Source organism: Ptychodera flava, chromosome 22 (assembly GCF_041260155.1).
Source record: "Ptychodera flava strain L36383 chromosome 22, AS_Pfla_20210202, whole genome shotgun sequence".
Taxonomy (NCBI): Eukaryota; Metazoa; Hemichordata; class Enteropneusta; family Ptychoderidae; genus Ptychodera; species Ptychodera flava.
The window spans coordinates 35246539-35318627 of NC_091949.1; the positions used below are offsets into that span (position 1 = coordinate 35246539).

General features: G+C 38.5%; 2 protein-coding genes across 3 annotated transcripts; both read left to right on the forward strand.

Moving 5' to 3' along the window:
- Window positions 1-8636: 8636 nt before the first annotated feature.
- LOC139123287 (suppressor of tumorigenicity 14 protein-like) lies at window positions 8637-40990 on the forward strand. Of its 2 annotated transcripts, XM_070689431.1 has the most exons (21): window positions 8637-8744; window positions 8992-9170; window positions 20258-20567; window positions 21312-21517; window positions 22825-23065; window positions 24994-25136; window positions 25520-25757; window positions 26231-26367; window positions 26857-27088; window positions 27402-27515; window positions 27905-28032; window positions 28644-28872; window positions 31807-31929; window positions 32464-32597; window positions 33092-33317; window positions 33963-34085; window positions 34437-34558; window positions 36187-36278; window positions 36640-36902; window positions 37872-38017; window positions 38769-40990. In XM_070689431.1, the coding sequence occupies exons 2-21, from the start codon at window positions 9096-9098 to the stop codon at window positions 38931-38933; spliced, it is 3447 nt and encodes a 1148-aa protein (XP_070545532.1). In that variant the 5' UTR covers window positions 8637-8744; window positions 8992-9095; the 3' UTR covers window positions 38934-40990. The 2 variants fall into 2 exon arrangements, with proteins under 2 accessions (XP_070545532.1, XP_070545531.1); XM_070689430.1 differs by lacking the exon at window positions 8637-8744 and having other exon boundaries at window positions 8754-9170.
- Window positions 40991-61057: 20067 nt separating this feature from the next.
- LOC139123288 (QRFP-like peptide receptor) lies at window positions 61058-63291 on the forward strand. The gene is made up of 2 exons (XM_070689432.1): window positions 61058-61234; window positions 61994-63291. Exon 2 carries the CDS (start codon window positions 62004-62006, stop codon window positions 63135-63137), a length of 1134 nt encoding a protein of 377 aa, XP_070545533.1. The 5' UTR covers window positions 61058-61234; window positions 61994-62003; the 3' UTR covers window positions 63138-63291.
- The last annotated feature ends 8798 nt before the right edge of the window (window positions 63292-72089 follow it).

Sequence of the window (72089 nt, forward strand, 5' to 3'; positions counted from 1 at the left end):
TGTCTGTCTGTATGTAAAGTATTTCCACATCATCGTCTTGAGGGTTCGATTAAAACGTTCAACGACGCTAGCTTTTTTGTCACTGTAGGTGTGAAACCAATGAATGCCTGACTCCTGGAGCCACCCCTGCATTTTCTGATTAGTAAATTCCCGCCCCTCATCTGTCTGAAGTTTGTCGGGTCTTCTCCCAGATTTCTTAATCACATCTTGTAGTGCCTTCAGAGTGTCATCGGCCGTTTTGACTGTATTGGCCTAGCCCAGGCATATTTACTGAGTACATCGATTACTGTTAGCATGTATCGAATGTTATGATTCTCTTTTGCGAATGCTGCAGGGAATTCCACAAGGTCTGCTTGCCACTGTGAGTCTATCGATGTTACAAAAACGCGTCGGCCGCCCGTAGCATGAGAACGAGGTACCGGTTTATGTAGATTATAAGTTAGCTGAGTTTTTAACCAGTCCTGCACCTCTTTCTTAGTGACGTGGAGTCCGCTGGCCCGTGCTGCGTCATATAATTTTTGTACACCTCCAAAACCAGTTTTCGGGTTGTAATATAATTCTCTAAGAGTACCTTCAGCTTCCATAATTGTTATATTATACGAATAATTTTATGTCGTACGGTTGCCGTAAACGAAATACTAGTTTACTGAATGGCCTACTTTTCAATTGCTTGATTAGGCCCACGGCTTCCCGTTCTGACACCTCCATTCCATATTCTTTTATAATAGTTTTGTTGTCTATCTTGTTCGGTGTGTAAAATAGTACTAACATCTGTATGTTTTCCCTGAATGGTTTACTAATACTAGTATATTGTTGAGTCAGAACCCAGACAGATAATCCGTCGTGCCTTGCGCTGAAACCAAGTTGGACTAAAATGTTACTGCGCTTCTTCATATCTTTGGACGAGGCGCAGTCGTCGAGGATTATTAAAGTGTTCGTGCCGGCCCATTCTTATGCACGTAGGTTAATGTATCATCCACTGCATCGAGTCCGACTGGAAATATAAACACATTATCATCGGTGAAAATGAATCTTCTATTATACGCTTTATTATTCATGAATGTTGGGCAAATGAATATCACATATTCGAATTTCCTTAAGTACGGACCGTGAGGAGGTCCAACATAAATTCTGTTTTGCCAGAATATGTCGGTCCAGTTATAATCATGTTGAATGGTGGGGTTACGTATATTGACATTTCCTCTGGATCTATATACTGTAAATTAATGAATCTCTTCTAGTTCTTTTAAGTTACTGGTTCGAGTTAGATGAAACATAATTTCCAGTCACATCGACAGCATCTGAATGAACTATATAGTTAGTGACTTTATTCCAGTACCTACAATAGTAATGAATATTGCTAAAGATAACAAACCAATTTTACCATATTCGTGAATAGGGTCTGCAGATGCTGCCCGTTCTGGGGAGGGGAGGGGAGGCCCCCGAGTCGTGTCATTGTGAGGTGACTCTCCGGGCTCGTCCTGCCACTTCACAGGATCCCCCCCTCCTCCCCTCCTTCCATTTCATGTATAGCACTTTCTCGAACTTCCGTGTTTATATCACCATTCACCCCGAAGGACATAGATTCTGTTGCGTATTGCAATTCATTATTATAACCCGAGATTGCCGGGCCCGAAAGAATGACCATCTCAGACGGTAAGAGAAGTAAATTGGGTGAAACTGCCATATCAAGTTTTACACCAGTATTCATTATTGTGTCTTGATATCGCCTATAACTAATTACTTTGTCGGTATTACGAATTTCATCTTCGAGGAGAACACCGAATTCTTTTCGGACTTGCTCTGCACTGCCAGTATCGCCCACTATGGTACTACGAATATTTGCTTGTGCGCCAAGTATGCAATATACGTAGGCTTCAAGGCTTTCATTGAGGCGAGCGAGACCGGCCTTTGTTAGTCCGGAGTCTCCTGTCAGAGGGATGAAACTATTATATTGTCCCTCCGATCCATCATTTCGGAAGAAATAGTAGTGCGGTCGTTCTTTGTCGGACAGTACATGTTTTTTCTTTCCAAAAATGGTATGTGTATAGAAAACGCCTCCGTCGGCGGAGAGGAAAAAGTCCCGACCGTTGTATATCGCTTTTGGCTGTCGAACAGGCCCACGATTAGTGTAATATTCATATCCATAACCAAGACCTTATTTTGACCTTTTCGATATCGAAAGTCGGACTTCGTTGGGCTTATATTTCCAAATTCAGTACATAGAAGTTCATATTGGACGAGATTGTACGGATTGTCGCCCGCTTTGAAGGTGGGGGTATCGTCTGGAAGTGCAACGCCCATTTCGTGAAGGATACGACGTATTGTAAATATACATGGAAACGGCAGAATGATCGTATTTGGGGCGGAAATTTCTTATCAAAGAGATGGGCGAATGATATACCACAACCAGTAGTGCTACACCATACAGCGAAATTCAGTTGCTGGTCCCAGTATTTCATCTTTGGGCTGCCCAGCCAGACATTACTTTCTTTAGCTGATCGATGAGTGATTACGTTATCTTTGAACACATCCCGAGGATGGAAAGTAAATTTATCTGTCGGCGTTACATATATTTCTAAGTCCATGAGAATAGGTTTTATTCCCCCGTCCGGTTTGGAAGGAATATCAGCATGCTGTACTGTCGGTACGCTCGTCTTATTCAATTGAAAAGCAACTGGGAATAGGTCTGTACTCATTATTCGTGTTTCTATATACAGATAGATTTAAATGGAGGAGAATTTTCTCGGAATCCCTGTCGGAACGTTAGGGGTACTAACATTCCAGACTATGTTAATACTTTATTTCGGATTCAGGTTTAAACGAATTTTTATTTTTTACTAAGAATAGATAACATACTGCAAACAATGGAGAATTTAATAAAGTCATCGGCAGCGGCAAATATGGCAGCGCCCTACCGGAACGGTTCCGAAGGGGCTTCGGCACCTTCAGCGCCTTCGGACAATAATCAATCCATAATAGAGACAAAACGTGAAAAAATACTCTGTGTCATCGCAAGTGGTCAAAGTAAGTTATTTTTTGGTAAGGAGATTTCAGTTGCTGACGTAGAAAAATGGAAAGATGAAACGGTGGTTAAAGCCTTCAAAATGTACGAAGCGAAATACAGTTCTCTTATAAGTGATACCATCACTCAAAGTTTCATAGATCTAGGAGCCCGTGCAATCAGTCAGGTAGTTCCAATCGATGATCGAGATAACTATGCCACTGATCTTAAAAAGGATTTTATTCTAAACAGTGAAATAAAACGATTATCAGGGCGGATAGCGTACACGTGGGGGCCTGTGATTGCTCTAATTTCCACCGGTTTAATTACGGGTAAACATTTAAATTTTAAAAAAATCGGGTTTAATATAGTACCTGAAATAAATGGATTCAACTTCGCCGACTCAGCAAACGCTTCCGCCAGGGACTCCGTCAGAAGCCCCGCCGACGACCCCCACACCGCAAACGACTCCGCTGACTCCGACACAGCGCAACATAGAGAAAGTGACGTTACCGCCGAAGCATCCAGGGAGAGTTGCTTCAGGGAAGCGACTAGCGGAATGGAACAGGCAAAACAGGGAGAAGAAACTAAAAGCAATGGAGAGGGAGGGGGGGGAGGGGATCGATGCGGTAGCGACAAACTGTATAAGCCTACCGCCTACAATGAAAGAACAGTGTGATAATAATTCACGCTGGTATAATAAATGTTATCTTGTTTTAGGAATTGTGGGAGTTTCATTGACTGCATTAGGGCTATATTGGGGGCGTGCTCGACATTATTGTTCCGTCCGGAAAGATCCTCCACAGAAAGCGAAAAAAACAGAGCACATAGCAGCTCCATCCGGAACAGTTCCGACAGGGGTTCCGAGAGGAGGGGAGGGGGAGGGGAGGGGGAGGGAGGACCCAGCTCCTCTACATTGTATGAGATGGATTAACTCCCCATATTTTTATTTTTATTTTTTATTTTATATACTAGTCAGCAATCATGGATATTAAAACAGTTGTAAACACAATGTACGATGGTATTGTAATCGCAGGACTTGCGATGGGATATTCTTATGATCTCCAACAAATTTCTGAAAATAGAGGTTGGCGATCCAAGTCGACCAAATTTAACTCGCTTGGCAAAATTAGGCGGTGTGACTGCTGCCGCGGTTGCGACCAAGATCTCCTTGAACAGAAAAATATTATTCCTGCAGAACCTTATACTTCGTAATGGGCACCTTCGGAATATTATTCATCGAACATTTATACTTAGTAATATATACATACAACGTACAACGATGATCATTTGGATTGAAAGCAAAACAGGTGAACCTGTTACTGTTAATTTTTACCCTTGTATTGACACGACACAGTTTACGAAGATAAGACTGCTAGAGTGCGGACTATATAATTCATGGCATAACATAACATCGACGAATAATGTAATAAAATATCAAGAAGGTGACCAACCGAAGAAGACTAAATCAATACGTCCAGGTAACTACAATATCGATACGTTAAACAAAGCAATCGGGTTGAAGCAAAAAATTAATTTTGAAAAACATCTGCCGACAAACCATGTTTATCTAACTTTGGCTAAAGATATTAAAGTCTATTTCAATGCCACAGGTAGCTTCGCCAACGTCGTCGGCTTTTCAGATAAACCTGAGAACAACCCAGTTATAAAAAGTACTATGAGTCCGAAGAAAGTGGATTTCTTAACAGTCACTAAATATATAGTTCATTCAGATGTAGTCGATGTTACTGGAAATTATGTTTCATTTGGTTCGGGTGCCTCCGGAGGATACATACAGGGGAAAGTATCGAACTGTTTACAAATACTTCCCATCCGGGATACGAGAGAAATAAGTGAAAAGGTTACTACGATTTTAAAAACGGAGCAATTTCTATGCCATTGAGAAAAGGGGGAGATTACATGAATTCAATGCGTATCTGGATAACAGATCAGGATGGAAACATATCTGGATAACAGATCAGGATGGAACATGATCGATTTCAATAACTGGCCAATTAGCTTTTGTATTGAATTATTGTAGTCCCGAGCGGGGCCGGTGTAACCCTATCGGAAGATAAACCATCCCACGACCAATCCTCCAGCAATATAGATCATCTCATATTTCTTTTGCTCAGGGCTGGGCTGATAATAATCTGAGAATTGAACTTCTTTGCCTGACGTAGAGTTGCTTTGCACCGCTTCTGCTTCTTCCAGGATTTCTGCATCTGTATCTCTTAATTCTGCCGCAGCATGTGCGTCCTTTGCTTGATTTTTCTCTTTCCCAGTCAGCCTGTAGTAATCTTTTTTCTGACCAGACGTTGCGATCATGTTCAAACTTTCTAATGCTTTATCATGTCGGACTTTCTCTTCAATAAGAGCCTCACCATTCCCAGAAAGCTTTTGTCCGATAATATTTCCTCCTGTGAATGCCGTTGCATTTAATACAGCACCGAGAACTGTCATTCCTATAGCTGAAGCCATGACTGTGTATTGTATATTACAAGGTATTATTTTAATTTTCACTGTATATAGGTCCCTACGGAGTATGTCTGATCCAAGTGGCTTCGGTCTAGGTACAATTCGTATGCAAAATCTTGAGCTTGAAGATCTGAGTGATGTTAAAGTTAACAATAATACTAAGATGGCTGCTAATCATAATAAGGATTACGTCCTTCATTATAAAGACCGCGAAAAATATTTCGTTTTAGCCAATACCGCGGCGCCACCCCACGAACATGCTGTAGAATTTTCCGAACTTAAAGACATTGATGAAACTGTAATTGACGCCACAAAGGCTTCGAATGATTCTACTCCTTTTGCTCTGACATGGGATTCGGCTAGTCAGAAATTCATGCCTTATAATGTGCCGCGTAACATCTTAGATATATTGGATAGTGAAATTGCAGGAGGTGTTGCTGAACCACCAGGAACTCCGAATGTGATTTATTTTGATAGCAATGTAAACAAATATAATTGTTAGATTTTCGCAGTTGGCTTACTCCTACAAATCCATACATTGCACTTCTTGGTATACCGATTCACCTTAAAATTAGTCCTCTTAATACAATAATGAAGGCAGATAATACACTAAGAAGGTGGATAACGAGGGGGAGAATTATTGCTCGTATACAGCTAGCGGAGTTCCAGTTAGATTATTTTGGGACACAACTTTAAAGAAACTGGGTCTTAAAAGTGTCGGTGATGAGGCAGCTGTTCTCACTTTACAGACTGTAAATCAACAGATGACTGATAATATGAAAATACTTCAACATGGTACAGTTCTCATTAGATGTGTAAAGTTAGCTACTGGAGATGAATTTGACGATTTGGTTGGATATTATGCTATGAAAACAGATAACAGAACAACTTGTGATATTATCATAAGTATTGATAAAGATCGGGGAGGGGAAATGAGTATTGAATGTTTTGTTGGTGGGAATAGAATAGAGAACGACTTAGGAACTACATTTGTACGTAAAGATAAAAGAGTGAACACTTTAGATATCAGTACCATTCATCTGAAACGACTCATTTTGTTTGAAGTAATGGTCTTTCGTCATATTTTAAGTTCAGAGGAAATTACTAAAATTTTATCTATCGGGTGAACAAGTTCGCACCGATAGGAACTTCGTGTTCAACATCAGCTAGACTCCACAACTGACTGAAAACGGGGGTCCTTTATATAGGCTAGTTTGATGGTGATGACTCACACGGAATTTCCCGTACACCTTCGGAACGTGTATAAACATGCTCAGCAGGGAATTTCCCCGCTTAGTTCAGGACAATGCACTGCTGCGCGTGCGTGAGTTCATATATAGGTCAGGGTCATACTTTAGTTACATGGATGGTTAATTTTTCCTTCGCTTCATGTAGATAAATGAATAAAATGGGTGTAAAATTCTTATTAATCACAGTTGCCCACCTTTTCTTTACTACTTATATATATATATATATTATATATATATATATATATATATATAAATAAACATATATATAAATATATATATATACTAAAGTCTGATATAAAACATCTCATAGTTGAAAGATATATATATATATATATATATATATATATATATATATATATATATATATATATATATATATATATATATATATATATATATATATATATATATATATATATGTATATATATAAGCATGGTTCAGGCGTCAGATTTTCTTGCCAGGAAAACAAAAGGCTGTGACACGTTGATAATCCTCTTACAGACTATAAAAAACTCGATCCCTGGGATCGATTCCTCTACCTTTAAGTAACAGATATCATTACATCATTACTTTGTACTTGAAGTAATTTTGTGTTATTATAATATATATATATATATATATATATATATATATATATATATATATATATATATATATAATATATATATATATATATCCTCAACTGTTTGAAAAATCCAATGCAACACCGAAAGACATCATATATAACATCAGACTCAGAATAACTTAAGGGGTGGTGGTACCTGATCAGTACTGCTAGAGGAGCCAAGGCAGTTGACTGTATTGTTTTCAAATCCCCGAAACGGTCGCCTTGGTAAATAACTGATGAACACCTAGGAGATTTTGATGATGTTATTTCTTTGCTGTATATTAATTGTTATAAACTAATCCTGCTGATGTCATATCTTCATCATTCATATGACACAACCATAGAGAACCCATAATGATCTATTGCTTGCACTTGCATGACGTTACTTTACATCATTGCTGTATTTATTTCCATTTGAGTGAATTTAAACTGTTTAACTACCTTTGACTATATATATATATATATATATATATATATATATATATATATATATATATATATATATATTTATATACATTGTTCTATCAATCGATCAATTTATAATGCATTCAAATATTCACTCGATAGAAAGATCGACAATTGATAGATCAATGGATCGATCGATCAATCGGTCGCTCTATGGATTGATCAATGGATCGATTGATCGATCGATCGAGGATATATCTATCCCCGTAAGTTTTCTCCAATGAATCAATTGATCCAATACTTTATCAGTTGATTTGATACGTCATCGATAAATTTGTTCATACGTTATCGGTGAGGAAAAATTACTACGTTATCGGTCCGTTTCTACGATATCGGTAAATTTTTACTTCATGATCGTGTTTCATACTTTATCGGTTAGTTACTACGTTATCGGTTGTTACAACTTTCCACTGTAAATACTGAATTCGATTGCAAGGAGGACAATACATCCGCATAAAAAGCGCTGCAGCGTTGGCGTCTCATAGTTCCTCTCGATTGGAATTTTATTAGCACGAGCGTCAAAACGATAGCGATTGGTTGTGACGTGTCGCGTGACTGCCATCCATAAAACGTACCTGACACAGTATTGCATTACATACAGAATAAAACATTTCATCGTGTTCATAGATACAGATAGATAGAGAACCAACCGCATCCTCCCTGGAAATTACTAGTACACTACAATCGCTATGAACGAGGAGGAAAAACCCTATGCAATCTGGGTATCTTTAATCTATGAGATCCCGGTAATAAATCATAGTCAATTCGATTAACTTCCACCTTTATGTTTTAAAGTGACGTCATTCAGTCGTGACCTCGAAACTGCAATGACTTGCGATAATGGCCTGTCGCTACATTGAGAGAGTGTCGTGACGCGATTTTGGTTCTTTCCATATGTAAATGAATAAAGTGTAGCTGTTTACTAGGTATTCAACCAAGGTATTCAATAGGCACTATCTTCTGCGTGCTCGAATCGTTGTTAAAAATCAGATCTCTACACTGAGAGTGTCAGCAGTAAGCGGCGCCGGAGTATTTTTGAGGGGGAATAAGTCGTCACCTGCTCGAATAATAGCAAGATGAACCTCGTGACGTATTGAGGTCACTACAACACGATGCCACTTTCCACTGAGGCACATTTTTGCTCCATTTTGTTCCGTGTTTGACACATCGTTGTTTGTCTTGGCAGAACGGGCACACGTACACGATTACACTACATGAACATGGCGGACGGGCTCACGTAACGACAAAATCCATACCTCCGAGGCCGCGGCGGATTTAGTACGTTCTACAATGACGCAGGTGTATCCTTCGCAGGATAATCCATCTTACAACCCAAACTATGGCATGCCACAGGGGGAAAATCAGGTAAGAAGTGAACCTTCTTTTCCCCGTTGAATAAATTGTGTTTAGCTTGGCACTGAATGTGGAGCACAGATCAACGGACCCACGACTATAGCTATTCCGAATGTGAAGGTCTGTACTCATGCCTTGCATATTCTCTGAAGTAAAGAGGATTTCGGACATATTGTAAACACACATATATAAACTAAACTTTATTATTCCCTGATTATTATTACTGTCAGTCAAAATATTTTGATTTGTACGTCATTGTTTTCTAGCGTACGTGCGCAAACAGTTCCGCGGCGTAACCATTCGCCAACCAGACAATTCATTCGACAATGTTTATTTGTTCTATTAAAAACACTATTTACCCGTAATGAGATGAAAGTTGACGTGTTTTCAACAAATTACAGTTCTACCAATAGCCCAAACATTGACGTTTAATAGACGTAGCTCAGCGACAGACTGATATTTAATTTAAGTTCATCTGAGGACACCAGATAGCGAACTGCAGCTGCTATGGAGGTATTGCATGTAATAAATTCGTGACTCCAAAAGCTGGTCGACTTGAACTGTTCTGTAAAAGCAATGAACTGGCACGCGTTTAATTTTATAATTCATATTACTTTCGGTATTTAAATTGTGCAAAAAATCCATATCTGTATGATTACTGAAGCCGCCTTGTTCGCCAATTTGAACCGAACCCTTTGTCTTAGAAGCGAGCTGTGATAGCACTTTCAATAATCACACTATGTACGATATGTGATAGTAGTGTGGACCAGTGAATTCTAGTTCGGACTGACTTTCAGTCGTCAACAACAACAACAACAACAACAACAACAACGACGACGACGACGACGACGACGAAGACAACGGCTACTGACATCACCCACATAAAGCTTGCTTTGGCAAGCGAAATGTTAGGAATTTCAACGCAGATACTAGTGTTCAATTACAGCATAAACGTTACTAACAAAGCAATTACATGTATATTTGAAAACACATGACCAGATACAGCCAAGGGTGCTTTATCAACCTTGTATTATTTCTTCCATAACGTTTTGTCGAAGTACATTGTTGTAGCTACTGCTTCTGTGTATCACACCTAAATTCTCACCCAATCCTCTCCCAGTATACTTAATTCCATTCGTATCCGCTGCATGAATCCCACAGGCCTTATACGCATGGTGCAAGCTACCGCACCTCGAAGTCGACGGTCGGCTTTAACTTGACAAGAAGCTTGATGTCCATATTTCATTTCATGTCTTAGAAGTTTTTCCGACTCTTCAGGGACGCATTTGACCACCCATTAATATGTTTGTGACTTGATACAAGTTGATATGATAAGAATAAACCTCTCTGTGGTAATCTAATAAAGTAATTATGTCAATAATCAAATATGCAATCAGAAAAAAATATTTCGAAATGAATTCCAAGGATATACTAATTTTATACAACTAGTAGGCCTGATTGAGTTTCCCATTTATCTACACATTTCGAAATGGATCCACGGTTTAATATTTTGGAAAGTTGACGGTATCTCTACTGATAGGATTAATAATCGATATGACTGAAACGAAAAGTGGAAGTGGCCCGTATTTTGTATGGAGAATTGAAACGTCTCGTATGTTCCGTGTCGTTCGACAGAACACAGGCAATAGTCAGCTTCATCTGTTATCGATTTCCGGGCGTCAGTTTGCAGGAAGATAAGGAGCTTGGTAGCCCAAGTATTCTAAAGTCAAGACACATTTTTACCGAATACGATAAATCAAGTTGTACAAAGTCCGAATACGTTGGCATCTAGCCTACATTCCTCCAAGACTGGTCATACATCACTTACATATGACCTACGCTACAAAATTAACTATTGTTCAGTTCAAACAGAGCGAGACTCAATCTCTGCGTTACAATAGATTGCTATGGTAACAATTGTCACGGTCGTGAATCGGAGTTTTTCATTGGCTTTAAATACCGATAATCTAGTGCGCAGTACGAACAGTGTATACGCGAACACGCACCGTGCTCGCTTTTCAATCGTTTTGTCATACACTTAGCCCTGTGTAATATTTTCTTGACTGAAATCTTCTTCGTGGACACACAGTCTAGCAATATAAAAGTAACATTGCTTCACTAACAATTTTGATCCATTGTTACACTCCTTTTGTGATTATTTTACACTTCGAAGTGAACACTGCAAGTAATAACGACCTTAAAATTTGATATACGTCTGCCTGGAATAAAATACGATACTTCGAATCGGGCGATGGTGAGTTATCAGGCGTGTCTCATAAATTCTTCGTATGGAATGATAGTCCTCGTTTTAATTTGCAACTTTAGTTATTCAGAAAGCAAAATTGTGAATTACGACGTCCTTAATCCATGACATAAATTTGGTCATTCTGATTGCAGTCGCGTATCTTTTGTGCATCAACTCATAAACTTTATAGGTAAGAGTGGCTCAGACCCAACGGTTTAGTTAGCAACCTATCGACGCCCAGTTGGAGCATTTCAACATCCGCCATTTTTGCAAATACTTCACACTCACTGAGAAACATAAATACTGTCGGAAAGGGGAAATTACTTCATTAACACAAAGTCACCATTGTTATAAGGGGGCTGTTTCAGCGAATGCGGTGAAATATTCGCGTCCTGCTCGAGTTTAACGAGTATTGATTTGTTCACGGCTGTAATTAGATTTTTTACGCTGTCGCAATTTTAACGGGCTGCACTTTTCTGCAGACAATAAGCTTAGTAAAATTATTTTGATGTTTGCAACTTCAGACAAGAACATGATTGTATAAATCGTCTCTACACATTTGTTCATAGTCATAAACCTATACCATCTCTAGCATGAACACCCATACATATTTTGAAAATTTCAAAATGGCTTCTCTGTATCTGAACCCTAGTTTTCTTTGATCCTCGTCATATCGATTCCCGTAAGTTTTGTCCGCAATATTTCCGGCTCCATTTCTGTCTGCTAGTTCCTCCGTCTCTATCTGAATCAATATTAATGTTCCTGTTTGTCTCTGTGGACGACCCTCACCTGTCTGTTTGGCTGTCCTTCCGAATATCTCCCATCCTCACGTGTATGAAAACTTCAAGAAATGGTACAAGAATGGCCAAGATGGCAAGCTGGCGTTTAATATTCCGATACGTTAATATGGAAATATCGTTTAAACAATTTTGACAAGCTTGTTGCTTGCACATTAATTTGGTTAGGGCAACTGAGCTTAATTATGAAACTTTCAATATACTAATATGACATTAAACTGGTCCAATAATCATTTCCATTCAAGGTAATATATTACCAGGTCCATGAGACAATTGTGATTTACAAATTTAAGTAGGACCATCCTAGACAAAAAATGCAATTTTAGCAAAGTTTGGCTAAATTTACCAACGAACTCCCGCTCATATATTTTGAGTTTCGTTCATTCAGTTTTTGCTGAGTCATCAGTGTCAAAATTACATTATTAGAGGAAAAGGATAAAAATATATTGCAGAACGGGTACACCTACCAATAAGTCAAGCAAATCTATCGTTAAAACGTCATTTTACACTGCTTTTCCTTTTTGATCAAACTTTAACGTTTAATGTCACAGCAAAATTAAATGAGCGAAACCCATGAGCGAAACCCAAACTATATGAGCGGGGTCTGACAATAATTTCATGAGGGGCAAAGTATCTCACATTATTCTCCCATCGTAGAGAAAGCGGGTGGTGTGAGTAATTTTACGACCAGAATATAAAGAGTGACTTTCTTTATTTCTCAAGGACCGGGCTTTGACGGTATTGTAAATAGCGGACATCCGGGTTTGACAAAGAGGAGGCTTTAGACACGGCACTGTACTCGTGATTGTGCTGCGTGTGAATTGCACAAATTGTCTTAGGGACGCACCATTAGACTTTGGATGGGAAGGTCAAAGGTCAAAGGGGCTTACTACCTTCCCAGCTATCAATAATTTAAAATATTTGAAGAATAAGCAGGGCTTGGTCTAATATAACGCTTCCAGAATTCCCCACTTTCTCATTTATGTTGAATGTCATTGTACACTGTAATCACAAGGCTGACAAATATATCAAGTAATTTTCGCTTCGCGGGTGTTTTCATTTTGACCACAACACTTAAAGTGTGACGAGTCATCCCTTAGCAAAACAATGAGACAGAAATCTCGATCGACGGTCGACACAAAGCGTTTTCAGTGTCTTGGGAGTTGCAGGAAATAAGAAACTCTTGGGAAGAAAATGTCTTAAGCTGTGTGTAAAGACACTAAAACAGAGAGTTCTCTTTCCGCCCAAACGACGAAGCCGAACAAACTACCTGGAAGAGGTCATTTCAATTTGAAAAGACTACATGCATCAGACGCGATGGCATTTTACGGTTATTGATTACACTAGTGGTAATTATATGAATTTCATGGTATCAGTACTAAATGGTTAATTAGGGATCAATCATACAAAATTCAATTTTATGTGTTTAAATGTCACCTTTAGGTACTACACAGAATTTGAACGTAGACTTTTGGAAAATTAATGATGATATTTATGATGATATCGCTTTCAATATTCATTTGATGTCCTTTTATTTGTATCCGTTCAGAATTTATCAGTTATCGGTACTGACCTGTGAATAACATATTTTACTTGCTTATCTCAGAAATGGCTATTCCTATTGCCAGAAGACTTACATGTAAACTGGCACACTCTGCCATTTTGTCATGAAACCGGGAATATTTTGCGTCGCGGCCAGGTTGAGAGGTGTGGCCCTGATCAAATGAAGGCCAACGTAAAACTGTATTTATATTAACGACACTACAGGTTGCGATTGTCTATAAAAATGGCAGATGAATAATTATTTTCATCAGAATTGAGTTTCTCGTTTCTCACTAAACTGTCATTTACCGCTTCTCTGAGACTCACAGCTTGTAGAGTGATATTTCTGGAGTTTCGGTAATATGGCGAGCCAATGATAAGTGCAAAATGATTGGAAGGGGTAGTTTTGTTAGCCATTGACACAATTTAATGACATTCTCTCGTCTTTACAATGGATTGCCAAACACAAAATATAATCGGTGTATCACACATTCTTACGAACGGAGTTGGTGATCTCGCTCCACGGATCTTTTTTTTATTTTTGACCATCACTGTCAAGATCTAATGTTTTATCCCTGAATTAATTAAAGAGTATTCGGCAAAATAAAGTAAATTTATATTTGTTTAAGGGATGCAGTCGTCGGAACTGCGCTTAAAGGTCACATGGGACGATGGTGATTGATGAAAGTTAAATCATGTCTGTCATAATCTACATCGTATAATTTAAATGTTGCAGCTATATGGGGTGCATCTAGATATCGTGCACGAAATACATTGCTAGCAAACAAGAGACTCTCAAAGGCGCTGTTCCGACGATGATTTCCCCTTTTCTTACTTACGTATGACCAGGAACTAAACAGACAGAAATCTCGATCAGCGATCGACACAAAGCTTTCTCGAAGTCTTGAGCGATAGAAGGAAACAAAACACCCGGAATTTTTACCGGTGAATACGTTCTAGAATAATGTTAAAAGACTTTTTGAATTCGTCCTAAATGGTTTTATTTCCACTTACAGTGCGTGTCTTTTATTTCCAAGCCAATGCTAACAAACTATTTGGAAGGTCATTTTAATTTGAAAAGGGTTTGAGACGCTATGGCCCGGCTTGTTGATGAATCGCTCATAGCTGTAGGCTTAGCGACTACTATGCTTGCTCATACTATATTTTCCGTAATTAAAGAGGCTATACCTGTGAACAAGTTCAGATAAGATTCACGAAATGGGGGTTGGGGATCATAGTTTTGAACAAAAAAAATAATTCAAAACTTCATAAAGCTATATTCAATCAGCCTTGCCAAGGGCACACACAACATTACTTCAATACCTGTACGCTGCTCGTGAAGTCGCGTGTCGACGGGGATTCCATGATTACCGATGGCATGAAAAGAGTGGCCAAAGATACATCAATAAAAATATAAACACGATAGAAACTAATTTGGGATGATTTTGATCTTCATATTTTTCAAATTTCTCAAAAATGTAGGTTTCCTATGGCTGAATGTAACAATATTACAAAATTACACATAAAAACAAGTGTATAACTTAAAAATAAAAGCAGATGAGCTGACATTTGCGGATGAAACCGACATTACTTCACTATCCAATTATCCCAAATTAGTTACAATCGTGTTAGTGTGTTTTACCATTGGCACTTCCACGGAATATATAGTCGCTCTGCTTGATCGATTCAATATTATTCTGTTAAAGTGATAATCAATTCGGCCAACACTACAGTCATAGCAATGTAGGGTGAATATGAAGAAAACGAATCTTGCGATATTAATAAAAATTCTCCGTGATAAAGAGTCAGTGTCGTTTTCCAACAAAAGCGTGTTTATGATTTCAATAATTGTAATGGAAATAACACCGAGTTTCACGTTATCAGTGAAAAACCGTTCAGAAATTTTGATAATTCAAGGGCTTTCCTTCTTCTTGAAAGACAATGTTTTTGTTTCCTGCAGACAAACATACTTTCGAAATCCATGCGTTAATGATTACGGTATTTGTAGTGAAATGAGTGTCAAATTATCAGTAATAAAAAGTTAATTCAAGGATCCTTGTGAAAAATTCAATTTTAAATTTTAAAATGTTGTTATAATAGGTGCACTGTATTTGTACATAGTAGACGTATGGAAAATTCATAATGACATTTTACGATGTACACGTATTCTTATCAGTGTCAGACAAGCATACACTCCTGTCTGATTTACTATGTCCCTGGAAACCATAGCAACAAATAACAACATATTAAGTATATCTCGTATGTTGCCCTTGATTTTGTTCATTTTGAATCTAATATTTTGTCTCAAAAATGACTATTATTGTACCCTGTATGCTTATTCGTTGTCGGACATCTAAATTATGAATTTCATCTTTGTAATTCTATTTCTCAGCCTAACGCCGTAGGAAAAATAATCACTCCCATTTGTCATCGGAGTCACATTCTGATTAAACGCAGTCAATATAAGATGATGTATTGTTGGTTAGCAAATCGCCTTCCGTCGCGGCGTTGGCTTATCTCTTTGCGACCGCTACTGTGATAATAATCTACACGACATTTCCGTGTGCCTATTAGGAAATGACCTGTATACAACGCTAAACGACTTGCGACAAGTCACCTCGCATACTTAGTATATGTTCGGTAAAATGCTCAGTTCGAAGATGACAATCATCATGCGGTGAGAATCTGATGGAATTACAGGTCTTGCGATTTGTTGATGATACTATAAACGGGCATATCTACATTCTTACACATAAGTTTATTTATTTACTCGCTTTACTCGCTTGCGCACTAGCTTCCAGTGTCTGTACTATTTTCTGTGTATTTTATACGAGTCCAATATACGAATCACAACAACTCAGTAAAATGGATATAATTATTGTGAACTCACTACTTAATAACTGCAACAGAGGGCGCCATAAAATTTCACAGCGTTATATGGCAAGCAATTTTCAGTTTTGTTGCTACAATAATCCTTTGCCAGACATAAACCATGAAATCACGTGACTAGTCGACGCAATGCCAACATGTCTTATTACTGCTCATTTTGATTCAACTATCTATTTGAGTCGATTTGATACCATGGCAACGTGATTCGATGCCTGCTTTTTTCAAAACGTGACCCTTTGTACTGATACAAGCTCGTCTGCCCTTTTCGTTGAGTAGACAACCCTGCTTTTTCAAAATGTCCCTTGTGGCCCTTACTATATGCCATTTCATTCTGAGTTCAGCTTTAATTTCCCACCGCGCCGCTTTTAACCCAATTCAGAAATAGCTTTTATCACTGGGATTAATTTTCATACATTTAGTCTATCAAATTTTATCACAATACACTATACCGTCTCCAATATTTATACCGTCTACTAAATACAACGTAGGTGTCTTTCACCGTATTGTCATGGAGACGGGCTGACATTAGTCTCGAACGTGATGCGACTATGAAAATAAGGTATGCCGTTTACGCATCAATATCTCTTATAAGAATGCATATGCTTCTATGAATTTCAAAGAAGAGAATCATTAATTATAATATAAAATCAATAGGGCTCTAGCAACACCGTATTTCCCTCCTATCAGTATCAGTAACTATTCCGGGCAATTGAATGTCTGTCCTATAATTATTTAATGCTATTATGTGTTTTGAAATGAGTGGGGCAAATACTAAGAGGTTCAAATTGTTGAAGTGATATTGCTTTCCATTTATTCACTGTGACGACAGCACGATGTATTGGTGTTCACTTTCGTGACGACGATATAATACCAAGATTAAAATTCAATGCAATACATAAAGATGTAATACTGAATCATGTCATGCATTTAGAAGTGTAACGATAACTATTCAGATTAGTACTCTATACTCTATTCCAATTCCTCTGTTGCCATGGTGTTATGTTTCGGGCAATTTCGTCATGAAAAGCATACTACCAACACGCCTGAACAGACCCACAACGGGTGAGATGTTGCAGCTCGGTAGACAAGCTTTGTTTTGTATTTTCAACATGAATTACTGCCGGTATTATCCTCTCCGCTATAGCGTCGAATATTAATGTTTGTTGACAATGAACTGTGCTGAAATGAGTCATGCCGTGGATATATATTTCAAAATAAATCACTAAAAGTTAAAACTGTAGGCATATCCGTGCAACGATAAACAAGTAGTAAATCAAGAAGGAAAACGATCGTAAAAAGATAGTCTCATTGCGCAATAAGAGTACCGATATAGCCTGTTCGACTGAATAGACCGATTTCTATAGAGCCTTCTTGATAAATGAGGCGTGACTAACTATTGACGTCCATAGCCGACCTTATATCGATTTTTTTTTCAAACTCCTTGTTCTCGTGTGTATCAATAACTGATTTTGGAAGTCTGGCATTGCTTTCGCGCACGCGCGGGGAAAGGTTTCTGCAACCTGAGTCGTGACGACCTTTGCTATGTGAAAGAGAATTCCAAAATCACTAGAATAATCAGAGTGTTCACACGGCATATGCATTTCTTGAATGACCCACATTCTATAGCAGACCAGTACTTGTTTACTTATCTCCATGGAAACATGTCATGACTATTGCATGTTAGACTAATGCGGTAAAGATGCTAACACCAGATGAAAAAAGAATATTATATTACCATGCCTTGCCCGTCGCATTTTGATTGGTCGAGCTGAACCACGTGACTGACCACAAATACACAGTAATGGTTCGTTTACATGCCCGTGAATATGAATAATAAGATTAACAACTCAAAGTATCGTAACTTTACAGCTCAACAATAAATCATAATCACTCTAAAAATAAAATGGAGCACTTGTAGGTCAAGTTGTGATACTTTTTTTGAAAACATTTCCGGATTTGCCAATTTTTTACAGCGCGCGTGACAGTGCGTCGCGTATTGCTCAGTTTCTAGGGCCCAGTTGTCGTTCGCTCCTGAAATTTTCGGAAATTTTGACGGTTTTCTTGGGTTCGCTGATAATATAATGGAAATAACAGACTCCGCTCTGACCATTAACGTTTATTTGTGGGCGCGGGCTCGAGGAAAGCCAAATTAACGGGCTCGGCAAGCCTCGCCCGTTAATTGTTGGCTTTCCTCTCGCCCTTGCCCACAAATAAACGTTAATGGTCAGCGCGTCGCCCGTTATTTCTATAATATTTTGTGTTTTGTCATCACTTTCAAACATTTTCAACTCACAATGTTAAGCAAAATTCTGTACCTCATTTGTCAGCCCTTTTTAAAGATACACGATAATAAAGTAAATTATGAGGACATTATGTTTTGCAAGGAACGATATCGATATGATAAGGGACACACACACACACACACACACAAATGACACGCAGCCATGTAAGTGCATATACAGTAATGGATGTTGACAAATGAAAGACAAGAATCGAATTCGATAGACGCTGATAAAGAGAGCACAAAGGGCAGACACTACAAGTCTGCGGTCGAGTTGCTCTATACTGTTAGGTTTTATTGCACCAAAATAGCTTCGACAAAGACATTAACTATGACACGGTGACCCTTTACCGCATCGTCATGCCAACGGCATCCACTATATCACGGACCATAGATACTACTCTCAGTATACGTACGCAATTCCCGTGCATAGTATTGATGCATGATACCGTGCAGACAGGATGCCTTGTAATTTGGCATCAATATAATTTTACATACTCAAAATAAATTTGGTCCAGTATCCGTCTAAATCTATATCCAACTAGTCGGATGAAAGAAAATAGTGAACTCACAAAACATAGATAGTTTCGTAATATTCAACATTAAGTTACAGTGATATTCAACATTAAGTTACAGTCATCCGTTCCCGCAAAACTGATAGAATTTTGCCGAAAACCTTGTACTTTGTAGGCTTTCTCAAGATTATATTGACTGAAAGTCTTCGAGAACGACTAGTAGTGACTTAATGAGTCTAGCATAAACTATTAAGGCGTACCTTAGTCTGTAGCGCTCGTAGCCGTCAGCAAAGTAGTAAGCGTAATGGCAGGAAAGCGAAATAAATGAGAGCGTTATTTGTGTAAGACTGCCTGTTATGTAAATTTGATTAAGCCAACTTGATTCAATTAACAGCCGGAAAATGTTTGAATTTCTCAGATTTATGTCCTTTGTGGAGGAATTGTTTTAGAGAGTCCGACTATCTGACTGTCTGTACGTTTGTCTGTCTGTACGTTTGTCTGTCTGTACGTAAGTATGTATATGTGTGTATGTATGTATGTATGTATGTATGTATGTATGTATGTATGTATGTATGTATGTATGTATGTATGTATGTATGTATGTATGTATGTTGGTCTATCCGTGGAGGATGAGTTTGACTTTTGCAGTACAACAGTTTCACTAAACTTTAAAATTGCTTGTACTTTAACTTATGCTGATTAATTTACACATATGACTTATAAAAAAATCCTGATATTTGTTTTCAAAATATCGCAAAGAGAGCTATGTCGTTTACAAAAATTGATATATGACATCTTTTAACACGGCATGTATTATCTTTTATTTCTAGCAATATGCACATCCATACGGCCAACAGTTCTACTCGATGCAACCATATCAACCGGTATTCTATCCCCCTCCTCAACATATCCCACAGGGCCCTCCGCCCCCTCCAGGTTCCTACCCTCCCCCACCACCACCACCATATGGTGGTGCCACACCGGCTGACGCTGTGCCGACAGGAACGGGTAATGACGCACCGAATGTGCCACCGGTTACGGTCAAATCCGCCGGCCTGAGTACTGGAGCAAAGATAGCCATTGTCGTGGCGGTGGTTGTTGTCATAGTTGTTGCTGTGGCGGTTGGCGTAGCAGTGGGAGGTAAGACAATAGTGGAATGCACTTCTACCATCGTCAGTACTCTCTTTACTGCAAAGACCTTACTTGAAAGGAGCAAGATCGTTCGAAAATATTTGTCGAGGTCAATGAAGGAAGAATGTCTGAGCGTACACATGACCATGTCATTAAATACCGCTGATGCAAAGGTCAGGAGAATTCCTTCCCTAGGAATCGATATAACATCAGTTGACGATTTGGTAAATTCACTTTTTATATTGGAGAGCAGTTTGAAATGTCCTTTTACTTTTTTATTCAAAAAACAAACCTTAGACTTGGGAAGTTTGAGGCGTATCATTGCTGAAAGGCGCCCTCAGTATATACGACTATATTGGGCAATCTATGATTAATATTGCTTTTGTTCAAGAGGAATATAACGGCCTACCCTTTGAAGAATGCTAATAAGGAAATTTACTTCGTCAATGAAGATTTTGTTGTTCGTTAACTTCTTGTGCAATGATCTAGAAGAAGGTAGTTTAAGTTTGTGTTTGTTGAACGCGTCGAATCCGACATGTCACATAAGCTCTTTCAATACATTACATGTGTTAAAAACGTTCAAAAATAACCTTTGCGCTCCCCAAGATCAAAGTGAGATCTAAAACATTTCCATTCATGCATATTGTTCTGACATCCATGTGATTTCAAATATTGCGATTGGCTCGTTGTTCACTCTCATCAAATCAAATTCTGATCACAATATATTTCTGTATTTTGATAATCCATTTTCAGTTTCTGCCTCAAATTCTGGAAACGACTCACTTCGAGATTTCTCCTCATCCACAACCACAACGACATTAACTCCGGACAATAGCGCATGTGGTCAAAGCTACCTAACAGATTCGTCCAGTACTTTTACTTCAAAGAACTACAACGGTTTTACGTTGTATGAACACAATATTGTGTGTTTCTGGGTAATTGAGGCTCCAAGTGATAAGGTAAGACTACAATAAGCAACAATTCGATCGATATTGTTTTAATGACACATAGACGTAAATAAACATTTGCTGATAAGCTTATTTCTGAACGTTTACACTATTTTTACGGCTTCTCAGATTGAAATCTTGCATAGTTAATAAAAATGGGATCTCATAGAATAGTGTTGATCTGCAAAATTGTTCGAAAAGGGACCAGCGTTGTTATGTCTAACCGATGTAAGCAACACGTTCGGTAACTTACTGTAGGATTTTAGGCGTGGCTACTTTTTCTAGCTGTGTGTCTGTTTGTCAGTCTTTGCGTTAATACTTTTATGTGCCATAAGTGACATTGTATGTCGACATTGAAAACCACTTAAAGCCGCACTTTTCAATCCCAGGTTCTCGCATTAGTGGAGTTCTCCTCCCAGTCAAACACATGGCCAGTATGATGTTTGATTTCTATAACATTAATTACACAAACTGGTCTCAACCTTTTGTCACATTTTGCTAATCCTGCAAACAGAGTTTATGCAAGCTTTTGATTGACGGTCGGTTCAAATCGCCAACGGTCATTGATTCCCTACCACAAACACTTGAATTTCCTAAAAAATTGTCTTCCAGTCGCGTTAGACTTTGAATATAACCACAAAGTTCGATCGGCAGCAACTTCACGCTGACCGCTTGGCAGTCTGTCTGTGTTTTTGCGACCGGGGAAAACTAAAAAGTGGCATTTTCTGGAGCGTGTGCTCGCTTGTTGCCTGTTTGATGTCCACTTACACAATGAACGCCGCCATACCTTGGCGTCCTTTTAAAGGGAGGCTCCGCCTTTAAGGTATCGAATTGGCTTTCCGCAGCACATCAGGTAACGGCACCTGCAATAGCTCACCGGCGTTTGGCTAATATTATTTCTAGATCATTCTGTCGACTTTTCTATGTGATATACCAGAAATAAAGAGGCAACTAAATGTTTGATAACTTAGCACACTGTACCAGAAAGACGGTGTTTACAAGCTATTAATTGTTGGAGTTCATGCGAATGTGAACATGTTGTAACATGAAAGGTTGAAAACGCAGAATTTCAAAACAAGTAAGAAAGAACATAATTGTTTGTACGTTTTAAGAAGGAATTTTTTCAATATCTTGATAAATTACGATTTAGAATTCGCTACATCACGGTTACTTTGAGATGTCAAGCACTATCAAAGAATGGTTTGATCTTGCAATATGAATACACCGATAGAAAATGAATTTCGCAAGCGTGGCATGTCACGTGCGATTATTCCAAATTTTACCTTGGCCTACTTCAAAACATTGCTCGATTACATTAGGTAATATCGCTGACTTTCGCCGCATTCGAAGTGGAGCCCGGATTAACCTACTGTGAATACGACGCGGTGGTTGTGTTTGACGGACGAAGCGCGGCAGCCGATATCCTAGCCGAGTATTGTGGTTTTACCGTCCCGCCGCCAGTAGCATCCACTGGGAATTACATGTACATCTACTTCACAACGGACAGCTCGACAGCATACGCGGGCTTTTCAGCGAGATACGAAGTTCTCGATCCGCAAGGTAAACTAATTCTCTGTTTTCCGAGTAAAAACTGCTCGTTTAAAGTAAAAAATTACTTGCAAACGCTACTACAGAATTAGCATCTCTAGGCAAATGAATACTCTACTTTGATTGTGATTTGCACATTCGGACAATGTACATATTAATTAGACTGAAAGATCCGCCACTTCAGAACGCTCCCTGTCAGGGAGCCTAGAGAGCGCCCTCGAGCGACGGATCTTCCAGTCTACATGTTAATACTCTCTGCCCTAATGAAAATCAATTATTCAGGATATTTACCATTAGGGACTGGTCAGTTTCTTCGGCCTGGGGGGGGGGCGGTGGAGTCATGGGGGGTTACTCTGTTTTTGACTTTGGTGGGGGGGGGGTCACCATGTTTTTGAAATGCCCAGTGTGTTTTTGAATATTGACACAGGCTCATCATGGCCTAAAATGCATCGCGTCAGCCACAAATTTCATCATTCAGTTGCATTTTTCGGCGCGCCCTTCGGGCGCGTAACTTTAATAATCAGAGATATTTTTCAGCACGCCCGACTTTAACATATCAGGCACACATATATCAGAGATATCCGTATGTTCAATATTTTTCAGTGTGCTCTTCAAGCGCATTACTTTAATATATCAGACATTTTTCAGCACGCCCTTCCGGTGCATGACTTTTATATGCAAGACATATATATTAGAGATATCAGGATGTTTCATAGTTTTTGGCGCGCCCTTCGCGCGCCATACTTTAATAAATCAGAGATATATGTCAGAGATATCTTGATGTTTGCTAAGTGAAAGTGTACCATTATGAAATCTGCAGTTCATATGTAAAGCTTGACAAAGTCCTGATACTTTTCTGTAGTCTCTATGAGAATTCAGTATGACAAAGCAACATGCACAAACATTTCACACTATATATATTTGATACAGTGACTTATTTTCGAGATAGAAAAATGACAAGATCTCTTTCGTTCTCATTGATGCAACTATTTTCCTTTGTGTCTCAGGTTATCTGTAAAACGATGCTTTTTATGACTAAAACAACAGTTAAAAAGGCAGTTTTCGTCATTATTAGCTTTGCTTTTATATTTTCAATATTACAAGATAGGATCCTCTCAGACACTGCACACATCAGATTTGGCTAAAATAGCTCTCTATGGCTTCTCAGGAGATTTAATAGGATGGCTGGCAAGTCTTAACACCCATCAAAGTTTTGGATTTACTGCTTTTTCCTCTCTGGTATCAATGATTGACATCCATTTCTGTACAACAGTTCAGGACATCTGGTTAAGCATTGAAAGTGTGAAATACATTCACAGCTCATTCTAAATGTACTGTATTCAAAATTGTCTCTTTGAAATTCCTATCTTACAACTGACATGTCAACAATTTCATTAAAACACAGAATGACTGTTGAAAATAAATATATATAAAATATAAAATATATAAATAAATAAATAAATAAATATATATACAATTTATATCCACCTTTTGTTTTACCGTTGTCGCCCTGTTTTCGAAATTTGGAATAGGGGGGGGTCACCCTGTTTTCAAAATTCGGAATACGGGGTCAGTCACTTTTTGACGTCGGCAAAAAATAATCCACCGGCCCCCCAGGCCGAAGAAACTGACCAGTCCCTTAGGTGAACAACCGACGACAGAATCGTGAAATAGCTTTTGATCCTACTAGTATTCGTACCAACGCCCCTGCACTCATGTTTGCCTCGCATATGGTCAAAATACGCAATCTTCATGTAAGCTCTTTTCCGAATTTCTATCATGAGTTAAATAAGCATAAAATTAATGGGTACCAAATCAAATTTGCCGCATCGGAAATGCACCTATTTATTGTGCATTGTAAGTGAATCGCATCAGCGATTTATCCCATCGGTGTCTATTTTTTATTTTATTTTGTTTTGTCTTGAATTATTCCTACGAAGATATTGGGCAAGATTCAGGATGCGGAGGGGAGAGTTATTTGACAGGTGTGTCGGGTACTTTCTCGAGCGTCAACTTCGATGGAACCACTCACTACGACGATAACCTCTTTTGTCAGTGGCAAGTTGAAGTTTCAGCAGGACAGGTGAGGGCGCTCTTCATAACTACATTAGCTTGCTGTGGCGGTACTATTCATTATTCATTGCATGAAAACTCATTTTGATGCATTGATTTAAAACAATATAAATTAAAACCGATCGTTTCTCTTTCGAAGGACAATTATGTCCATGCTATTTCCGACCTTTCGTTCTTTTTATTGATGTGTAATCGCAAATAGCAAAATATTTGTTGTCATAATATGATTTATGAAAAGGCAACTCAACCTAAGGATTCTGTTGACCCTTACTGGGGCGATTTCATTTCAGTCATATGGCCCTACCTACTTTTCCGTGGACACAGCCACTGTCTTAATAACCACGATTCAAACCAACCATATGTAGTTCACTTAACGGAAAATTTCTCTTCTAGTTCATCAAGTTTGAATTCCAACATATGTCCATCGAATATAGCATTTCGTGTAGTTACGATGTTCTCACGATTTACGATGGTTCGGACAGCACTCACGACATCATCGGTTCTTACTGCGGACACACTCTTCCGTCAGCCGTAACATCCTCAACCAATGTGGCATCTGTAATATTCAAATCAGATAGCGTTCGGACAGAGACTGGCTTTCAAATCACTTACGAGGCTGTGGGGCAATCAGGTAAATTTTGTCACATTAAAATGGGTCAGAAATTGTGATATTTCATTTTCCCCGTCTTTCATATCTCCCAAACGAGTCTGATCATTTCTGAATATCCTAAGCTTATATAAGATAAACGCGATGCAAGCCCATGAAACTTGTCAAGCTTGAGTGACTGAAAGATTTTATGCAAATACGTTGGCATGCATATGCCTGAAAAATTCATTCCAGACCTCCCTCTGCACCTGTGTATACACTGAAAGATACCTTTACGGTGCTAGAGACTTGTGACTAAACGCGAACATCGTCATGTCAACGACTTTTCCATCACAGAGTCACACACTTCGCTCTGACACCTGAACACTTTCTTGTCCGAGGCTTGTCCGTCCCCCTTTTCCTGTATTTTACTAGTCTTTTTCTGTCTCCGCCCAAATCTATTTCTCTGTATCGGATATCATGTTCTGTAATTAACGGTAGGGTTTTGCTTTCAACAGATGTGGATTCTGGCTGCGGGGACGACAGATACCAGACGAGTAATAGCGGTTCAATCTCCAGTATGAACTACAACGGTGCCAACTTATACGACAACTACGCCTACTGTGAGTGGCTAATTGAAGTGACAGAGGGGCAGGTTTGTAAAGAATGCATAATTGTATTTCGATTCATTAAAATAAGGTCCCTCCAACGGCCTGGCAAACAAAGAACAACCGAATTATGAGGATAGGTAACAACAACAAATATTCGATACCCCCAAGTCATGTGGGTATCCTAGTAGAGCAGGTAGGGTACGGTCTCGTGATTGCAGGAACGTAAGCTAAAGATTATGGTATTGTGTCCTTGAGAAAGGCACTTCATCCCTTATTGAAGAGAATTTGATACTTCATCCAATGATTGGACTTACACATGTCGTATGATAGCTAGAATAAGTATTTGAATAAATAAATAAAGTAAAAGTCAAGTGTAATATTTTCAATGCTTGTAAGGTATTTGATTTCTAATGTCATCTTGTTTTGCAATTTCTACAAAAAAACAAATTATAGTATTCGTTCGAAAACAGCCATTGTCAAGTACATGTCATATTTGAAGATTACCGTTTCTTCATAACTTTGTCCGGTTAAAGGTTATACAGTTCGACTTCACGAACATTGACATCGAAAGCAGTGGCAGTTCTTGTCCCTATGACTACGTCCGACTCTACGATGGCAGTACGACGGCATCGACATTGCTCGGGACATTTTGCGGAACTGTGACACCAGAAGCGATTACGTCATCAAGCAACTCATTGCTGGTCATATTTGAGTCTGACTCTTCCATACAGGGTGCCGGCTTTCAAGCGACATATGCGTCAACAGGTGAGTGCGCCCTCAACAGGTGGTCAATAATTTTTCTTTCGAAGCCGCAGCTAGCACCACACTGTACCTATTCACCTATATCAAAGGAGTCAGCGATCAATACCGCTTAGTACATCCTCACCTCCCCATATCCATGATTTTGAAACTTTACATTGTTCCTATCTATTGATAGAAAATATTCATATCAATTTGAAATAAACACAATTAAATCTTTTTCCTATCCTTGATAATTTATCGAGATTGAACTTTTGACATGGCTCATTCTATTTTACTTTTTTAACAAAAATATTTTTTAAAAAAATCTATGTTGCAGTTAAATGTTCTTTCGGCGAGTTCGAATGCGACACTAGTGTGTGTATAGATATAAGTTTAAGATGTAACTCCATAGATGACTGTGGTGATAACAGTGACGAAAGTGATTGTATTGGTAAGTAATTAATTATTGTTACACATCTATTTCTAAAATTCTTGTATGACTTTGCGAATTCGATGCTATAATAGGCCCCATTCGCCTAAAATATATAAGCTCCCGCCCGACCTGTATATTTTCTAATGCGTAATCGAATTTCAACTAATGCAGGAATAGATATTGCGTAGATCTATAATTTTGATCATAAAGTCTCTGTCTCTCTTTCTATCTCTCTCTGGCTCTTTCTGTCTGTCTGTCTGTCTGTCTGTCTCTTTCTCTTTCTCCTGCGCCATCATCAGTTCTTTCAATTAGATTGCAAAAATGTTTGCAGAGAGGGGAGCAGTGTGTGTGAATAATAATAGATTGCATTGATTTTGTTGATTCAAAATCACTTTTTCGCTCATCAGATGTGTGTGCCAGTGCGCAAGTGTTAACATCGGCCACAGACAGCTTCACCAGCCCAAGCTATGATGGGTCTTCGTCTTACGGTAATAACTTGGACTGCGAATGGCACATAACCGTTGATGCGTCCAAGGTAGGTGTCTGCAAACCGACTGCAATGATGAGCGGATTGAGCTCTGGTTTATACGAACGTGTCATGAATCAAAACTCCTTAAAGTAGCATGCGCCTCGAAAGTGAAAAACTTAAACTTTTGCTCAAACTGTCGTTCCTGAATGGAACTTTCAATCATTCTTTTTCAAAATCAACAATAAAAATCGGGGGTCACCGTGCAAAGTTTGGAACTAGCGAAACAAATAACCCAATTTTTTGCGATATTTGAAATTCAAAATGGCCGCCACACCTGTGTTGACTCTATGGGCGATTGAATTTTGTATTTTCGATAAACTAAGACGGTGAAAGTTTTTCTTTCTCCGAGAACTTTAAAACGAACCTCCACAGGTGGTAGATCAGAAGAGAATGGTAAAACTTTGAGAGTACGACTGTCTGTCCCCGAGGCGCGATAAGCACAACTTCTATGGCGGGATTGTAAATACAATGCAAAGAAAGTAAAGAGCATTTTTCTTTCCTCAATTCACAAAACTGGCCCCTTCTTGTATGACAACTATATTTTCCTGTAACAGTTCAAAATAATGCGAGAATCGTGATTGAATGATCAGTAATCGAAGTGTGCCTATACCCTGCAGGTCGTTTATCTGGAGTTCAGTGTGTTCCACATCGAATCGCATCCGAGCTGTGTGTATGATTACGTCGGCGTTTACGATGGTGCGTCGGCGTCGTACCCTTCGATAGGCACATTATGTGGCAGCATGTTACCAGATCCCATTACGTCATCAGGAAACACGCTCACAGTTTCCATGGTGACTGACAGCAGTATTGGCCTGACAGGATTTTCAGCCACGTACTATTCACAAGGTAATGGAGGCTGTATCAATTTTCAGACAAATGTGAATGACATCTTGTAGGCATAGTCCATACACATGCCGGAAAATGCCGAGAGAGTTTGACCGGTTAAGAAGGGCTTGACTACGCAGTTTCTGCGTAGTGAAGCTTCATTACGTATTCATGGTGACCCCTGGCCAGCTGTCAATAACTTTGGGGGCTTTTGTCTTTTGGCCTGCTTTGCATATGCGTCGTTGGACACGACCTGCCAATCACCCAGGTAGTCAATTAAACTATTAATTGACTGTTTACCGACCCAATTAACACTATCCAGCAGTATCAGTCATATTTTAATCGCGTGGCCCGGGTGGGCACAACGTAGGAACGCGTGTATTTCTGTGTGTACGTTTCACTTGTGGTGTTGTTTGTACCATCGTGTGTCCTTGTTTCACCTACAGCATTACCTTCAGGTGACAGGCTTACTATTAATGTTCAGTATCATTGCACCGAGTTCTGCCCACGGTGAAAACCACCTGTTTTGCCTACTAATTACTGCCCGTCGCTGCCCGTCCTGAATGTAGCCTATCTATAGCTACAGTAATCACATAAATCATTTATCAGTTTTGATATATACTCCTAAATTGTAAGTTTGATCAAAATCGAGACCACATTCAAGGGCTATGCAGACTGCATACTGTCCATGTAAGCACACACAGTGACAAGAAGGCGGCAAACTTCTACTCACCAAGCACATCGAATCGGCGAAAAGAAGCATAAAAAGCTAGGCTTATCGCCAAAACAAACGCGCCAAGCGCTAACAAAAACCCATACCAAGCGGCCCTTTTCAGGGCCACCAAATACCCAAAAAGGGACTCCAAAACTACCAAAAAATACGATAAGATGACATAGAACACACAAACACTTAAAAGAAATAACAAAAATCGTACACATAACAAACAACTGAAACACAACATTAAATACAAAATAAACAATCACAGTAACGTAACAGAAAACATGGCCGTGGAAATAAATCAGCTATTTCCAAAGAAAAGCCGACAACAACATGAAATTCAACAACAACTTATCATCGCTCAAACTATGAAACTCCGAAAAATAGTACTAGGCAAAAGCCTTAAAATTCATTCGGACACCAACAAAACCAAACAGAATAAAACCACCTCAGGATTTCAACGAATAAAGTCGTATAATGTGACTACGCTACATCGTGAGACACAAACAATCGCAACAACACCAATTCAAAGAAAAGTCAAATTGGACTCCACGAACAACAAAAAAACAAAAACTTGAAAGCTATCTGAAGCTGCTAAACTCGCACTTCTAGAGATACCCTTTCAAACAAGGAAACAAAACATGTCGCGTGCCAAAAGAATCGCGATAAACCAGCTTGCAAACATTGGACAAATTTTGGGAAAATAACCCTTCGACAAGGGTCGGTTTTTCGTTATTGTCAACACAAACGATTACGTACTCGAATGCGTAAGGCAATTACGTAACACTCAGTATTATACACAACAAGCCAGAACAAACAGTAAACAAAGTAAATGAACTATTAATTAAAATGTACGAGAACAAGCACATCAACCAGGATACTTGTAAGTATCTTGATCCAATAAACATAAAATCCGTACCCCGCAGTGGTACTTATTGCCTAAAAATTCACAAACCTCCGCAAAAATCTAAAACACACCAGTCAAAACAAAATTTACCGAAGTAAAGAAATATAGAACAAACAAACCGAACCACCAAACGGACTCACAACGTGACCAAAATTAATATACTTGCCTCGCTAATCGGAAAGCAAGACCACTAAAATGCATTAAAATAAATTTTCACAAACACAAACTAAGGAAAGAATCAACACTGCGACTGATGACAAACCACACTCGGTTTCGAAACGCAAGCGTCAAAGGGCGACTCTATCAACTTTTGTAACAACATAGGTCCGGCTGCGTCTCGCCATAAGCTTTCCCCACACAAACAAAACATTACCGTACACACTAATCCAAACTTCTCTACAAATATCCAAAGCGAAACAAACATTTCATTAACACAAACAATCGGATAAGAATGTAGGAACACATTTTCGAAACGAATCAAACACAAACTCGACACAAAAACATTTAGGATAGTTAGGTGGGGAGCCTGTTTCACATTTTTTACATCTCGCTATACTGTCTATGATTCTAAAAATAAAGTCATCTGCCACTTTTTCTGTATACGCGGTTTGGCAAAACTCATCTCTTCAATCGAAAGTCGGGCGATTTCATGGTTCTTTGGGGCACTTAAGTGTACGTCGAGCTTAAGGAATGTAGTTACATTCGCGATGTTTTATTCGAAAATTATTTATTCCTTCAAGGGCAAATGCACATAATTTATGCTGTTGGAAATACTGGCCGCTCATAAACAAGACAATAAACTCAATATATGTGCATTTTTACTTATATTGTCAAAGTACCACCGACACCCACAAAAAACCAAATGGTTCAGTCTAGGTATTTGCAACTCTGCCATCCGACTGGTCAACAGGAAATCAACCATAGATGTCTTTTGGCACGCGTATACGCCAGTCACCTAGGCGACGGTAATCTGCACCACTTATCACCATCGGGAAGGTACTCCTCCCCATATACCACTGGTGATCCCACCCTCAAGGCACTGCGTCATTCGACCAAGCATTGTTATTGTAATTTCCTGCATAAAATTAACAGCGAGGTCAACCGGTCAAACTCTCTCGGCATTTTCTCTCATGCAGAATCATGAATATATGAAATCCCGTCTTTTTCTAGTCAATATCCATGGCGTGTATAACCCCGGTATATCTTCCTCTAATCTTAAAGATTTTCTGTTTTCATGTATAAGATGCATCACTTTTTATCAAAATTTCAGAGCATGGCATTGTGTGAAAGGTCAAAGACTTCACTGTCATATTATATTTTGTCGTTACAGTTGTCTGTGCGTCAAACCAATTTCGCTGTTTGAACGGACAGTCGGCATTTTGCATCGACGAAGCGTTACTCTGTGACGGCAATGACGATTGCGGCGACGGAGACGACGAAACAGGTTGTCCAGGTGATGAAATTATTGACTGTTCTCTGTTCCTTTCTACCTTTGAAATAAAAAATAACCATCATCGTGGTCAGCAATAATTTGAAGACCTCGTCACCATTAAATCAAACTTTTCACATTTCTGGTTCCAAAACTAGCAGAACTTATATATTTATATATATTGTTCAAAAAGACCAAAGTACCAAATGTCATTTTGACAGCGTTACTCACTTTTTCAGCTTTTTCATAAGAAAACTTTTGGAAAGTAGGATATTTTGAGATCGTTTCATTACTCATTCGCAGCTATCGTGCCTTTAAATTCTGCTTAATTTTATGTTCAATAAATAATATTGTCACAGTATCGGCGACTGTAGAAGTAAACAGGACAATTATTGACTGCAATTTGCAGATTGAGGTGATCGCTCGATTGACCTAAAGAACTTTTCGCCTTTGTCATTGGAACCCTGAACGTCAAACAATTCTCCGTTTGTCATCACCGACTCTAAAACCGACCATCAACTCGAAAGACCTAATGTATGCTTTTATATGTTTTCGCAGGGGAGTCTCCTTGCGGTGGCTCTGACACTTTAACTGCTGACAGTGGTACGTTTTCTTCGATGAATTACGATGGCGTCACACTGTACGACAGTTATGCTGAATGTCAATGGACCATCACTGTCACTGCCGGAAAGGTGAGCAATCTTATGGTTAAGTTAGATTTGTACTTGGAAGAACTGAGGTTATGATTAAGGTTGTACTGGGTAGAAATTGGGTTAGAATTAGGTTTGTACTGGGTAGAATCATAGACCCAGGGTCTATGGTAGAACCTGGGTTAGGATAATTAGAGTTGTACTGGGTAGAATTAGGGTTAGAATTAAGGTTGTACTGTCTAGAATCGGGGTTAGCATTACGGTTGTACTGTGTAGATTGGGGTTAGGATTACGATTGTACTGGGTAGATCTAGTTGGGATTAAGATTCGGGTCGTATATTCAGCGCTATTCATTGATAAATAGGCCCCTAGCGTGTTCTACTTACTGGAACTACATAATATACTAATTATTTCCCTATTGGTCCATCGACATCACAAGACAACGCTTCGTAACTCACGTTCGCAGCACACGAGACTTTTCTGAATGTTCAAAGTGACGTGAAAGTTTTATCTTTTTGTCCTGTCAACCTTTGCAGGTCGTCTACCTTCGATTTCTCGCATTTTCTTTGGAAGGACTCGGATGTAGCTATGACGTTGTCAGAGTGTACGACGGAGACGACGATAAAGCGTCGCGATTGGGTGAATACTGTGGGCGCGGCGTACCCGAACCAATCAGATCAACCGGAAATCAGATTCACGTAACATTCACTACAGACTCCAGCGATGAATATCCAGGATTCGAGGCTGAATATGAAGCTGAAGGTGAGATGCGATGCTGTTTGGATAAACTTTTACATTTTATTGTGATTCTAGTAGAATACGAAATTTTATCATATATACCGTCAGAAGATATGTGATTTTTTATTACACTTCACGTATCATTTGATTATCATGATGGGCTTGTATGAAGTCACGTGGCATATCGAAAAAGTGATAAACATGGTTAGTTAAGGAGAGACTCTTGATCGCTTGATAAGGTGGCATTGACCGCTGCGGCGATGCCTCAGTTTTTATGTGAGCATCGCTTCTGCGCTCAGTGGGGTGATCTTGCCCGCTGTGGGCAAACATGTGTCAAGTGCAAATAACACGTTGTTGTAAACTAGTTGCCGAGACAAGCACGTGTACGATTCTATTGCAAACGATACGTAACTCAAGTCAAATAAACGAATTTATAGTACTATCTAGTCAGATAATAAATCATTTTAGTTATCATTATATTATTTGCAGTTTGGTTTCTCTTGCAAACGGTGACCTTTCCGGATCAGATACTGTTACATTTATTTGCCGTTTGAAGTTCTTACCGATTTCAGTCATCCTTGGAAAAAAATTAAAATAAGCTTACCATACTAATACGAATTGATAAATTGATATTCTCTATATTAAGTAGTCGACATTTTCTATCGACAGTTGAATGTTTAGGCAGCGAATTCCGTTGTTCATCTGGTCTGGACTCATCGTGTATAACGGGTACCTTACAGTGTGACGGAAGTGACGACTGCCCTGATGGAAGTGACGAGAATGGGTGCCCAGGTAAATTTATATTTGAATTTCAGAGGGCGCTGTAGATATGGCAAAACGCTGGTATCAATCAAATTTTCGGAATATCAAATAAGCAAAATTGGTTTTGCCTATCATCTTGTCATAATGGTATGTAAATACATACATACATACATACATACATACATACATACATACATACATACATACATACATACAAACATACATACATACATACATACATACATACATACATACATACATACATACATACATAGAGATTAAAAATAGATACATACAGATGAACACACATGTACATTTTGGGCTGTGAAAGCGACTAGACGCCTACAAAAAAACGATTATTGTATCCGAAACATTTTTCAGGAAACGAACCAAACTGTGGTATTCCCTTTTATATGCCCACTTTGAGACGACGAAAGCGAGACAGGGCATCACAGCGCATCGTTGGGGGACAGGAAGCAGTTCAGTACAGCTTCCCCTGGCAGGTGAGTTTTCCCAAACTTAAACGTCAATATCCGTGTGTTAGGTAATCCCACCTGGCCTGGTTTGAAAGTGCAGAACATATTAAAAAGTACCGCACGGTATTTTCGTCATAGTTATTTTTGATACTTAGATAGGATGTATTTCACTGGTGAAATCTTGTTGTTATTTTCCTTTCACATAATATTATTTCTTTTTATCTTGTCTTTAAATAAGCAATGCTTTAAAGAAAATTATATTACAGCTTTGTCCACACCAGTCAATTTTGTGACGTCATCCCCGACTATTACTGATACTGCATCTAATTATCCATTATCCAGTATCGTGGCTTAGATGTTTTCAACATCTGCAAATTCCCTGGCTAACTGTAAAATAACAGCAATCCCTCCCGGCCAATAATTGACTCAAGCATATTTTGCAATCCATAATGTAATCGGCTTTATCTCATACTTACGCTGTGCAAGGTGTCCTATAGTCCATAATGGTCAGTGAGGGGGGCATTATTGCGTAAGTACGTCAAAATTTGGAAGAAATGAAAAAATATTTAGTTTAATTTGAAAACAAAATAGGAGATGATCTCAATTACAACTATTTTTTCATTTAATTTATGAAAACTCGATATAGATACATTGGTTTTGAGAAATAACGAATGACACAATATTTTTGAAATAAGCCTCTTTTGTAAGTATTAGCCTCATAAATCGCTGTATTAGGACAACCGCAGTTTCATTGTCATAATCCCTTATTTTTCTCGTTTTTAGAAATGTAGCAAAAAACACCGTCTCTTAAAATTCAAATTCTATCAGCAATTTTCAGATGTTTTCATCACTGCACACAAGAACTTACAGGCTGTCGCTAAATTCGTATAGAAGTGTTGCTTCAAGAAGAGACACCTATAATTCAGTTCTGAAACTTAACTTTAGTTTGAAACTAAAATCATGAAATAAATGAGACAAGATAAAGCCTCTTAAAGGTATACAGTCACCTGTAATCTAAATATGTGCATATATGGTCAAAGGGGTGTTCCTTGGTATTCAAAATGCCCATGTGAGGGCGCTGTTTTAAAAGCGGCTACCCGTGTAAAATCTGTGATTGGTTAGATTTTCTCTTTCCATGGTAGCTGTGTCAAAATTGGAACAGGTGAAAGTATACCTTTAAAGTCCCAGTAATGCTGGTTGATGATAATTTCACCAATTTTTTTTTGAATGCACCATAATTTCTTGTTCTTCTCCCCCAAGAATGTTGATATACACAATATCCAGCTTGTCAACTCAGCCCCTAAGGTTGTAAACTGCATTGTTATAGTTGGAAAGTGACTCCTAGTCCGGACGACAATTCAAATGTAAACAATAAAATACATTTTACACATTTGAACGATAAGTTGACAAGCTAAATAGTGGGTGTTTCAACATTCTTTGGGAAGTAGAATAAAAAGTTGGAATTGATTTATAAAATAAAAATAATGAAAAAAAATCATCGAAAGTTAGCATTACTGGGGCTTTAATATGTAACGCAAACGATATCGCTTTTCCTCGGCAAATGATTCATGAATATCATAATTCGAATGAAATGTCCATCAAGTGTAATTTAAGGAAATCATCGAACATATTTTTCTTTCGTTTATTACTATTAGATAAGTTTAAAGCACAACGTATATGGTCATATCTGTGGTGGCACTATCATAAACGACTTGTGGGTCGTGACAGCGGCGCACTGTGTCTACGAGTAAGTCGAGTGAAACGTTCTTTTACAAAGCACTGAAACGAAACACAGCTGTCATTATCTACATAGGGTGTTTATTTATAAACCGATTTTCTATATCAGCAAATCATGCTGAAAGATTGTTGGCTGGCTGTATGTGATTTGTTTGACTGACCTCTTTTTTTCTGATCCATGAGATATCATACGAAAGGAGTCAACGTTTCCTGCCGGCTGGTAGCTTTTTCAAAGCGAAGATGAAACTGATTGCAATAACAAAACTAATATTATCAATGCAGCTGGTCACGTGAGCAGATAAATCATAATGACGCAACGTAAAATCGAGTCATTCAATGAAGTGGTTTCTTCCTAATTTATTCCACAACAGTGATCAATCAGCGGGGTATACAGTCGTAGCCGGAGAACACAACCGTCAGTACTACAGCCTAAACGAGCAGTCAAGATCTGTCGTTCAGCTGATAATGCACGAAAACTACAACCCCGATACTCTCGACAGCGATATTGCATTATTGAAAGTTGACAGTGCGTTTACATGGAGCAATTACGTCATCCCGGTTTGTCTTCCCGTTCAATGGCATGCGTTTAGTGCTGGGAAAACGTGCTACGTCACTGGTTGGGGTGACACGCAGGGTGAGTGCCACATTGCATTAAGTGTTTTTAGTAACACACTGACCGTGCGAGACGTGCGCCAATATCTGCATATTTATTAGTCTATCAATTACTTGAGATCAGTCTGTTTGTTTGTTTGCTGTGCTTTTCTCTATATATACACAGGCTACCTACCAGGTGTGAATAGTCTAAGAAATAGTTTATTAATACAACACTTATGCCATATGAATATTTTTGTTAAAATCGGTTTTTGGTATTTCATCTGAGTTGAGTTTCCTTTCTGCTCTGCAGTATTTGACAAATCATGGAACGGGACACATTGTTGGACGCTCCGAAGACTGCTATGCAAAGTCACATCCGTACCTGTTCAATTTCTTTCTGACATTGTAGAACAGCAAAGATGGTCGACCCACAACCCAAACAACTGTATTAAAACTGTTCATATTTCATAATGATGATATTTATGTAATATTTCCCAAAGTATTCACACCTACTTAGCTGTCTGTCTGTCTGTTTGCCCGCCCGCCAACTTTAATTCTCGCAGTACTCTCTGGCAACGGTGAACTTGAATTCTATGTGTACTTCAAAAGCGAATAGATAGCTGGTTTCCGTTCTGAGAATCTAATAGTGCAATGCAACATCAATGATAATTGCAAATTTGCCATAGTTCATCCCACTCACAGATATTGTTAGTTACGGGGTCTTTAAATTTCATGGCGGTTACACTTTCTCGCAAAGCTAAAAGGAGATGAAGGACCTTTCAAATGATATATCACGTGACGCATATTTAGTATATGAAATATTGTACATTAGCAACATGTTCAGAGTGCTAATTCTGTGTTTCCCATCTTTCTCTTGTTTACTGCAGTACCTGTACTTACGATCTGTTCACAATTTCGAGTGAATTGTGGTTTCCACCACATGCTGGGATAGCAATGACAGACTTTTTTGAAACAAAATCACTCCCCAATCTTCCTTTTACCTTCCCAGGCACAGGCAGCGAGCTGGTCTTAAACCAAGTGGACGTTCCGTTGCTTAGCAACAACGTCTGCAACCAGCCATCCTACCTGAATGGACGAATCACAGATCGGATGCTCTGCGCAGGTTACGACACAGGTGGCAAGGATAGTTGTCAGGTCTGTCATTCAGTTTTAAGCATTCCTGTCACAATAACAATTTCTCTCCAGCTGAAGCGACTATCCTTGCATTCTGTCTTCTTAATCCTGTCGTAAACCACAGAAGCATAGATACCTACCTACCTACCTACCTACCTACCTACTACCTACCGACCGACCGACCTACCTTAATTTAAGGTCACAATGGAAGTAAATTCCAGTGCAGGGGAAAATGTAAAGCATACGCAATGAAATTGCCCAGTTCAGCGCGAGAACAAGACGCAGCCCCGAAGCAGTCATCAACTTGAATATACCGTTTCACAGCCCGGGAATGTGACCGCTATATAGCAATTTGAACAACATGAAGATCCGATTCTCCCAAATTAGTTCCAATCGTGTTAATATAATTACGCTAATACACGTCCCAAAATTGAAAGTCTTAAAATATTGCTTAAACATTCAGTAATAAAACTTTTAAATATTGCTTAGACTTTCCGTCTTGCATAAAACTGTAAACCATTAGGTACCATCGTTCACATTTTGAATTACTAAGAAAACAGAAACAGAATGCCCAATATTTATCAACATTTTAAATTAAAAATGGCCGCCATCATTATGTTAACTCTGAAAATATAATTTTCGATTTTTTCAAAGATGAGCCGGTAAAACTTCTTTTACCGTCCCCTGAGCTTTAAAATGAAATGTATTTTTGCGTGACCAAGAACTTTTTTACTCATATTTTGTTCTTCTAATTTTTTATATTTTTTTTCAGGGCGATAGCGGCGGACCTCTAGTTTGCCAGGACACCGATGGGAAATGGCTTCTCTCGGGGGTAGTCAGTTGGGGATATGGATGCGGTGAACCATACAGCCCCGGTGTATACACGAGAACGAGTTATTTCATCGCCTGGATCGACGATAAAATTTTAAACAATTAACTCCTTTTTATACGTATTGCAGTCAGTATTTTCCAGTTGTATTTTCCATACTCCTAACTACACACTGTTTTGTTCATTATTTTGTTTGTTATGATAACTGACTAACTCTTCTTAGTAAATTACTCGGTACCATTTGGTAGATTCGTTAATACAATTTTACCGACAATAGTGCATGACAAGTATTGTGCATTTGGTGTATATGGTTTTTTTACTTGCTTTAATACATGCAACTTTGCCGTTCGTGGCTTTAAACGGCAATGGCAGCTCCTGCGATCATCCCACTATCAAAATCAACCTGAATCTGGCTCACACTTAGCTCTGTCCCTGTTTCAAAAGGCTCCTTCCAAAAAATTACTGGCCGACGATTATCTTAAATTTTTGGTGTAATTCAGTCGATTCCATCCGTAATCGCGAAAAAATAATAAAAAAAAAATTATCAAAAATTTGTGGCTGTCCCGAAAAAAAAATATGCAAGGTTTTCCATATGATGTCTACATTTGACGAAAATAATTTATACCGGAGAACGGCATAAAGAATAGTCGGTGCGATTTATACAATTATTGTAATTCTAGTGTCCCTACTAGAAATTGGGTGGATAGGCTCATATAGTGAGAATAAATGCACTCGAAGTCTATTGTACAAAGTAGCGTCCATCCCAGTAATAGTGATAAATGCAGTTTTGATGCAACAGAAAAGATGACAGTATTAGATTTCCGAACGTGACATTTACAAGTAAATGGTATGTATTTTTATATCACATGTACATTTGAATGCAGACTGAGTAAAAATTGTCCGCAATTTTTACTGAACATTATTGCTTGATTTTCTGTAATTTAAAAGACGGCAAAACAGTCACAACAGCATTATCATTTTTTATTGTGTGCGTGTAATGCATATGTGTTTGACGTCCGTCCATTTTCTAATCCATCCGAAGTATATCCTTCTGTATTTAAAAATACATTTCCTCCCTTTTTGTGGAGGATAATTTACGATACCTTCCATACCGAGGAAACTTCTATTGAAATATTGACACAAATAGTTGGTTTATATAATGATCAAGTTTCACCAGTATTTATTTGTGAAATACGATCGTAGTAGACGTTAAATGCAGATGCGTGTAATTTTAGGACACAAATGATACTGTCATGTATTTTTTAAACATTTGCAACAGTTTCAGTCACATTTTGTTCAACATCCTACCAGAGATGATGTTGAAAATGTCGAGTTTCTCAGAGGTTATACAGCAAGACGTAATAACTCCCTTTCTATCTACCTATCTATCTATCTATCTATCTATCTATCTATCTATCTATCTATCTATCTATCTATCTATCTATCTCTCTCTCTCTCTGTCTCTCTCTCTCTATATGTATTATAGTATGTGTGTATCTGTCTGTCTCGCCCTGTCTCTCTCTCTCTCTCTCTCTCTCTCTCTCTCTCTCTCCTCTCTCTCTCTCTCTCTCTCTCTCTCTCTCTCTCTCTCTCTCTCTCTCTCTCTCTCTCTCTGTCTCTCTACTTATATATACATTTACTTGGGTAAAGGTACGGCCCAAAGATGTAAATGAGAGTGTAGAGCTAAGAATCCTTTCACCTTTGTCTGAAGATTGCAGGATGCAAGAACTTAAGAAATGGTATTACTTCGTACTTGAAGTCATTTGTATTATACATACATATATATATATATATATATATATATATATATATATATATATATATATATATATATATATATATATATATTTAGCATTTCACACTTCGTTCGGAATGTAAGGGACATTTCATGATATCTTTTAGTGGGAAAATACGATACATCGTGCCGTCTGAGCACGTTGATAGCGCACTTACATGAACTGCGTTTATAAGACAGTAACGTGTCTTTCAAACTTCTTTATCATACAATGTTGTACAAAATTTACGCCATGAAATATCTCGAAATATTTTAGAAATTGTTTGATTGAGACGACATCGTCTATAAATTTGGTTTATAAATACTTTATACAAGAGATGTGTTTATAATCATGTTTGAAATTAATAAAATCTATTATTTCTAGAAAGAATGTTTTGGATTTCAAATTGACTGAAGAATGGTAAAGATATACAAGAGGTGTGTGATTGCAAGATCGAGGAGCTCATAAAGAATGATAACCCCATTGCTTATTTTTGCCGGTGACGATATAATATTTTGTGGATGTTTTTTGGCTTAAGTGATATTATGGCTCAAGCTGGCGGCACGTCTCTTGCTACTTTAAGATAATGCCTAAAGTAGCGAAATAAATGTTAAAACGTAAAATAATAAATCTTAAAATAAAAATAAAAAGGAAGTATAGATACAGACAGAGGAGATTCAACCTTATTACTTGAATCATGGACTTAGAAGCCAACCATTATCGGAAGTCCAGCGAGACAGGATTTCGATATCCATCCAAAGAGTTAATAAACAAGAGTGCTTCCATGCATCGGTCTAAATTCAGTCAATAAGAGATTTCAGCGGCTTCCTTTCAAGATGTCATGAAGACAGAACAGGTTTCATAAATTGAATGCGGTACAAATGTCTCTGCGAAGATAGTATTAACAAACTTTACAAGCCAAGGAAGGCCGTCAATCGGGCACAGGCAATCCCAAGTGATCGTATGTTCCATTCATTTAAAAAACGCCGTTTTCTTCCTTTCTCCCGGTCAAGTGTGCTGGAAATATACGGGAATTTGCTGATATTTGCTGTACTCTTTTCATGATTACAATAGTATATTTGCAAAGGTTAATCCGTGTTATAAGAGTATTTTCTTATAATTAGCAAGGAAGACCTCCAAAAGAGCTACTTTTGAACCGCTCACAGGCGGCGACGTCAGCACTCGGTTTTCATCAACATGGAAAGCCGACTCATTCCCCTTGTTTGGCTTTCGGCAGTTCCAATCAGTGACTCTGTCCGAAAGTTTAAAATGTGAAAAAGAAGGCTGGAAATTATATTGATAAGATATCTCTACATCGTCTGACATTCTATTTTGCTTATTTGTGAAACTTAACATCATTAACACTATTCAAAATCGTGCTCTGTGCCTCGTACTAATTATACCAATTATAGTTCATACTTGCATCCAGCCCCAAAGTCTCAAAAAAGGGCCGAGAGTGAATATCGTTTGATTTTTGACGCAGTGCAGAAATCCTACAGTATATTCCATGTGTGTGCACGAATTGTAAATGCCTGTGGTTGTCAAATCCACCGGAGAACAAGGACCAGGAAAATGACCCAAAAATTCAAAGCGAAGTTACCTGCGACATATGTAACTTATCACTTTTAGTTTTCTGTAAGTACCCGGAAAGGCACACAATGAAAAAGACAGACCCTGTTTCCTTCAAAGAAATAATAATCTGCAAATCTTAAATAGTCTTTCATAATCATGATTGTTACCTATAGAGAAAATACGCCAACAGGCTTATCTTCAATCTTCCTACATTTTCGCTTATATTCATTGGAGTATTATACGTGTCTGTCTGTCCATCTCTCTGCATGCATGTCTGCCTGCCTGCATGCATGCATGCATGCATGCATGAATGTATGTATGTATGTATGTTATGTATGTTATGTATGTATGTATGTATGTATGTATGTATGTATGTATGTATGTATGTATGTATGTATGTATGTGTGTATGTGTGTATGTGTGTATGTATGTATGTATGCATTGTATGTATGTATGTATGTATGTATGTATGTATGTATGTATGTATGTATGTATGTATGTATGTATGTATGTATGTGTGTGTGTGTGTATGTGTGTGTGTATGTATGTATGTATGTATGTATGCACGGATATCCGTGGAGGGGTTGACCTTTGACCCGCATAGCGACGCACGCTACCCCGCCAACAGATAGCTGCGTTTCCACAGCTAGTATGCACGTACTGTACGTGGGTGCGGCGTACGATATTACAAATTACGAAATTCAAAAGCACACCAAAAATTGTTAATAATCGTAATCTTTATTATCAATTGTGATTCGGTGAAATTTTGGGAAGAAAATCTACTAAATTCACATTTCGTCAATTTTTTTGAATTTTGATCACGTTTAGGCTAAACTTCTCGCATAACCACACGTAATGACTGAAAGCTTCTCATAACTAAAGCTGACATTTAATTTCAGGCGTGGTCGATAGACTTTGACCGGCCTGTAGCATAACCTTTTTCGTAATGAAAGGTTCATAAGCACGCCGTCGCGCAGAAATACTAACATATTAGCTAAGATATTCCCCGGCCAGCTTTACTGCCGCCTAAAGATAATACATGCACAACAGCTACCTGACGTAGTGGTTTTAATTTCTTTTACATCCGGCACAGACCATATCTGGAGGCGGTGTTTTTCGTGTCCATACAGACAGACAGACATAGAGACAGACAGACAGACAGACAGACAAACAGACAGACAGAGAGACAGAGAGACATACATACATACATACATACATACATACATACATACATACATACATACATACATACATACATACATACATACATACATACATACATACATACATACATACATACATACATACATACATACATACATACATACATACATACATAAAGACAGACAGACAGACAGACAGGCAGGTAGGTAGGTAGGTAGGTAGGTAGGTAGGTGGGTATAGGTATGTAGACAGACATATGGATAGATAGATAGGTAGGTAGTAGGTAGGTAGGTAGGTAGGTAGGTCGGTAGGTAGGTAGGTACACTGTAAAAATAGTGGACGCTAGACGCGTCTTTACGCGTTCAAAATGTACATGTCGGTGTTCAAATTTGAACGGCTAGTGTTCATATTGTTAACACTAGTGTTCATATTATTAACAATGATGTTCTAAACCTGAACACGGTGTGTTAACAACCATCTCCTTCAAGTGTTCAAAAACTCAGCATCACAGAAATTTTACAATACTGTGAAACAATTAACAATCTTTTGTGTTTTTACTATACAATGGCTATATTAAATTTACTACTGCCTCGCTGTCCGGCAAACGTACACGGATTTTGGTGTAACGAATTTCACTCTAAGTGAAAAATATTTCCGGTCTACAATTGCTTAAAGCATGTTTTTTCTACAAAAGGAAGTATACAAAATAATTTTACACGTTTATTACGGGTTGAAATTTTCACAATTTGAAAAGAAAATCAGAAAACCACCATGAACGTTTTAATTTTAACATCGGCGTGCAAGAGGCGTTCTACTTCTAAACACTTGGTGTTCAAATTTGGTGCCTTTTCCTATCCCATGATGCATCCAAACGGAAGTTGCGACATTTTTCTTGTAAGCGCACCCTGAAGTCGTGATCGTGCGGAAGCAAGACCAGAAAGGGTAAGTTTCCTCTCCAAAACAGTAAAAGGTATTAGATTTTGAAGCATCTGTATTATTGTCCTTTGAAATTAATTGTATTGTACCTTGAAATAGCTTAACTACGTGTCGAAACCTTTTTTCTTTTAGTGGCTGGTATACAAACAACTAGCTGTGAATACGCATTGATACTTTTGGCCATGGCCTGTCGATCGATCTCACTCGGGTCAAGGGTCAACGAACACAACTATAGCGATAACCCTTGACCTGAGCGCGATCGATACGCCTTGCGTAATCACAGCTAACAAATGTCTTTTAGTAGACACAAAGGCATGTAAAACATCAGTTAAACATCGTAGAGTATACAATGTATTGTTTCAGCAGATGAGAGTTTGGCTTTTTTATTTTAATCAGTTGATGACAAGAAGCAGCAAATATTTTGTAACAGTATTGAAGAGAGGCACTGTATATGAAAGTCTCCCCTTTTCCTTAACCTAATCAGCTCCTTGTCTTTCATTTAAAGTCTCAGCTCGCCATTACCTATTGTTGCATTATTTTCAGAATGTAAAAACTTGGATTTAACTGAAAATCGAAGAGTTGTTACAGAAGCTGGTGGTACAGATAATGAAGAAGATGAGTGTACAGGTAGCTGTCTGGAAACAAGCTTGAGAACCTCAGTTCATCTATAATGTAGATTTAAACTTCCAAGGGTTAGTAACTGAATTTTGATAAATTTCTGTATTTTTGTTCCGAATTAATCTAAGCTTTGGTAGCATGCTATGATCAACTAAATGTTGCCGGAGAATAAGCATTCACAGATGTGTAGTCTCCCTTATCAGATGCAAGGGTGGAATGAAAAATTAAAGCTGAAAGCGACAGAAAATTCAGAGTAAAAATGTCCACTCTGAATTACTGAATGTTCTGAAATTTTCACTCTGAATTTTCTGTCACTTTCTGCTTCAATTTTTCATTCCATCGTGTATCTGATGAAGGAGACTTCACGTCTTTGAAAGCTTATGCCCCTGTAACATTTAGTTGATCATAGCCTGCTACCAAACCTAAGATTATTTTGTATTGTAACTCAACACGTCTCTTGTACTTAGCAACTGGATTTTAGCTTTCCTGTCAGCTAAATAGATGGATGAGTAGCATTGTCCTTAAATTTGTACATCCAAAGGTTTTTCTTCAAAACACCCTGTACAAATCCTTTAATATTTGGATAACAGGTACTCAGGGATACACAGATCATCAGATATGTTCAAATTATGATGAAATATGCAAATTTATATTTTTGAGGCTAATTTTGCTATTTTTTGGCAAAAATCTTCTTCTCTTTTACTGATGTCTTCAATATTTGGTAAACATGTCTCTAAGAATGACCTCAGTCAAATTTGTGCTAGTTGTGATGAAATATTCAAATTTTTATATTTCATGGCAATTTTTGTCATTTTTGGTCAAAAAATCTTTGAAAAATCTTCTTCAAAACTGCTAATTGAACAGTTTTGATATTTTGGACATAGACCTCTACTGATAACCTTTTTCAGATTGTTCAAATTATGCAGAAATTTGCAACTTTGTATTTTTGAGACATTAAAGACATTTCAGACATTTTTAAGACATTAGGGATTACCATAATATCCAAGTTATGATGAAATCTACATTTTTTCTATTTTAAGGGTGATTTTTACCATTTTTGGTAAAAACATTTGTAGAAAAAATTAATAGCAGGGTACACCAGAATTTGAAAGGTCTTTTCGAATCAATATGTTTTAAATTTCTGAGATGTAGATTTTGAAATGTCACAGATTTATTTCAGGGTTTATTTAAAGGTATTACAAACAAACAAACATTTCTGTTTATGAAGGACTTTGTTGGACAAGGAAATAGGTTTTACCCTGCCAAGGACCCACTTTCCACACTTTCTGTATGTTGTGCCTTACTGTGACACTTTGACAACTTGACATCTTGTGTTTACTTTAGTGTGGACAACTATATACCATGTGCACTAGAGAAGCCTTGACTAACTTTTTTTCCTTCAAAATTTACAATTGTCTATACAAGAGGAAATGTCTTTAAGAAACCATCTTACAAAAATGGAGTATGCATTTCATACACAAACGTGTTTCAACGCGATAAGTATTCCAAATTTTGAGCTTTTTTAGATTTTTTGTACGTTTTAAACAAGCATGAACATAAAACGTAATTCAAAATATTTAAGTGAAACCTGTTTTGTCATTACTTTGTTCATATTTTTTAAAACGATCTACAGTGTTTATGGTGATTTTTAATGCTTCTGTTTTTGATAGGAGGGTGTTAACACCGTTGGTATTTTCCTCTGACAAACTTTACATACAAAGTGGCAATGTTTATTTGCCCATTTTACAGTAAATTATTGTATTTTACTCTAAAAATGTTTTGTGTAATTTTAGAATAAAATAATTTTACTCAGTGGTCTGTAATGTTATTTCAAGGCTTGAACACCCCCTGAACACCCCGAATTAAAGGTGTTCAACAAGCGCACATCATGTGTTCTAGCCTTTAACACACTTATCGTTGAACGGCGTCCATGCGTTCAAAAAGTGTTACAGCCCTTTGAACGCGTAAATGCGTTCAATTTTTTGAACACATTTCATGCGCAACGTGTGTTCAGATATGGAACACCATGGTGTTCAATATAATGTCTGATGAACACGTAGCGTTCAAATTCTGCACACATGTGTTCAAAAATTGAACGTTGGTTGAACACGTAGTGTTAAATTTCTGAACGTCTGGACGCGTTCAAAAAGTGTTACAAAAAGGCGTTTAATTGGTGTTCTATCCTTGAACACTTAACTTTACAGTGTAGGTAGGTCGGTAGGTAGGTAGGTAGGTGGGTATAGGTAGGTAGACAGACATATAGATAGATAGGTAGGTAGTAGATAGATAGGTAGGTAGGTAGGTAGGTAGGTAGGTAGGTAGTAGATAGCTAGCTAGCTAGCTAGCTAGGTAGGTAGGTAGGTAGGTAGGTAAGTAGGTAGACAGAGAGACAGACTTAAGCACATGTTGTAGATAGTCTTAACATTTACAAGAGATCTTCTTACAATGAAAAGACTGTTCTGGGAATAGACAGACGTTTAAGGAGAGGAGACCAAATGCACGTACGCAGCATATGCAGTTCGGATTCCGTCTGGTATTAATAAAGAGTATTCCATGTAAAAGTTTGCTGGTGATAGATCGGCCTACCAAACAAAAAACTTTTTTTTTTATGAATGGATATCCTTGTGTTCAGGACTGATGGAAGTGGAACTTGAAGAGGCGCCATCTTTATTAAGGATGCGACGAGTGGAACCGCGCTTCATGTCGCACATTGTTCCGATTATCGGAATTATATCAGCGGCAAGTACATGGCGATTGAAAAGTTTTTTTGACAGCGTTACGGAGATAAAATCGGTAACCTTAGTGAAACGGTATCCTTCTAAATGGAAAATGACGACATTCGCCGCCGATGAAAGGCTACACTGTATCACACGGAATATGTCGTCTTTCTAACGTAATGGAGATAGGAAGGAACAAAGACTACGATCATTTTGCCATCTGATCAACTTGTTCACAACATGGTCATCGGCCACTTTCAAAAGGAAACTGCTTGGTGTTGTCCGGTGTGTTACATCTGTGGAAGCCACGTTCTATAAAGATATTCATTTTGCACTTTAGTATAGTGATTTGAGAAGCATGGAACCGGATTTAGGGATCAGTAAAGGCAATGTTTTGCTGCTAGTTCCAAGGTTTTGGATTCATTACACTAATATAGGGGTGTATGCTATAGGAATGCTTTAGAAGACAGATTATGTTCAATTATCCTGACGTGTTTCGTTAGCGATGACTTTTGAACGTCAAAATACGAGTAGAGAATTCAACCTGAGTAATATTCTCCACAATCTTACGCAAATACCCGTTTGGTCAAAAGTATTGCTAATAGCCCTGTAACATTTACAAAGTGTTAACTGTTAGAAGTCCGATTACAATCTCGTCACATACAAAATTTTGTGCTTTGCGTCGCATGTTCCGCAGATTGCATGGAAGGTTAATACCGAAGCAGCGGGCGATCAGATAACAGGGGAATCTCAAAGTTGAAACAAATAAAACGATTATTTAAATTACACAAAATTTCGGTAATGATAGCACAACTAATGCCAATGTATTGTTTGAAAGATGAAATATGTCCAAAGGCTATAAATTTTGCGAGCTAATAGGTCATTAACATACCGATGACGCCATCTTCCGCAATCTATAATATTTGTTTGAATGGATTGTCTTCTTATGAGTCGCAGCTGTTTTTTCAAGAAAAAGCGTATATCATTCTAATTCAAGACAAAGCAATCGCTTATACTATACGAAATATTGTATGTAACTAGTGTTCTTCTTTCCCTTACACAGGAAAATGTCCACTTCTCATTTTGGCAATTTATTGACCTCTTTGGAGTCCTGATGCACTGACTGTCTTGTCTGGAACAACAATACCCCAACTTCAAGGAACACGTGTTTTCGATCAGTACATTTGAAAATACCTCTGGGGTAAAACTCACGCAAGCAGCAAAATGTCTTTTATATACATCATCATTTAAGAGGTCAAAGTAATTATCTCAGTTTCGTCAAGCTTCTAAGTCCCCTAATGGACACACGCTTCAATTGTAAATTTGACATTTAAGAATTACCGTTTATGCATATGCTATCTCGAAATGGAATAAGCGTTGGCGATGATTTCGATTATAGCACAAACTAAAAATCATCTCTACATCAAACGGATTTTCTTCGTGTAAGTTTTCCTGTCTCTTTAATCGAACGATGGCAAGATTATATATTTACGTATACAGTGGCCTTGAGATCACTTAAAGCTTAAATTTGCAAGGCTAGAGAAAATGTAAACAGGTCCGTATACAGCTTGCTAACACTTCCGAAAAGGAGGAAGGGAAATACGCAATTCAAGTGTAATTTCATTTGTTCAGCCTAGGAGACGATTCTCCTAATCACTATGTTATACCCTTGAGTATTAGTGCTAACATGACCATTGTTTTGCGAGCATATTGTCAAAAGGAAATGTCATAAATTATAGGTCTATGAAGTTAGGTTACTTTCACAAATACTTTGGGGCGGGTAGAGGAGATTTTTGAAAAAACTTCACATTTTGGACCAATTTTGTCTTGCTATACTTTTACAACTGTTAAAGACAGCTTTGCATACCAACGAGGAATATAGCCATAGAGATACAGCCAATGACGATAAAATGAATGCCACTCTCTCCAAAGGGATGAAGGGCAAGAAAATACGGGAGAATTTACATAAAAATCTCTTGTACATCCCCATAAACCCTAGACTTTCTTTTTCTTCGGTCTATATTCAGTTTAAAGGGTGTCATACCTCTATCATTTCTCCCATGCCGGTATACAGGCATGGAAGAAATGGTAGAGATATGACAGGGGTAAAGGTTCACAGAACCTGAAAACACAAGCTGCATTCTGTACAAGACACAAGGGTTAAGTAATATACAGTTGGTGATACACCCGGGCCCTTTAAGGTAGTCGGCAAAATTGAATTAATATGGCCGGCGGAAATATATGAGGTCCTTCCCTCACAAACTGCAAACCTTAGCGTACAGTGTCGTTGTTTTTCATTTGGCGTTAAGATCATACATCATCAAGTATTTCACCACCGCTGTTTGAAACCCTTCTATTGTCTGCTATGGTGAAATTGGACCTCTAGAGAGGGAAATGGGTTGAAAGGATTGAGTGAGTGTGACAGGAATTGAGAGAATACCTAATGAAAAGCTAATAGGGCTCGAATTTCCAAGAAGTAGTTTTTTAAAATCTATGTACAATATACTAATGTGGATGACTCGGTGAATATTCAAATTATGTGTTTTAGGGCACACATCAAATGGTTGCTATTTTGTAATATTTTGAATTCAAGGTGGCAAGCTATTCAAAATCTTTGCTGAAATAATGTTAAGCCATTCTTGATGTTTCTTGTTTGAATAAGGACATAGGACTACGTGACTGATTTAGTCACCATGCTGACCTTCATGTTGTTAGTTTACATCGGCCAGCTCCGTGCAAGATTGACATAAAATGTTTCAAACACACTGCGCTTTCTGACATGAGGGTCTGTACACATGAACGAATGAATGAGTTACTGAAAGAATGAATGAAATAATAAATGCCCTGTAATATAAATGCCGTATCTAAGAAAATAAACTCGGCAGGTATATGTCAGTGCGATTAAGTCGAAATAAAAGAATGAGTTATTATAGTATCTTTGTAAGATTTGCCGAATATTTTATCTGTGTGCGAATCGGAGCAAAATCTTGCCATTTCGCTGGCCTTTTCTGACAGACGGGGCCGGCAGATTTTTAGATAATGTAGGTCGGGGTAGGGGGAAGCGTGACTTTCTCCCCAAGAGAAAAATATGCTATATTTGGTAAAATAAGCTTGTTATACTTTATAGGTGTAATTTGGTTACGCGTGACGGCTCACACTTGGTAACATTTTTAAAGCACATTTTTTTAATGCCAACGGTCGATATTTGACGAGGCGACTGCGCGCGGATCGCGAGATATCGGTAAAAACATGTCTTCAAAAAAGTAAAAGTTTGAATTCCGGTGGCCCACCTAAATTCAGCTTCCGAACATCGAACGTTCGGCACTGGGGCCATTGTCAACTAAGCTATGGAGAACGAGTCTCCGCTGACGCTGCTGTACGCCACATTACCACTGGCGATCGGTCATGGCCTGTGGGAGAAAGCTGAGTCTTACTGACTTGGCGTATAAACGAAAAACAATTTTTGCTGATTCCACCAGAATTGGCAAAGGTGACTTGCACAGTTACGTGCGGTTGATACATAGTGGCCGCCGCGTGATATGCATAGACGCATGCCACGCGCGCATACCACGCGCGCGGCGTACTGTGGCAGACGACAAAATGTAGTCATCGGAGGCGGCTAAAATTTTACATGTAAAAACTGATGTTTATGTGGTATTGGTTAAAAATATGATACAACCGATTTAGAATAATGAAAACGACAAAAACTAAGGAGAAGTTTTTAAAAACTTACCTGAGGTAAAGGCATAATGCTGTATATAAAGTCTTTGCAGTGGATAGTAGATTAATTGCGTCGTTCGAACTTATTGTAGACTCCATAGAATATCGTCAATCAGCACAACAACAAACCTTCGGGGGATTTCGAGTCAAAATTAGAACGATCGTAAAACTTCGGGATGTGAAAAATACGCTCGGGAAATGACATGTTTTTCAAAGTTATCGATATCTCGCGATCCGCGCGCAGTCGCCAAGTCAAATATCGACCGTTGGCATTAAAAAATGTGTTTTAAAAATGTTACAAAGTGGGAGTGCCTCTTTAATAATGTATAAATAAGCAGAAAAAAATAAAAAAACGAAAGCATCACTTCACTTTCAAATTTTCTGTGTGATTTAGCTCGCTATTATTATTTCGCGTTTCCCGTATCTTTGAAGTATTACTTGTGTTAAACTGTGAATGACTTTGCGCTGCTGGGGCAAGATCTTAGTTTAAATAATCTTATTGATTTTTTAGCATTTTATCATTAATATTAAACAGATACCACAAGCACATAAAGAATTTGTTGGTTTTGTTTTTACATTGCAATATTTCTGTAAAAAAATATGTCATTGAAAAAAGAAGAGCATTTAAATATCTTGTGAAACTGCTTCAATGGTATTGTTTCCTCTGTATTGACAAAAGTAGCTTGAGACGTTCTAATTCCCCCATCGATAGAATGCTATATACATTATTATATCATACCTGTATATTAATGTTCCAAATATTGCCTTCTGATTGGTCGAGACATGAAAAGAACCGTGGTATATGGCGATATACCACGGCTGGCATACATGTTAGCTCTCAGCTTGTAGCAAAAATCCGTTTTTGACGTTCCACGCCAAAATTTCAATATACTGTTATGATATAATAGCAATGAATCACACCAAGCGATGGTATACCACTCGATTTTGACCAGTTCACTGCATGTATAGATACTCGCTATCGCTCGTGCATATATGTCGTGAACTGGTCAAAATCTCGAATTATACCGTCGCTGAGCGTGCTTTATTGCTTAACTATGTGAAGGTGTACTATGTGGTGTACATAAATATATAATATACAGGGTAATTACGGTATGGCTGTATTACATTTCAAAATGTACGTTTTCAAAGGTCAAAACAATGCCACTACCGTCCAGTCAAAGCCATTGCTGGCTTTTCAATATAACACTCCACGTAGTAGAATGACATGCGGGAATTACAGACGTATTATAGGACGATACCGCAATGTTGAAAATATACCCTAAACATGTGAGAATTTCAATAACATCAAGAGAAGGGTTAACTTTGCCCATGATGAATCAACTTCTTTTTCGGTAAAGCCCCGTACAATTCATATCCACTGAGATAGGAGAAAAGTCAATTCTCCGTTCATTTTAAAATATTCATTTTGACAAAGTAAGACTTATTAGTGGCCAGTAACAAGAACTTTAAATGATTTTTCACTATTTTATTTTTATGTCATTTGAGTATGTCTTAGTATCGGCTATTTAGCTTGTCAACTCAGTGTCTATGCGACGTAAACTTCACTGGTTTTGTCTAAATATGAATTTTACTCCGGACTAGAACAATAGCAATGCAGTCTATATACGTACAGGCTGAGTTGACAAACTGATCACTGAGTATATAAACATGTTTTGGAGAGAACAAGAAATCGTTAATGACTTAAAAGACAAATACAGTGAAAAAATCATCAAACGTTATAACTACTGTCCCTTTAATAGCCTGTAGCCTGCCGTAATAAATTCGCCGTTCAAGAGAGGATTAGCTAACGTTCTGTACGACAGGCATGTCCTATAAGTCCATCTTGACGCAATTAAACGTCGATACTTAAAAAGTGTGTCTATACTCTGTGTTAGTTTTGACGATGAAGATGTCGACCTATAAGGAGCTGGAGACGACTAATCGCTTGAAACAAAATGTACAAGATAAGCATAATAAACACAGAATAACGACCTAACAGTGTTTGCAAATGGCATAGAAATGTACATTTTGTTCCTCAATGAAGGTATGATTATATGGATCAGTGGCGCCTAAAATCCATGTGATTTGATTTCGTCTTTACACGGAAGTGTGCCATATTTGTGCAATGAGTGGATAATTTCTATCCACTCTATAGATCCGCCCCGGAATCAAAGGCCCTCTAAGCAACATACGTCTTATTATACTGCTAGACTTCAAATTAACCTGATAGCGGAACACCTCTGACAGTTGCACATTTTCTTCTTAATGTACATTTTAGCGTACAAGTGAGCGTTTGCTACCTGAGAGGAGAGAAACTGAACGGGCAACCATTGGCGTGAGACACAAACTTGATTATGATTATTTTTGTCATTATTTTGAAAGATGAAAGAGATCGCAAAGAAGATGATGATGATGATGATGATGATGATGATGATGATGGTGATGATGATGATGATGATGATGATGACGATGATGATGATGATGATGATGATGATGATGATGATGATGATGATGATGATGATGATGACAATGATGATGATGATGATGATGATGATGATGATGATGATGATGATGATGATGATGATAACGGCAATGGAATTGACCGTGGCAGCGATGTGCTAATCCCATTCATAGACGTACCTGCTAACTAGTTGCCACTGTTGGTATAAACATCTTCTTGATGCAGTATTTACATTTCGTGTGTAAATCTCTGTGGCTGTGTTATTGATGATGCTTGTAGAAGAGACGACAATATGTACATTATGTCTGTTTCCATTGTAACACACGATCAGTCAGACAATAGAGGTATATGCTGATTTATAAAAGATAAGAATACTCAACCAGACCGAGGCAAACGTGGAGGACTCTAGTCTTAAAATAATTAACGATTCAAGTCTTACTTTTACTGTTCTACCGTACCTACACATTTCCTCATGATTTGGTGTTAGTCAAGACAAAGTCTCCTTCCCACTGGAATAGTTTTCAGCTTTTCTGATCCCTGGATCAAGTTACAGATAATCCTTGGAATATCCAGAAAGAACATAATGTGCCTGAACCAGAGTTTATTCGATATCAATACAAGCAGTAAATGTCACATCACGTTTTCCATGACTTTAGTATAGCACCTAGGCACCGTCCCCAGAAGTAACGGTTTTGCGACAAAAACGTTGCCATGGATACGTCACTCTGACCATTTCTGTACTTGCAATTATCTACATTTAAGAAAGCTTTAGCATCAGATTTCACGATGATCATAACTCAATTGAATATTTGAAGCAAGGTTTATTTCTGTATCATTACAAAAGTCTACCATTTCCCTAAAAAAACTTCAGAATCTTGTTCACGGACTACATGGAAATTTCGAAAGTTTTGTTCGAAACCTTATTGCTTTCAAGTAACTACACGCCTTTAAGATCCTTCCAATGTTGATGTACAGTTTGACATTTACCCGCATTCACACGATTCAAACCCTTCATGTAGGTCGGTTCAAGCCTACAGATGCCAAGACGAATCCCTTTCCTTGCAGACAACATCGTCACATCGATAACAGAATGTCGATGTGCAGGTAAACAACCCGGCATGATAGATTGTGGCCAGACTGCACTTAGCTCTGTGAAATGTATTCCTTATCTAATGACAAGGCCATCGCTACATCTTATTAATACAATTTCCTTTAAAGGTCAAACAGGTTAGATCGTAGACATTCTGTAATCATTGACTGTTGTGTTGGTCGATAAGGCGGCCGGGATCTTTTTATCTTTCACTTATGTATCAATAATTTGATGGACATTAAACAATGTCAGCAGACTCTCCAGGTGTACGATTGGTTTAGAGGTCGTATACCGAGATTGTTCAAGACCATGAACAAAAATACCTTCCTTACAGGTTCGACGACGACACCGAAGGATGCAGCCGTTCGGACTCCATTTTAAGTTGAGCTGATGTATTTTCACCAGAGGGTTTCTGCACTATGTCAAATGCCTACTCTACAATCAGATGAACTGTAGGGAGTATATGCACAGCAAAACATGCATAACGTAGCTTTGCTCAACCAAGTGCCTCTTGTGAATGGATGATGATGATGATGATGATGATGATGAAGATGAAGATGATGATGATGATGATAAAGATAGCTGTTTGTTTTGTTGTCTCTGTTATTGTTTCCAATGGTAATATTGTCAAAGTTGTACATTGCTCCTGCTGCTGCCATTTTGTCAATGTTGTTGTTGTCATCTATTTTGTGATGTTATCGATTAATTCGTCACCATTACCAACCATGATCGCAAAATTAATCATCGTTCTCAATTTTCGTCATCGCTGTCGTCTTTGATATCAGTATGAAATCTTAAGATTTCACCGGCGCAACCAATATTCAACTGAACAAAATGTACCCTTCTTTTGTTCAAATTTAAAATGTACTGCCATTAACCCTCGCCTGCCATATTTGCTACAAACTGCCCACTCCTAGAGGGCCTTTTCAAAGATTATGTCTGCCATAAATTTTATGTGCAACTGTGGAATGTTAAGTTGTTGTTTGTAACGTGGTAGAAATGCATGGATGCTGCGTCTGCCGATAAAGTCATGTGTGGGTGGCTCCAGCGATGATGATATCGCGTTTCTGGAAGACAGGATATTGAATTACCTGGTTAGAACTGTACCCGTAAAACAATTCATCGCAGTTATAGACAAACAGTATCACGTGTGTCGAAATCCTTTCCCTAGTAGCTGTGACTTTTGGCATTTCCTACGTTTTTGTTCCGTGTGTCAGCACTGAGCAGTTTCTTGGCCAACGCCCTGAATCATGTATAATACTGAGAAGAAATCTGCCTGTTAGCATACCCATTTTGGTGCATGACGAGCAATTTTATCGTTAAAAATTTGACATGAATGAAATAAACCTATATTCTATAGACAGAGAGTGTCGGTTTAAAGCAAGGACATATGACGTGAATGTTAAAAGGAAAGCGTTGAATAAAACCAAAGTATGAATGTAAAACTCGGCAAATAATTTCAACTCATTTCTCAGCATTACGGTTCCAGTATTGTGAACTGTGCGCATTATACGAATTCAAGGCAGCAAGCGATTTACCGAAATACCTTCGAACTTTCAAAATCTTAAAATTATCTTCTGGTTCGCAATGCCATATCGCTTCACCCTAGTGACATTTAAGATAAAATATCAGCCGTGGTGATCAAAAGCGTTCCTCTGTAAGGGTTTCCTAAGTTACCCTCACTATGTATAGTGTGATTTCCTCTGTACTTCGACACAGTGCATTTGAGCACCGTTGAAATTTCTTTAAATAACTCGGTCGCTCATTAAAAGAGTAAATTAATAAATAAAATAAGTAAATAAAATCAATAACTGAATGTGTTTTGTTTATAAGGTCAATGCTTTGCATTACAGTAATTTTTACAGAGAACCGTGACAACAAGAAAGGCAAACTTGATTTCTTTAATACGCAATACTATTGAAATATAGGTTATAGCTGTTTCCTTCGTAAAGATTCACCACTTTTATTTCAACGTAGCGTTCAGTTTCTCTTTGAAGAAGGGTCAACAGACGCTATTACATGCATGATACACACAAATATACACACACATTATCTAGAACCCTATCATACTCTTGCCGAATCGTTCGACTTATATCAAGCGGGGCAGAGAAGCTCTCGGCCAAATGGAATACTTTGATGCGATGTGTGTTTTGCATGACTTCTTCTCCCGATCTCCGTCGACTTTATCAGAGTTCAGGGTCTCACTTGAAGACCTTCCGAATCGTCTTACACACTAACCTTGAATCATTAAAACCTGACTTGAGGCAATTTTATTAAAAGAAGAGGTTTGGATAATGATACTCAAGTCCTTGGATTGTTTTCAATACATATAAAGTTGTGAAAATTACCTTCATTGTTCAACGAGTCACACACATTCATTGACTTCGTAAATTTTACGCCACAACCGTATTTCAGAGATAGGGTTTATAGACAAGCTGAGAGAGAGAGAGAGAGAGAGAGAGAGAGAGAGAGAGAGAGAGAGAGAGAGAGAGAGAGAGAGAGAGAGAGATGTTGCTGTTGCCATAATTCGTATGAATATCCACTGCAGTATCTGTATATCATGCTCTTTTCCCTTTTAGTGTTGTACCCGTTTTCATGGACAAGGTTGCCCTGCTCCATATTTTAAAGCCTGTTTATTACTTGAAGATTTTGAATAAATGAAAACAGAGCTATACAGTCGTTTTATTCCTAAAAGGAGACATCGATCGGACAGATTTTAAATTAAGCTGACGGTTCTCGGTTTATTAAATCGTTTTAAAATTTAATTCGTGACTACGGCGAGAAGCTGAGCGAGACATTAATTATGGTGGGTTGCCGCAAGGCCGACGCTGTGACAAGGAGAGTGAAATCTCCTTGTCGCCAGCTTAGCGATTCTCTGTATCAACAGCAACCGTTCCGATGGGCATTCTCATCACTGCTATTACTTTGTGTATTCTCAAGGCCTGCGTGTCCCTGCAAATGGCTCTTTTATATGATTTGTGCCCCGGTTATGACTTCAACATGCTTTATGGTAAAGGTTTGCTCATACCATACTTCGAGGTAGAATGCGGCTTGGGGACACTTATGTATTTGGACTCACAAATGTTACAGTACTTTTCTGAGCTACCACTCGCGAGGGATCATTTTGAAAGCTCTCAGAGTAAATAAAGTTTTTCTCGTCGTATTTTTCTGATAATCAAATATTTAATGCCCACTCAGAATTACCACAGGGATGGCGACCATTTTGATTTCGGTAAATTTTAGGTGCTTTGTTTCGCTTGTATTAAAGTTTTTTAGATGAACCTTAAAAGGAGGTCAGTTGAAAGTTTCCTTATGGAAAGTTTGAGCAAAAAGTTGAAGTCTTTTTCACTTTCGAGGCGTATACTATATCAACTCAGCCATGGTGACTCGCGGCATATAATACATACTGTAAAGTAACTCTTAGCTTTCCAAGTAAACCCCACTCGGCAAGCATTTCAGCACTTCGAGAAGGTGACAATTGCAGCATAATTTTAGACCTTTCCAGGAATAACCCGTAAGTGTAAAATTACCCCGCGAAACAAAAATATAGGTTAAGGAGCTCATTGCATGAAATGACAAAGTGAGTTATAACGTCGATATAGATGGTCGTCTTCTTAAACAATTTTGCTGCTTCTCGAATTATAAAGCGGTTTACTACTTGCTCGTTTGAATCAACTCTTAAAGTTTAAATCATAAATACATAATGAAAATCTTTCTCTCCCTCCCCTCTCCCATGTGTGTTTGCATCATTTTGCCTCAACCTTTCGCAGCTTGTTCATGTCATTCTGCCCGTCTTTCTTGCTGTACCACGATCTTTTCGTCTGCAAAACAAGCTGTCTTTCAAAATGGCTCATTACACTGCACCTCCGTCACTCTGCTGTCTTTTGTCACTGTCGTTTAGTCACTATCACTGATTCTGTAATTCTCTCAGTATCACTTCATGCAGATGTTTGATTGTGTATCTGCACCTTTATTTTCCCTTGGAATACATGTTATCATTTCAGTCACACTCTGTCTCTGTCTCTGCATCGATTTCTTTCTCCACATGGCGATGTGAGTTTTTTATTACATGTATGTGTCAATGACTCACAGGTTGTTTAAAGGGACAAAGTCGGCCATTTTTCATGAACTTTGTTAGATACAAGATACTTCTTACATTGTTTGAAATGTTGACAGATAATGAATGAATGGGTGACCATGCATATATTCGACCCAGGTTTTAGACACGATAAATGAAACCATCGCGAAATGAATTAATGACCATTAATTCATTTTCTCGATGGTTTTATTAATCGTGTCGAAAACCGGGGTCAAATATATGTATGGTCACCCATTCGTCCAGTATCTTTTAACATTTCAAACAATATAAGTAGTATCTTGTATCAAACAATATTCATGAAAAATGGCCGACTTTGTCCCTTTAAGTTTCCCGGTCACTTTTTCTACTTCGGCGAGAAGTACATTGAGATTATTATCGAAGGTGCCGAATCGTAGACCTTCGCTCCGGGTTGTTACAGGAGAGGTTGATTTCTCGGCGTTTATCTCAGTTAAACTGATTCATCAGGTTACTCAATACGCGAAGCTGTTTCAAATGACAAATTGTCATCCCCTTTCGGTGTCTGGTATTCCAACACTGACACCCTTCGTAATGGAATTACGGACACAGTGACTCTTTCTCGTTATCTTAGCTTGCTAGATTGACACAAATCACATCTGCTTCTCCACTGCGTTTCATGGATTTTACTTGCTTGTTGTTTCTGTCTATGAAATACAGTATATTGTTTTGAACCAAGATTTATGCCGAAATATTCAACTTGTTTGCGCTGCCGTTTTGTGTTTGATGTTACACATTGTTGTTTCCCGGTGAATTTTAGTCCGGACTGGAATTTATATTTCAACAATAGCATTGCATATCGTACACGGTACGCGGTGTAGGTATGGCTACTGTTTTGTATCGAAGCATATCTTTAAAGAAGTGCGCATGTGCGAGAATGTACAGCTCATTCTTTTAAAGGTTTGGAATTCGATCCCAGGGATAGAGTTTGTTCTAGTCTGTGAGAGGATTATGAAGGTATCATAGCCTTTTGTTTTCCATTGAAATTGTAATCTAGTAAGTAATTTTACTGGCAAGACAATCTGAACCATGTCTTAAGAAAATAATCAAAGATTCCCCTTCAGTAAAACCCTTCATTCTTGACGAAAACAAAAGAACGAGAGAAAAGGTGATTTCTCTAATGACCACTATGAAATTTGTAATCTGCAAACTCATATCATGTCTTTTTTTCTTTATACTATTAGATTATATTAGTCTCTGTGGCAAAAAGCGAGGGTGAGAAAACGTCCAAGCGTTCATACAAAATCAAGAATAAGGACTTCTCGGATGAAATTTAAATGTGAATGTAATATTCCTGCAACACCGAAATAACGGAAATCTGTATCTCTCGGACATCTGCTGTTCTAGGTATCTGTTTTCAGTCACGTGCTCTTTTCACTGAGGATACCCTTTACTTTGGATTGTCGCATCTACGTCAGGGTTCTACTTATTTCTGTGCGTCGTGGTCTACCGTATGCTTTAGCCTCGAGCAAACATGAACTTAAACCGTATCACTGTCTTCAAGTCAACATTCAGATATTGTAAGAGTTGATGATACTTGATAGTTTTCTATTCAAACATCTTCTGACACAGATGTGTGTCTTCAAGCGCTTGATGGCAATTATCGTCTCTCGTAAGCACAGTGAAACACAGAAGAAGATGAATTTACCTCGAATTCCCACATTTGTATGGACAAGTTGGCCGTTGCAATCCTCAAAATACGTCATTCACTCTTGTGACATTATTCCAGCTGGCGTCTGTGACGTTTGGAGTAACGAACACGACTTTAAATTCGCATAGGAAACCCTTTTGTCGTGAGATAATGTCACTTATTTCCGCCTACGCCGTTGAATCCAAAGCGTGTTCAGGCTTCCTGCCCCTCTAGTGATTTAAAAAAAATATTGTCCCTGAAATTTCTACCAATTTAAATTGGATCAGTCAAAAGCGCTGTCGGAATCCTTTTTGGCTTAAAAAACGACAGTAAGCGGCGCTGTTGCCATCTTCGACTCTGTGCCAATCACCTTTCTCTTGGCAATGATTTGCATAACAGGTTCCACAATGAGGCTGCCTTTTGAGCTGCTGTATGATATAGCTCAGAGAGGACTCACAAGGAGAGGCAGTGTGTGAAAGTATTCCCTAGCTGGAGATCTGGTCTTCAAGTCATATCAAGTGTCCACTTCAGCTCATATCGGAACTTCAGTCGAAAAAGTATCCCTTTGAACACGCTCTTGTAGCGCGGAAACCCACATTTCCTGTCAACAAGGTAAGCATCGTACCTAATACAGCTACCGATATTGACAGCGACCATGTGCAACTCAAAATATTCCGCCCGCGCCTAATTTTCTTCAATGATTCCAGGTTGTCAAAATATTGTCCGTCGCTACTTTAACCACAAAAACAACTTTCACCAGCCTTCCTCATAATTCACGATCCATGTCATGTAATTTTGATTCCTTGGATGCTTTCGTATTTTTATACTTCTTTCCTAGGCATCGCTATCTTGGTCACGATATCCCTGCTGATGAAATATGATGAGATTTGATCGATGTTCAAGTATGTATGGCGCCCGAAAACAATCGCTCCTTCAAATAAATATGTTTTCACCTCTCTTTCCAAATTGTTAAGTTGCTTACGTTCACAAATAGGCTTATCAACAAATCATTCCATCAGAGAGTTTGTCATAATTTCGTATTAACAAAAGAAAACTCGATAGGATCGTTAACTCAGCACATCCATTGGCGGAATTCATGTGTAGTAAACCAGCACTTGTTCTGATCACAGTGACGATAACTTTATTCCGGACATAACGACTCTTGTTAAAAACATTTCATCGAACGTGTCGAAGCCCCTTGCTTTGTGCGCATGTCAGAGACACTAAAAAGTAATAAAGCGCGTCGGTCTATTCTGGAAATGTTAAGCATGTGCCTCATAAGTCATAGATCGCTGCTCGAGTTGCTCTGTCTCTCCCTTGCTCTGTATAACTTCCTGTCATTGACTGAATAACTTGTGTTCCCGTCGGTAGGAACGGCAACATGTCCGCAGACGATCAACCTGGTGTCAGCTCCCTTAGCTACGACGACAGCGACCTAGACGACATTGGGAAATTGCTGGAGAACTTAAACATAACGTCAGTCGACGAATTTCTCAAACAGTACGACTATGACCACTTATTTCCACCGGTCGTGCACCACCTGTCCAGTTCAGCCAGCATCTCACTGATGGTATGCTACATCCTGATATTCTGCCTCGGTCTGATCGGTAACTTGCTAGTTATCATCGTTGTGGCGGCAAACAGGTCCATGCAAACAGTCACCAACGTGTTCATAGTTTCGCTCGCCGTGTCCGATGTGATGATCTCGGTATTGTCGGTGCCTTTTACGCTGGTGGAAGCGATCACGGCAGGTTGGGTGATGGGGCTGTTCATGTGCAAGTTGGTGAACTTCATGACTTTGCTGTCTGCTATTTCGAGTGTTTTAACGCTGACGTGCATCGCCGTCGACCGTTACAACGCAATCTGTCAGCCCCTCAAATCACGCATCATACATACGACCACACGGGCCGCAAAGTTGCTCTGCTTTGTATGGAGCGCTGCCGTCATCATGGCATCACCCTTATTATTTGTCTTCGAACTGCATGTCGTGGGGGAGGTCCGTAACGACCAGAACTACACCCTCTGTCAGGAGATGTGGCGGTACCCACAGCAGAAGATGGCCTTCACGTTTTTCCTAGTAGCAGTAACGTACCTCGTCCCCCTCGGCTTGATGTTGTTTCTCTACGTCAGAATCTGCCATCATTTGTGGGTGCGGAACCCGATAGGGCCGACCGACCTACAACAACTGAACGCCGTATCGACGTTGAAATACAAGAAAAAGGCGACAAAGATGCTAGTCTTGGTTGTTGTGCTCTTTTTCATCTGTTGGACGCCATATCACGTCGTCACTGTGAGGCGAGAGTTTCCCTCTCTGAAAGACAACGAGAAGAACAGACTCCTAGTCGCCTGTATAACTCTATTAGCTCTCAGTAACAGTTGTCTAAATCCGATCGTCTATGCCTTCCTTAACGGAAATTTCAAACAAAGTTTCGTCGCCACTCTGAAGTGCAGAAAGACGAAGGTTTCTCCAATAAATATCACACAGAATGTACCGCTTTCTGGGAGTAATATTTAAACTTTGCCGGATGCCGATGCCAAAAATGTGATTTTTACCAATGTGAATCAAAGACCTTATGAAAATATTCTCTCTCAGATTAAACTTTTATCAAAGGACATAAATATGATATGTTATTATTGTGGAGTTAATGATTATAAATGTATAATATTGATACATGTGACTTATAATTATATAATTTTAATGGTACTAAATATCGTCCCTTGTCTATGAATTTGCTTGATATGAAAAGTAGTTTGTGCTGTTTGATTTCTTGAAACATGGCCGAAAGACTGATCAACTGTTTACAACCTCAACTCCGCTTGCAGCCGGGCGAGAGTAAACATTCAGTGAAATATTTTACGGTGTGTACCAAAAACATCAAGTTCCGTGCCCAGCTTTCACAATGCATGGCTGAATATAAAATAAAATATTGCATAAAGTTTGGACCTCATGCAAGCTCTTGTCATGAAATCTTAATTGGCGGTGCCTGTCATAGAGATAAAGACAGCAGCTTGCTATTACACTGTGCCAATGTCAAAGGAAAGCAACTTTAGGTCAGAATAGAAAACCCATTGTCTGAAGGTCACAAACCGAACAATCTGTTTTCATCAAGCAAAGGGGTACATTTTGACACTTTAAAACTTATGTACCGTAATGATTTTGCACGCCACGTGACTTTATACAAGTATTCCATGTTTTCACCGTCACTAGAACATGTCAAAACTTTGTCCCTTTCATATTGATGATTTTCGTCACTGCAGTTTTTCTTTAAATGATCGTCTTAACCAGTTTTGAATTCAGGCAATTTGTCAATCCTGTTGAAAACGGAACAAAACCACAAAATATGTCGATTAAAGTCATTTAGCGAAGACTTTCTTCAAAATAGAGCCTTTCACTAAACGCTGAAGTGAATCCAGGGCCTCTCATTGCGCCAACCATGAAAACAGTGCCTTGAGTCTTGTTTGCCAGTGTTTTTCTCGGTAACGATTCTAGATCTAAGAAATTATATCACATTGATGCAATCCTCTTGTTAGATTTCACTTGTAGTTTTGTTTTTCAACTTTGAAATGACCTCTGCGCCCTCAGATCGATATCCATTTGTCAGAAACAAACACAACAATCCGTATAAGCTTGTTTTGTGTCCGTATACTGTCTTCAGAGTTTTGATCGTGATCGCTTTATTTTGAAAGGGCACTTTTTACCCCGAACTGCCACATCACATACATGGGAAGAGTCCGACGTATGGCGAAGGGATTACAACAATCGATGAGGAAAATGCCTGTTTCGTGACTTCCTGGATTGTAAATCACTAGATACAACACGTATACGTCGGTGACCTCTGAACAAGAAAGAGGAGAATCTTATTCTGCGTAACGATGCATTACGCTGGAAAAGACAACATCAATAATTTGTTCCCATCCAGGGAAATGTATGTTTTCCCATGATGCTTTCCACCTTCTGTGCTCAGTTAAAGTTTATTAGCTTCATCTTGTAATGCGTTGTGCTTCCATTACTATTGCTCTGCTTGTAAAATACGCTTTTTTGTTTTCCTCTCCAAATCGTGTAAAAAGGTTCTATTTCCCAAAATCATGTAAAAATGCTCGGCTTTTCAACGCATCCGGCATGAGCGTGCTGTCCGTGACATTAGTGCGGACTGAATTTAAATGAGGACCAGAATTCACTTTACACAATGCGACTGCATATTGTACACAGCGTATAATGTTTGAAAAGCGAGAATGCTTTGTATTTCCGCATATTCACTGGAGAATAAGGAAATACTTGTTTCAGAAAACAACACTCCATCAAAATAGAGCTGTTCACCCTTTAAGAGCTGCACTCAACGAAAGCCCAGTAACGCCGTAGGAAAAAAATGTATCGACGAATGATTTTTCCTCTCGACAGCCCGAACGACTTTCGTAACATTTTATGACTTCTGGCTTAATCTTTGCTTCTGGAACAATGTAGCGGAAACAGGCTTGGCTGTATTACTATTTAAGCTTTTTGACGTTTAAATTTGAAGAAAACCTGACAACATCATTATTTTGGGTAAAAATTGCAGCCAAGGTAATAAAATAGGATTGTGCCTGCAGGACGAAATCGTAAAAAGTTTGTGTTGCATTGTACCGCGACAAACTGTATCTCGTATCAGTCATGACATAGAAAAGATAAAAGAACTCCTGAGTTCATAAAAACGTGAAAATCCAGAAAGCGTGATTGGTTAGCTTGATTTGTATAATATACGTCACCTAAAGCTGTAATATCAAATTCGGATAAATGTGTTGCTTACGACTCTGGTTTTTCAGTCTTTTCTTGATAGGTTGGGCGAAAGCGACTTGGGAATATGAAATATAATGACCAAAATATGGCGCCTATTACAGCGAACGCGAAACCATAGTCAACTTGACCAGTTTGAAAAACCGCATCAACAAATGTTTGTCGTCGTCTGAGTTTCAGTCTTGCAAGCTTTGCATTTTAAAAAAAAAGTAACAATCGGTGTTTTGTCTGCATCGTGTTACTATGAATAAATCATTGTTGATGAGAGTCTCCATGGAGAATGAAAATCGAGAAAGTCAATTATTCTACAATGGAAAATTAATCGAAATACTTATTACCTCGTTTACTATCAGTCTGAGATAAGCTTCAAGATGCTTTGGGAAATACCCCAGGTGTTGTTTCCATGGCAACAAGACATTGATGCACCAGCTGCTGTATACTATTCCAGTTACAAATGAAAAATACATGGTTAACGAATAAAAGGGTTTTAAAGTGAACAAGTTTGTAGCCGTTCAAATCAGTTGTCTAAAATGGTAACAATTGGATTATTAAAGCTAGACTTTAATATCACCCCTGTCAAACTATTTGGCGGGGCGAAAGCAAATTGCGTGTTCATTGCAAAGTCCTCAACACGCTTCGTCAAATCTGTAATTTCTCTGTCCCAGCAACGGTCGATTTAATACAGGGAAGAACATTCAAGCAAATTGCTACGGGAATTGGATATTTCAATTAAATATCTTTAGACATTGCCGATGAAAGGGTATTTACAATCTTGCATCGCAAGTCATTAGATATATTTGTCGTGTCGTTTTGAAAATACTCTGTGTCGAAATCGACATATTAGTCTTTGAGACTACAAAAGAATCTGTTGACAAGTGAAATAAACAAAAATTTTATCTTTATTTCACATTTTTGAAATCATTTTCATAATTAACTTATTCTTTCAAAACACACATTTGCAGCCTGTAAGAAGTATGTGTTCTGGCATTTGTCTCCCGCCCGTCCTTTTGTTAAGTACTCATCGTAAAAGGTGATGTGGAAGTTTGGTGCATTCACTGAATGCAGGATAGCGGCTTTTGCTTAATTTTAACGTATGACTCACTTGAACTTCTCCTTTAAGGACAATGATAGGCAATGAACTTAACCCGTTTTCAATTCTGCGACTTTGTAAAGAGATCCAGTCGACTACCAGGTCAAAATTCCTGTCGCGGGACAAATGAGCGCGTTATGGCCTGGAAGTATGTGAAGCATTTCAACATGTTTTTCGCATTAAATGGTCAATTTCTTCCCGAAGTGCCAATGGCGTATTTTGCCCTTTCAGAAAATCCACCAGGTCACGCTTCAAGGAGACCAACGTTCCTCAGAGTCGAATAATTTGACACAAGTTCGCTATTACTTTTTGACAATGTAGATTCTATAATATGAATCAGGGTGGAGTAGGAGAAAAACTTGAAGACACGCTCGAAATCCGATTAACTGCAGCAGCTCTAAAATGAACGGAGCCGCGCCAACACAAGGACACGATGTGTGAAACACAGGAAGAACACGCGTACCAGCCTAAAGTTCGGTAACTATTTTCAGATCCTTGGACATCAATTAGCCTTATTGGCACATTTGAAGAACTTTGGGATCATTTTTCATATTATGATGAACACCAGTGTTGTCTGATGATGCCTTTACGGTGTGGCATTAAGGTAGAATGCGCCTCGGGGACAGATATTCGGAATCTCAAACTTTTAGAATATTTTTCTGATGTAGCACTTAATGGGGCTCATTTTTAAGGCTCTTGATACTGGTGTAAGAAAACTTTTCACCGGGTTAGTTTGTCGAAAACCGAAAAAGTTTTTTTTCTCCGTAGACTTAACATGGGATGCTGGTCATTGTGAATTTCAAATATCAGTAAATCTTGGGTAATTTGTTTCTCTAGTATTAAATTTTGCACGGTGACCCCCGATTTTTATTCTTAATTTTGAACGAGAATGGTTGAAATATTTCTAGAGGAAAGTTTGAGCAAAAGTTTAAGTCTTTCACTTTCGAAGCGCATGCTATCTTAATGCAAACATGCCGGATAGGATAGTGTGGAATTGCGCTATGCCTACCATGGATCCTGTGTTCTCCACCCTTATCGACTTCTTTGTGTACTTTGTGAATGGAGTTATCGAGTGTCGGGTAGCAGGATATGCATCTTCCAGAAATATGACTAAAGAGATCAAGATTGTAAAGATTAGAATACTGAGTCTGCGCTAAATCAAATCTATGAAACATTTGTTTATCAAAGGAGCCTTAAGACAAACCCATCAAGGTGGATTTGGCTCAGACTCACCGAGTTTGGCCGAGTTAGGTGCAGAGATCCACATCGCGTAGCAAACGAAAGGAATCTAAAGAGGGTATTGCCATTTTAACCCCCCTTTTCCCGTTTCGCAGTCTTTAAAGCTTAATAAACCTAGACATAAAAGAATAGGTATGTACAACTGTCTGATGTCACAGGTCGAGTCAACTATTGACAGAAGTGGGAGAAGTCTACATTGTCAATGGGTTAAACGTAAACACATGCACAACAGACACAGTTTGAGAACTTGATGAAATGAACTGTGTGAGTTTAAGTGGCGATAATTGACGGGAAGATTTCCCCAGGTGTGTTTTGGCCTGTAGAGAAAAGGAAACCTGTCACCAAATGATTTTGTGACAGTTTGCGGTATTCTGTAAAGGTGTTGACGAAGAACGTAAGTTTCTGGAAGATGAGTTCAACAGTTACTGGAAAAAATGCTGAGATGTACTGTGGTCGATTGCCCGGACTAATTTTCAGGTAGCCTTGAATGTCTGTACTGTATGCGACGTGTAAATTGGTAGACTGAGTCAACAGAAAAGGCTGGATATTGTGAGTTTTCTTGACTTAGAGAAAAGTTGAGTGGATGCACCCGAACGCGTTTTAGCTTTTTGATGAGGTGGTTGGGGAACCAGAAAGGAGACTGGCGCAACATTGAAGACAAAGGCAATAACAAGGATTGGGTTGCTTTGAGCTGTAAGCAAAGCACGAAAAATACGTATTGTTTATATCGATTCAATGTGCGAGTCAATTACAAAAACACGCGAGCTTGCGTCAAGTAAAGTTTTGAAGTCAGGTTCAGCTCATAATAAAAAAACGTCAGATAGCGCCATGAATCGTAAAATCTGAGCTTATTGTAAACATCAACCAGAGTGAGACGTGGTTTACTCGTTCTGAGTCTTACGTGCTACTATTTATAAACAGTTAGAAGTCTTGATGTACAGTTTATGGTACAGTGTAGTGCAATGGTCGATGAAACAGTTTTGTCTATCATTTGGGAAAGCGAAAATATGTATTAATATATGCAAGTGAGCACAATTTTTTAGTATACACACAGTTTCAATTTGAGAAATCGGAAACAATCATCTACAGAGTGACAACATTGCAAAGAATATGACTGACGGTGTGTGGTAACTTTCCCTTAAGACAAGTACTATGTAAACACAAGGAGGCCTGCTGTTTTTCCCCGGAGGACCCAGTTTTGACATGTTGGCCGGGGTTTTGACGACTTCGATGCAATAATACCGTGTCAGAGGAACGTCAACGCGATGATGACCTCGCTATGAATTACAAGCATGGCACACACGCTCACAATTTATCGCGTTACATCTAATCATAACTCGCCCCCTCCCGGGTTCTATTGCACTGGTCTGGCTGAAGACAATGAGCAGCGCATACATTTGACTGTCAAACTGCATTATTGCGAAGCCTCCTCGTCTTTATAAGATTCCTTTTAGCGATTGCACATTACATAACTAAATAAACGACGGGCGAATTTCATTCGGGGTTTCATATTATTTTGTGGCACATTGATGCAAAATTAATTTTCCTATGTGTCAGTAGACGTGCGATATTCACTTAAAGACATGACCTTCTCATTCCCTAGCTCACCCGTTACCTACATACATTACCCATCGGATCAAAGGCCATTTCTTCATGTACGTAATATGTCTAAATTTAGCGACCTATTTTACTTCGGTTCGCTTTCACACCGATGAAAAATGTGCTTGTTTTGTTAAAATTGCCTTTTAAAGGCGATTAAATATTCGTAAAGGGTTACTTCAAGAACCCCTTTGTTTCCAATACGCTTCCAGATGCTTGGTTTCTTTTCATATTAGCATACAACCATAGATCACAATTGATTACTTTTGAAAACACTCGGATTTAAAACGTTTTAATATCGAGTAAAATATGCAAATCAGTGATTTCGAGAGTGTAACGCTTGTTTACTGATAACTACAATGAGGGTCTGATATAAAAAAGACCTGCATGTAAGCCATTTGAAGTGATATAACTCAAATAGCTCTCTTCTAGACTCTCTCACAGCCTCTGGCTACACACTGTAGCTGGTGTAGCTTATAGCTCAGTGCTAAACCAGGCCATCCTAGTACGTATAGCCATGCAGCGAGGGTCTGCGAGAGTCTAATAGATCTCGGTGCCTATCCGCTTATGATATTGTACATGATTCAGAAAGCAGCTACTGCCGGTATGAACATTCTCTACCAGTCCCTGTCCCCCTGTGTCTGTCTTTCTATCTGTCTGTCTCTGTAACTGTCTGTCTGTCTGTCTGTCTGTCTGTCTGTCTGTCTGTCTGTCTGTCTGTCTGTGTTTGTGCCTCTCTGTCTCTGTCTGTCTGTCTGTCTGTTTCAATCGATCGATCAATCAATCAATCAATCAATGAATACAAACATACATACATACATACATACATACATACATACATACATACATACATGCATACATGCATACATGCATACATGCATACATTCATACATACATACATACATACATACATACATACATACATACATACATACATACATACATACATACATACATACAGACAGACAGAAAGACAGAAAGACACACATACATACAGAAAGACAGAAAGACAGAAAGACATACATACAGAAAGACAGAAAGACAGAAAGACATACATACGTATATAATTGATTGAATGACACAATTGGAAAACATACGATAAACAATGTGAGAAATTAATCTTTTCGCTTTTAAGAAATCAATACGGTTGAGTTTGTGTTCAGCAGCGTGCGGGGAAATAATATGTGTACCTACTAAACAGCAAGATTCTAAATGTATCAGATCTGAGTTATATGCGCCATTAATTGTGGGTAAAAGCACAATCCGTAGGGGCGCATCCACCATACTCGAGAGATACACTTCCATCTTAGGGACTTTAAGCAAAAGCCGGGAGCCTTTCTAGTCTTGTAACCATCAAGAGACCGACGCACAATTTGAAAACGATGCAATCAAACCTCGGAATTCGTTCTGAAGAATCATACTGCCATCTGTAGAAATATACAGATGCTGCGAGGGCAGTCAATTAAATCCCGCCGAATGAAAGCGATGAAACATAGATTGTTAGGATTTATTTCAACTGCTGAGTGAACGGTGTCTGTTTTCATGTGAGCCGGTGTCAGCTACTCGGAGTTTATGGAGTTGGGACGTCATATGAGTTGATGAGAATTAAGGCTGTGCCAGTATCGTATGGATGGTCCTTCAAGTTGACAAATGTATTCAAACGAAGATTTAAGGCAACTATGGAAATGTGTTTTTTTTTTTTTTTTTTTTTTTTTGCAAAACAACTGCATGGACATTAGAACGTACAGGAACAGAAATTAAATCAACAACATCAGTTTTGGTTCAAGACATTTCAGCCGTTATTACTGTATGACAGAAAGGTATGGCGTAATCAATATTTTATCAGGTAGTGCACTGTGGTCAATTGTTTTGGTCTGGTGTAGTGTAGTGTAGTGTAGTGTAGTGTAGTGTAGTGTAGTGTAGTGTAGTGTGATGTTGTGTAGGATTGTGTGGCGAAACGTGGCAATAGCGTATAGTGTAGTGTAGTGTAGTGTAAAGTCGTGTCGTGTCGTGTCGTGTAGTGTAGTGTGGTGTAGATTATTGTAGCTTAATATGTAGAAGTATAGTGCAGTGTGCTGTAGTGTGCTGTAGTATAGTGAAGCGTACTGTAGCATCGTGTGGCATAGTGTAATGTACAGCAATATAGAGTAGTGTAGTGTTAAGTAGTGTGATGTGGTATGGTGTATTGTAGTGTAATGTAATGTTCCATAATGTTGCATAGTCTACACGTATGTGAAATCTGGCGTTGTTCAATGATTTCATGCTGTGTGTATTGTGGCGCAATCCAGTTATTGCAGTTTGTAATTGCGTATCCTGGTACCATACAATGTGATACGATGGATTTTGTTTTGAGCGTCACTTGTGATCACTCAGATGATGATAAACCTGTAGGTTTGGAATGGTCCATATCTTAGAGCTTGGCATGGATCTCGATTAGCAATATTTGTTTTTGCATGGTGCTGTATATCGTAGTAATAAACAATTTTGTTGTATTTTTTGTACAATTTCCTGACTTCAGGTGTTTTCCTACACAATCTTTACGATGATGACCAACTTCACTGCCACCATACAATATGTATGTCCATTGCATTTACGATTCATGAATCAATTTTGATCATGATATTTTTGAATTTTAAGCCACGAGCTTCGAGTGTTCAAGTACCTGACTGGCGATGTCTTCCATCTCAGTATGTGATTTAGCAGTTCGCCGGGATTTCCGAGCATACAGTAGAAATATATATTGAAAACGTGACCATGTGCTTGCATAT

What these genes read in the sequence shown, in the direction of transcription:
- LOC139123288 (XM_070689432.1), top strand. Translation starts at nt 62,004, where the DNA reads ATGTCCGCAGACGATCAACCTGGTGTCAGCTCCCTTAGCTACGACGAC.
- LOC139123287 (XM_070689431.1), top strand. Translation starts at nt 9,096, where the DNA reads ATGACGCAGGTGTATCCTTCGCAGGATAATCCATCTTACAACCCAAAC. An exon ending in TTGAAGTTTCAGCAGGACAG is followed by an intron (nt 25,137 to 25,519) that starts GTGAGGGCGCTC and finishes TTTCTCTTCTAG; the next exon opens with TTCATCAAGTTTGAATTCCA. An exon ending in TAACCGTTGATGCGTCCAAG is followed by an intron (nt 28,033 to 28,643) that starts GTAGGTGTCTGC and finishes TATACCCTGCAG; the next exon opens with GTCGTTTATCTGGAGTTCAG.